Raw genomic sequence first — 72089 nt, 5'->3', positions numbered from 1 at the left:
CCCAAGGAGGAGCACACCAAGGCACATCATAATTACATTGGCCAAGATTAAAGATAAGGAGAGAATCTTAAAAGCAGCAAGTCAAAAGGAGAGAGTTATCTACAAAAGAGTTCCCATTAGACTATCAGCTGATTTCTCAAAAGAAACCTTGCAGGCAAGAAGGGGCTGGAAAGAAGTATTCCAAGTCATGAAAGGCAAGGACCTACATTCAAAATTACTCTAACCAGAAAAGATATAATTTATAATAAAAGAACAGATGAAGTACTTCCCAGATAAGGTCAAGTTAAAGGAGTACATCATTACCCAGCCCTTATTATATGAAATGTTAAAGGCACTTATCTAAGAAAAAGAAAAAAATATGAACAGTAAAATGACAACAAACTCACAGCTATTAACTGAACCTAAAAAAAAATAAATTAAAAAAAACCCTAAGCAAACAACTAGAATAGGAATAGGATCACAGAAATGGAGATTACATGGAGATTAATGGAGATTTATCAGTAGGGGAGTGGGTGGGAGAGTGGGAGGGGGAGCAAGGGGGAAAAAGGTACAGAGAATGAGTAGCATAAATGATAGGTATTAAATAGACAGGGGGAGGTTAAGAATAGTATAGGAAATGTAGAAGCCAAAGAACTTATATGTATGACCCATAGATATGAACTAAAGGGGCGGGGGGAATGTGGGTGGGAGGGGGTGTGCATGGAGGAGGGGAATAAAGGAGGAAAAATGGGAGAACTATAATAGCATAATCAATAAAATATATTTTTTAAAAAACAGCTTCAGGGAGCAGACCATATCAGGATAAGAATGATATGGTCTTATCCACATGAGAGAGGGTAAAAATGCTCCAATCCAGCCTGGAGGATGGAACAAAAGGGGTGGACAATGAATGCAGACCCCAGACTTGGCTCATGAAAGAGGACTAAAGGAAAGAGCTATCCTCTAGCAGGAAGGGGTTGAATCAGGCTGAGCGTAGCAGGGCAGAGGATGCCAGTACTTTGACTACATCAGTGGCATTGTCCCACAAGCTGAGCAACAGAGGAGCTAAGAAGAAGCTGTAGATCTCTTTTCGAAGGCCAGATCCAAGCCAGAATTTTTAAATTCAACACAGCATGTGGCCCAGGGCAGAGGTGGCTGAGATCCTCACCTCATCTGTCTCCTGTTGCGAAGAGTGAAATGGAGGTGAGAAGGCTTTGGTTTCCCTCTGGCCTTGCCTGACCTGGCTTCCACACTCCCTGCATTTCATTTCTCATGTCCAAAGGACACTGATGCCATTGTGTGTGCATACTGGAAACGCGACAGGACTTGTGTGGCTCAGGAATTCTCATTAGCCCCTCAGAGCTAATGAGTCAGTTTGTTAAGGCACAGTGCTAAGGAAACCAAGATTATAATTTCAATTCTACCACAAACTGTATTTACAATCTGAAACTTTATTCTCTTAGGGGATTTGCCTCAAGAATGCCAAATGAAAAAAGATACATAGAATTATCCTGGTTATGCTGTGAATTAAATCTATATTAGCTTGTGTTAGTTAACAATGATCCCTACCAGCTACTTTGTACATTTTCAAGAGTATATTACATATTAATTGAGCTAATATTAATTGAGCACCTATCATGAACTAGTCACAGTACTAAATAACAAGCATGATAGGACAAGGCAGTCTCTGAATTTGTAGGATATAAAAATAGACATTTTAACAAGTTGAATACACACATTATCATTTTTTGCACAGAGCATATAATGGCTAAACAGGGAGGTGATTCAATGGCAGTACTTTAATTTAAAAAAACAGGTGGAGCAGGTGTAAGTTACACTCACTTCCTCCCAGGAGCAAACCAAAATTACAGCTAAATTATAGAACAATCAACATGAATAACCAGCTGAAGACTAGCTGAATAGTGGTCTTATAACCAATGATTTATAGAAGAAGCCATATTGAGACTGACAACAAGGGCTGAAATGCGAAAAGGGCTGGCCCTGCACCCACATGCAGCAGTTGAGAATCTGGAGGGATATCTCACCTAAAGGTCCACTCTTAGGAGTGAGGGGTCTCAAACTTCATTGGATGTTTCCCCAGTGAAGGTGATTACAAGTGATACACTCCAAATTTCAAGAAGCCTCCATCTCTCTAATCAAGTCCTGCCTAATGTGAAAACAAAAACAAAAAACCCAGAAACCAAAAACTTGAAGGTGCTTTAGGGAGCATCTAGTGCAACCCCTTGATTCTGCACATGAGTTGACTAAGGCAGTAATGAGTGAAGTCCTGCTTCAGAGAGCTGGACCCAATGTGGCAAACAGCTCTCCAGGTGACATCACTGAGTCAACAGCAGCAGGCTCTTGGCAATCTAGGTGTCACATGAGAGGTCCTGGAAGCAAAGCAAAACAAAACAAAAAAACAAACAAGCTAGCTTTCTTTTAAAGGGTCATGAGTTACTTTATGAATACAAACACACCTCCGTCATTCTTAGGAATCTACGTGGGCTTAGGGATATCATCAGCTTCTAACTCTGCTTTTCAAAAGACCAGGCCATTGGTCGGGCTGCAGTGGTTGCTCTTGGACTTGTCAATAAGTCCTTGGCTGTCTAAAAACCTAGTTTTTCTGATCACTCTGGTCTTTATTCATAGGCAGTGATATGAGTAGAAGTTATGGCAAGGAAGAGAAAGAAAGGAGTAACAGAATGGGGTGCAGGAGTAATAAAAACACTCATTGAGCACTACCAATATTCCCCACTTCATGCTTAGTGCTTTACCCAGTATTATCCCCATTTTACAGACTGAGGAAATAGATAAGGTTTACTGAGGCTAAACAATTTGCCCAAAGTCTCACATTAAGTAAGAGGACACTGGACTCAAATTTGGGACTCACTGATTTCAGAATCCAAGCTTGTCTCTGCCACGCTGATGCAGCCAGGTTCCCAGGGAACCTCTAAGTGGCCACAGCAAAGAATGATTTTTCTATCTCCTCCTGTTGCTCTTTTGATGACTGGCTTTGATGGGATTTTCAGTGCCACAGTGGAAGCGAGAGCAACAAAAGGAGGAGGGGGATTCCCTGCAGTAGGCTTGTTTAGGACTTGCTTCATTTTGCCCACTTTTCCCTGGGCTGACAGACTGGCCTTTTTCCAGTGTGTGTGGCTTGAGGATGCTGAGGCTTTTTAAACTTTTGTGCTGGTAAAGGCAATTTTGGGGCTCAGGTAAAATTTCATTTAGTTGTTTGTTTATCCACCCAACAAATATCAAGCATTTATAAAACAGCTCCTCTAGCAATTCTTGAGCCAGTGAATTAGCAAGGTCACTGACCCAACAAACCTAGCTGAGATTCAGAGATCATTACCTAATTCCAACAAAGCTTTTTGTGGAATAGCTAGGACAGTTTTTATAATCCTTTATCTTTCCTACTTTCAGCTATTGCTTTACCAGCAAGAACCTCTACTATGAAGGAATGGGAAAGAGTTAGAAAGTTGGGTTGCTTAGCACTTTTCAGGAAAGTTTTCAGGAAAGATATGGAAGTCCAAGACGAGAGGTGTTGGTGTTGTATTCGAATCGCGAGAAACCAAACGTCCAGGCACTCAGAGCTCGTGATGTTATTTATTGGCCAAAAGTTTTACCTGCACAGGGGCGAACTTCCCCAACTGTGACCGGAGTCACGTAGCTCCCCTGAGCTACAATATGGAAGTCGCGCCTGGCTTACAGACTACAGGGGTTTTATAGAGCGCAGCAAGCAAGCAGTATCCAGAAGCAGATGTGGCTGTTAGCAATTGGTGCAATTGAACACAGCTTTTTCTTTTGATTGGCGGGGTTACTCGTTGGCGGGCAGATTCTGGCGGTCTGCCTTGCTCCACATATTTACCTTATTTGGCTATTTACTTGGCTAACCACTCATCCCATCTTCCTGGAACATTCTGGGGGCGGGGAGTACAGCCTTAAGCAATAACATCCTGCTTTACACCTTGTTGCATTTTCCATTTTGTCGTAACCTTACATTCCCCCCTTCTCAAGGTTATTAGTCAAACCATTGACTGTTCTTCTTGGGGTAGTATTGTATAAGGTTGGGACAGGACCATAAGTTTGACCCCGTCTATCCTATCTTTGATAAATGCAAGGAGTCTTTTGAGAATGACTGGCCCTAGGGTCAGGGTCAGCAGGAGGAGTAAGAGGGGACCTACTAAGGCCGACACTAAGGTGGTAAGCCAAGGTGAAGTTCTAAACAGTGAAGCAAACCAATTGGGGCTGTCTGGTTCACTTTCTCTTTCTCTAAGTCTTTTGGTGAGTGTTTTTATGCTTTCCCTTATGACGCCAGAGTGGTTTGCATAAAAACAGCATTCTTCCCCTAGGGCGGCGCATAAACCCCCTTGTTTGAGGAATAATAAATCTAGGCCTCGTCTATTTTGCAAAGCTACTTCTGCCAAGGAATCAACTTGTCTTTCTAAGTACACTACTTGGTCTTGAGTAAGGATATGTCCCTAGAAAAAGTCTGAGATAGGAGTTTTAAATTGGTCTCACTATAGACATATGCTCCCACCCCGACGGCAGCAGAACCTAATACCCCAATGGTGGCCATGATAGGGATGAGGAGGGGAGTCCTTTTGGCTCGGCGAGGCGGTCCTAATAAAAAGGTCGGGTTTCCTCCATAGAGATAACACCTGTGGAATAATGTACGCGCTAACACATAGCACGGGTTGGGTGGGAATTAGGCATTTGAATACTCCTTGGGTGCAAATGAACCATACTCCTTCAGGTGCTTGGGGAAACCTAGGTTCTTTGGTTTTGTTAATATTTACAGGCACTTGGTCAAGGCAGTAACTGCTGTAGTCTGAGGAAGTTAGGTTATAGCCCTCTAGGAGGTAACAGGTTCCGTTCCCGTGAAACTCAGCAAGGGTGAGTGTCCCGTCTGCCTCACAATTTTCTATGGTTGACACGGGGACGGAATCCAAAATTAGTCCTGAGGTATTGGCTCCTATTCCTACGTAAAATGGAGGTCTTGGGCTTAAGCATAACCAACATGACTCGGTAATCTCGGGTTGAGTATCATTGAAGAAAGGGAAAATCTTATCTAGCAAGTCTAAAGCTGATTCCCCTTGATTGTGGGTCCCCTCTGGAGGATGGTGGGGAGTCAAAACTGAGATCCCTTCGGAATGTGGGGTAGTAGATAGGGAGCTATTTTCAAGGGAATTTCCTCTAGGCTGGATAACGGATGGAGGACCATGGGGAGGTCTGGCTGCCGGGCCTACAGTGGGTTTGAGTGGACGGGGTGGCAATCTGTCTATGGCCCCCCTCAGGAGGGGCCTTCCCCCGAGCTTTTTTATGGTGAATAAGGTTCCTGGATCTTTCCCTGTGACATATAAGCGGATGCCCCAGGTTCGCCCTTTCACCCACTTGGGGTCTTTAGGGTCTAAAACGGTTATTATAATGGGATTACAACTGTTTTCAGCACAACTTTTACCCCCTTTGTTTGTAGGCTTCTGCCTTTTGTCCCGTAGGAGTGTAATTGCTTTATCATTTCCTCTCCCTGGAGACCATCCACCATCTGTAAGGGTTTCACAACCCCAGGCTTTACAGTAGTAGTCGCCAAGGGCTCTGCCACAGGACTGTCTTGCCCCTGGCGGGGGTTCTGGGCAGGCATAAAATGGGGAATGGAATAGGTCTCGATTTAAGTTTTCCTCCCCATCATTGGCACAGATATTTCCTAATCCTTCAGAAACTCCCTCAAGAGGGCCGGGCTTATTTGGGTTTATCGAGTGCAGCCTGCCATCATCACAGAGTCTGTCACCAAAAAACTGGGAAAAATCAGTTCTCAAGGAGACAGGTGTTCTCCAAGTATAGTTGGTGGCAATCACAGTGCCATCAGCTGTTCTAATTATTACCCATTCTTGGAGCTCTTGCCCGGAGCACTGCATGACCCCTAGGAAGAGTAAGAGTCCTACTTTTTGGAGAACTTCAGCTGAAGTGGTCGTCCGGGGGTTTTCTGGACGCTCCATGCTCCGTTGTCGTCCTCGGGTGGTAGGGCTGGTTTGATGTGGGCAAGGTGAATCCAGTAGGGTTTTTCAGCAACTCGGACGGCTGAGGGGGTGCTGAGCAGTACCTGAAAGGGTCCTATCCAGCGAGGTTCCAAGTTCCCTCGCCGGTGATTTAGGATCCACACCCACTGTCCAGGCTCTGGTGACTCCACTCCTTGCCCTCCTGTGTGCGACGTCTGTTGCAGCGCCCTCACCTCAGGGCGGATGTTTTGTAGAGCCTGTAAGGGCTTGAGGAAATTGGAATTAGCCAGCTCTATTTCCTCTGTGGTGAGTTTGGGAATTAGGGGTATAGGTTGTCCAAACATAATTTCATATGGTGCCCATGTTTTAATGTATGGGGTGCACCTTACCCTGAAGAGGGCGAAAGGGAGTAGCTCAACCCAGTTTTCGACGGTCTCTTCTTTTAATTTAATCAAAGTTTCCTTTAGGGTTCTATTCATCCTCTCTACTTGCCCTGAACTTTGAGGTCTATATATGGAATGGAGTTTCCAATTAATTCCTAGCTTTGTGGCAAGCTCCTGTGAAACCTTGGACACAAAAGCAGGCCCATTATCTGATCCTATGGCTAGGGGTATTCCATACCGCGGGATAATTTCCCTTAGCAATAATTTACAAACTGTAGACGCAGTCTCCCCTCTTGTGGGAAAGGCCTCTACCCACCCTGAGTAGGTGTCCACTAATACTAAGAGGTATCTATATTTAGATGTGCTTTTGGTCATCTCGGTAAAATCTACTTCCCATAGTTCTCCAGGGAACTTCCCCCTATATCTAATAAGTGGAGGCAATTTCTTATTTTGGGCATTTACTTTTGCACAGATTTGACATCTTGTGATTATTGAGTAAACAACGTCTCTTAGGCTTGCTCCTGAATAATATTTTCTGACTAACTTTTCTAATTTATTCTGACCTAAATGGGTACTAGTGTGAATATCTTGTATCACTTTCCCTAACACTCCCTGGGGTAGGAATATCCTGGAGTCTGGCAAGATGATCCACCCAGCCTGATCTTTGCTTCCCCCTAGTCTCTCCCCGAGTTGTTCTTCATCTGTCGTATATTTAGGATGCGGTGGAAGGCTTGGGTGGGGAAGTAGGGGCAGCACACTTTCTTTCTGGGCGGCGGCTTCCCGTGCTGCCGCATCTGCAAGGTTGTTTCCTCTGATGACTGGCGTCTCGCCTTTTTGGTGCCCTCTGCAGTGGATTATGGCCACCTTGGCGGGGAGCCAGGTGGCATCAAGGAGGGCCAAAATCTCTTCCTTGTTTTTAATGTCCTTACCTCCTGCAGTCAGAAGGCCTCTCTCTTTATATATAGCTCCATGGATATGTGCTGTGGCAAAGGCGTACCGGCTGTCAGTGTATATATTCACAACCATACCTTCGGCCATTTTTAAGGCCTGGGCTAGTCCAATCAACTCGGCCTTTTGTGCTGAAGTCCCAGCAGGCAGTGTCCTTTTCCACAATACTTCCGTCTCTGTCGTTACTGCTGCCCCTGTGTAACGCCGTCCATCCTCAACATAGCTGCTCCCGTCGGTGTAGAGGGTGAGGTCTGGCTTTTCGTAAGCCTGGTCCCTCATATCTGGGCGGGAGCCTGGCACAGTGTCCAATACATGTGAGCAGTCATGCATCACGGTGGAATCTGGGACGGGCAGCAGGGTAGCTGGGTTTAAAGCTGTCGTTTTCAAAAATGTCACAGCTGGAGGATTCAGGAGTTGGGCTTGATATTGGGTAAGCCTGGCATTGGTCAGCCATCTGTCAGGTGGAGCTCTTAAAACTTGTTCTAAATAATGCTCTCCAATTATTTGGATATCCTGGCCCAGCGTTAGTTTACTGGCTTCTTTTACCAGGACAGAGGTCGCCGCCAGGGCTCTTAAACATGCTGGCCAGCCTGAGGCTACGGGATCAAGTTTCTTGGACAAGTAGGCTATGGGCCTTTTCCAGGGCCCTAATTCTTGGCTTAGTACGCTGAGAGCTACCCCTCCCTTCTCAGCCTGTCTTTCTTTCTCTGTCCATGTGAAGGAGTCCTCCTTTCCCCTAGTTAATTCATGGACGGGTCGTGCCAATTCGGCGAAACCCAGTATCCAGAGCCTGCAGTATCCCACAGCTCCCAGAAACTCCCGTACTTGTCTTTTGGTTGTGGGCTCAGGAATTTGCATGACAGTCTGAATCCGCTGGCTAGATAGCATTCTCTGCCCACCTTGTAAGTTATAGCCCAGATAACTTACAGTTTGTCTGGCGATTTGGGCCTTTTTGGCTGATACTCAGTACCCCATCCCCTCCAGTTCTCGCAGCAGATCCTTTGTAGCACTCTTGCACTCCTCTGAACTCCTTGCCGCGAGGAGCAGGTCGTCCACATACTGCAGGAGCACTACAGAGGGGTGGGAGGTACGGAAAGGCTGTAAGTCTTTTCCCAAGGCTTCACTGAAAATAGTAGGAGAGTTTTTATAGCCCTGTGGCAGGCGCGTCCAAGTGAACTGCCCTATTAGTCCGTTTTCTGGATCATCCCACTCAAATGCGAAAATCTCTGGACTCTTAGGTGCCAGCGGGATGCAAAAGAAGGCGTCCTTCAAGTCTAGTACAGAGTAGTAAGTGTGGGTAGGGGGCAACGAGCTTAATAAGGTGTAGGGGTTGGGCACTGTGGGATGTATTGTCTCTACTCATGTGTTTACTTCCCGCAGGTCTTGAACTGGTCGATAGTCCTGGGTCCCAGGCTTCTGGACTGGGAGCAGCGGAGTGTTCCAGGCTGATCGGCACTCTCGCAGGATACCAGCCCCCAGGAGGCGTTTAAGGTGCCGGGCTATCCCGTCTCGCTCGCCCGGGCACAGGGTATTGCCGTACCCTTATTGGGCTGGCTGTGCTTTTCAGCTGGACTACCACTGGGGGCTGGTGCACCGCCAATCCAGGGGGGTTGGACTCCGCCCATACCCTTGGTATCTCAGAGAGCATGTCCTGCGGGATTTCCTCCCCCTCCTTACCTTCTAGGAGGGTGGCAAGCAAATACTCCTCTGATATGGGTACAGTCACCTCCAGCTGGACTCCGGTTTCCCCTTCTAGGGGTCGACCCTCGTTAGGCCAGTCATTTCCCTTGAAGGTGATGGTGGCCTGGAGCTTTTGCAACAAGTCCCTCCCGAGCAGTGGATAGGGACATTCTGGAATGACTAAAGAGTGCGTTATGGTGCCCAAGCCCAAATTTGTTACTCTAGCAATTGCCCAAGGATAGGCTTCTTCCTTACCCGTTGCCCCTACTATTTTGGTAGTAGCCTTCTGGATTCACCCTTGGGGTTGCTTTAAGACAGAGAAGGTGGCTCCCGTGTCAACTAGGAAATTTATTGGTTTTCCCTGGACATTTAGTGTGACCATGGGCTCTTGGGAGCCTACAGGGATGGAGCCCCGGCCTCGTCAGTCCAAAGTTTGGAGCAATACGGCGGGTCTCGCCTCCTGCTCCATCTTCTTTGCTTGCAATTTTGGGCATTCTCGTTTCCAGTGTCCTCTCTCTTTACAAAATGCACATTGGTTCTTATCTAACAGTTGCCTCTGATTCTTGGGTACTCTTTCCCCTTTCTGCCCCTTGTGGGGAGGTTTCTGAGCAGCGATCAAAATCTTGGCGACCTCTTTGGCCCTCCCAATCTCAGGGTCGTCCCTATTCACATATACCTTTTGGGCTATCTCTACCAGTTTGCTAATGTTCTCTCCCTCAAAGCCTTCTATCTTCTGTAGTTTCTTCCTAATATCTGGCGCTGCCTGCGTCACAAAGGCGATATTTAGCAGTCGTCTATTTTCCGGGGCCCTGGGATCTAAAGGGGTGTAGATCCTATAGGCCTCCATGAGCCTTTCTAAGAATGCTGCAGGGGACTCTTCCCTACCCTGAATTATTTCACTTGCCTTGCTGAAGTTCGTCGGCTTCCTGGCTGCAGCCTTCAACCCCCTTAGTAGAGCCCGGCGGTACTGGAGGAGCGCCTCCCTCCCCCCACTGGAGTTTGGGTCCCAATTGGGGGGTTGCTCAAGCAGTATATCTTGAACCTCCCTCCTTCCCGCTGCAGTTTCCCCTTCCTCCCCCATGACTGCCTTCGCGGCCTCCCTCATAATCCTGTCCCGCTCTTCTGAGGTAAAGAGGGTCTGTAGTATCTGCTGACAGTCATCCCAAGTGGGCTGGTGGGTTCTGAAAATGGTTTCTAATAAGGATATCAGACCCTATGGTTTTTCCGAGAATGGAGGGTTCTGATGCTTCCAGTTATATAGGTCACTGGTGGAGAAGGGGACATAGATTAGCTGTGGCGGCGCCCGCACAGGTGCATCTGGGGCAGGTGGTACCTCCCTAAGCAGCAAAATGGCGGCGCCACCCTGAGGCGGCAAAATGGCGGCGCCACCCTGAGGCTACACCTCGGCCCCCCCGTACCTACTCCCTCCTCTGGTGTGGGGGGGACTCTGCACCTCCCCCCTTTCTGTGGTATCTGGTCTCGGGAGGGGGTAGGGTGGAGGTGCAGTAGGTGAATCTAGGGGATCTTCTGAGTCCCCTTGCAATACTGGGTATAACCTAGGCTTCTCCTTCCCGTCTTGTTGACTGCGGTGGGCGCCCAAGTTCCCCCTTGGGGCAGTTAATCCTGCCCCGTGGCACTGCTACACACACCGCCCGCCGCCTCCTCCGCCCATTAGTTTGGCACCGGCGGAGGTATCCAGGACGGTCAGTGGCGATGTCTACCCAGACATCTATGTACACCATTTGGTCCGGGTGGGGGACCCGGTAGACCACTCCTCAGACGGCGAAGAGGAGTGGTAGGTCAAAGGTTCCTTCTGACAGCCACCCCACACCGAAGGTTGGCCACTCCTGCTCACTGAAAGTCCGGAGGATTTCAGGATCCGGCGGTGGTCCACCATAACCCTGGGCTCGTCTCTGAAAATCAGAAAAATTATTTAGCAGACACTGGAGGGCCGTGTCCGGTGTGGAGCCTCCCTGTCCCATACTCGTCCTCTGGATAACCTTAGGGACTTCAGAAATAAAAGTAAGGAGGGCAACAATTAAGGTTAGTAGGAAACACACAGACAAACAAACTCTCTGATCACACACAGGCGAACCGCGGTTCTCAGGCATACGTCTTGCAGCGCGGCGCAGCGCAAAAAGTGAAACCAACTGCAACTTTGTCGCGGGAGCCTAGCTCCGATTCCCGAGAGCGTCCTCTCCTTGGGAATCCCCCGGGTGGACTACCGGCAACGTCTCACCTACCGCCTCGGGGCTCCAAAGGTCTAGACCACCGAAACCAAATGAGGATCCTCCCAAAAACTTACCCAGGCCCGGCAGCTCTCTTTCGGTTCCTGGACAAAACCTCCCCGGCGGGAAGTTAATATCTCGCTGGGGCCTCCAAATGTTGTATTCGAATCGCGAGAAACCAAACGTCCAGGCACTCAGAGCTCGTGATGTTATTTATTGGCCAAAAGTTTTACCTGCGCAGGGGCGAACTTCCCCAACTGTGACCGGAGTCACGTAGCTCCCCTGAGCTACAATATGGAAGTCGCGCCTGGCTTACAGACTACAGGGGTTTTATAGAGCGCAGCAAGCAAGCAGTATCCAGAAGCAGATGTGGCTGTTAGCAATTGATGCAATTGAACATAGCCTTTTCTTTGATTGGTGGGGTTATTTGTTGGCGGGCAGATTTTGGCGGTCTGCCCTGCTCCACATATTTACCTTATTTGGCTATTCACTTGGCTAACCACTTACTCTATCTTCCTGGAACATTCTGGGGGCGGGGAGTACAGCCTTAAGCAATAACATCCTGCTTTACACCCTGTTGCATTTTCCATCTTTTTCCTCGTAACCCTACATTGGCAGTATTTGTGAATATATCTTCTCCCTGCTATTCTGCTTCCTTGAGCACAAACTAGGCTTGTGATGGAAGGGGCACTTGAAAATCCATCCCAGCATCCTCAGCTCAACTTCAGAACTAACTGCCAACTGCCAACTGCCAACTGCCACTTCCCCAGCGCAACTAACAGAAAACTGCCAACAACCCCATCCTGACCTCATTGGGAAGAACCTCTTTCCTCAGATACCACCTCATTCCTGTCTTGGAGGAGGTATGTGCTATCTAAATTTCACACCGAGAAGGCAGTTGAGGCCTTTCCTTCATTCTCATCCCACTACGTGCTTCAATATGAGTGTCTGTGAAGAGCTGCTGGCAGGGTCAGATAGAAGCCAAGAAGGGGGTGTGCAAAGGAATTAAATTCCTTGGGGGAGGGTCAACTGTTCCCTGGCCACAACCAATCAATAAAAAAGCACTGTAACTTTTTGGACTGAAATGGTAGAAGCCAGTGAAGCCACAGAAATGTATTTGCTAGACAGGCCCAGATAGTGCAAGTGGAAGAGACATGGAAAGCACAAATTGCTGCACAAGTTTAGCGATCAGTACCTATTGGAGGGTGGTGAGTGGTGGAAGTTCCTGAGGCTCTGTATGCAAAGAGTGAAATTAGCAGAAGGAAGGCCCCAGGATTCAGGGTTTGGTTATGGTAAAATCAGAGACGTCTGGGAGACTGAGACAAATGCAGATCATAACATTGTTACCCTGAGAATTTCTTTCTGGTTTCTGGCTTCAGATTTAAGGTTGTGGTTGATCGGTGAATGTGTACATTTACAGGTATGCACATGTACCTATCTGTCTTGGGCTGTTGGAAGATTTCCTCTGGGCTGAAGATTGTTAGCTAGGTTAGAATGTCAAGGACGGTTGTATTTGCTTTTTCTGCCAAGAAGTTGGACTTACATAAAATGCTATGGGAACTTTACCACAGTGTAACAGGGCACAGCCAGGAGGGGGGCCTCCCAAAAAAACAGACTTGGAATGGGGTCCAGAACTCAAGGTGTCTAGGAAGTATTAGAAGAACATATAGGATGTCCTCACCTCTTACACACACACACACACACACACACACACACACACACCCCGTCAGTTGGGGAAGGGACAAATGGAGCAGGACCATTGAGAGTTGTTTTGCATAGCAACAGTTTTGCAGCTAACCCCTGGAATGGTCATTTAACATATCTATAACCCTTAACTGGTTTCATAGATATGTTAAATAGCTGTGGCCATGCTTTGAGCCAGGGAGAAGGGAGTGGCTTCCACCCAGGATATAACTGGGGGCTGGTCTCCTGAGTTACAGCGCCTGCGTGAGAGCTTGAAGTTGATTGGCTCCACACCATGGGGCCACACTTGCCCAGACTCACTATGGCAGCCCAGTAAAGGTGGGAGGGTACGTGAGTCCTGGCAGGTGTAACTGATTGTAGGAGGAGTCAGAAATGGGGCTACAAAGGAGGGCCAGTGCAGGGATTTAAACGCAGACGCAGCAGGTGTTGAGGGGAGAGCCATGCAGTTCAGGGCAGAGTGAGGACCCCCTCTTGCCCAGGTGAGAGAGCCACCCCGTTTTGCCAGAATGGGGACCCCTGCAGCCAGGTGAAGAAGAAATCCACATGTTTTGATGGAATACGGACCTTTACAGCTTAGGTAGAAGAGGCCCACACGGCTTTGGGGTGCTCCCTTTGACCATGTGGCCTGGGAAACAGGAGAGACTTTACCTGGAAGAAGGGTGAAAGAACTCTGCCACAGTGGATCATGAGAAGGTACCACATGACTTTGGAGTAATTAGAGATCCTGCCTGGACGGTGACACAGCTGATGGTACCAGCAATCTGAAACACAGACGTGTGCTTCTTTTCCTGAGATACAATACCCTGAATTAGGGCAGGGGGAGAAGGAAGCGCTGTGGGCGTCTGTGGTTATCCTAAAGGACTTTGATATTTTTTATGGGAACACCAGGTCACTACTTTAAGTCTATATAACTTTGAATTAACCTTTCCTTTCCTTTTCTTAAATCTCTGGCATTGAGAGATGTCTTTTCTTTGGCGGTGGACAGATGAGCCCAGTAGGTATTAGTATACAGTCCTTGGGAGGGGCCCCTGTTTTCTGTAACAGTTTTTGGCATCCCTCGGTGGGCCAAATATTGCCCTCCCCCTTGGACCTCTGCTCCGTAACAACAGGGTAGAGGCAAAGGCATTGGATTTACATTTTAATCTCGGCCCTGCCATACCTGCATGCTCTGAGAGGAGCCATTTAACATTTCTGGCTAGGCTCTAGGGAGTAACCTGTCCTGCTGGATACTGTTACTGATTAAGAAAGAATAAGCAGAAAAAAATACATGTAAACTGTAAAAACGATTCTTACCTTCCAGTGGTGACGGATGATCTTTACACTCCTGGCATGTTGCTGCACATCTTGTCTAGAGCAATGTTCACACAGATAATTCTTCCAGGTTTAGGGTCCTCATTGTAAGTCTAAAAGACACTGATATTACTGGTGTTTAGCGTATCTAGACTCACCACCTAAGAATATTCATCACAGAGGATAGGGGATGGAGGGAGCCTCCGTTAGCAACACTCAGGACCCTGATTACAAATAAGTGGAATGCTTAAGGGGGAGGGGATCTTTAACAACCTTCAAGAGCAACCTTTGGGGCAAATTATTTTTGTTCAGGAACGCAAAACAAACATTAGTGGTGAAAGGAATGCAAACCACACCTTGCCTATTTAAAGCAGTAAATGAAGGGAATAAAATTATGCAGGCAAAGAGGGTCTTTTGTTTCCCTGGCCATGAATCCTGGTTAAAGAGTACACACAAACCTCAAAGATAGTTGACAGCATCCTCTACTTCTAATGTAACGTGTTTTATTCTTTAGTGTACTTCTTTAAGAGAAAAGTTCTACAAACAAAGCAGTGTCACACTTTCTTCAAGTTGCCATCTCATTTGAGCTTTATGCTGACATTCTGTTGAGAAATCTCAAGATCTTACTCTTTTCTCTTCAGTGGAAGTCAAGTGCACCCAGACACGGAGCAGGGGGATACATGCAATCTTCCCAAGCAAACACTAATTCAATAGGTACTAATACAATAGGTATACAATAGGCAAACACTTAATACAATAGGTATTAAGACCTATTGTATGCTGGGCTGTCTGCTAGGTAGGATAACAACAAAAATAGACAGGTTTCCCCAGAGGGAAGAAAAGACCCAATATCCGTATTTGTATTCAAAGTGATTTTGTTGCATCCACCAACCGAGAGAACAAATGTCGGAGACTTTCATGGTTCCAAAGATGTTACTTTATTGGCCAAGTTTAACCTGCGCAGGGGCGAACTCTCAAAGTGTCCAGAGACACAGTGCAAGGGCTGCAAACGAGAGTCGTGCGCAGCGCTTACAGCTAAGTCCTTATATAGAGGCAAAAGATGCGTTGCACAGAAGCAGATGTGGCGGTTAGCTATTGGCTTACAGAGCCCGCACGAGGGAACAGGGTGGGGTCTGACTCAACTGAAAGGAAAATTTTGAAACTAAACAGATTGCAATCAAATTACAGGATGTTTGCTAGGGACGCAGGCTCCTTGGGGCTGATACTATTTTTCTTGTTCCCAACAATTTGTCAATCCCAGCTGTAAGTGAAATCTAATTAATAAAACAAGAAAGCAAGCAAAATATAGCATAAGACACTGAAATTAGAACAAACTGATAGTAACCAGAGGGGAAGTGGGAGGGGATTATGTGGGGGAAAGGGGAAGGGTTTTCAGGAACAACTATAAAGGACACATGGACAAAACCAAGGAGGGGTGGGATCAGGGGTGGGAGGTGGGAATGGCTGGGGTGGAAGGAGTGGGCGGGGTGGGGTGAGAAATGCAGACAAATGTACCTGAACAACAATAAAAAAAAAGTAAAAGTGATTTGTCAAGAGAGTGATAACATGTTTGGGGGTCAGAAAGAGGGGCAGTTATTTCTGTTGGGGCTGGGCTGCTGAAGGTAGACTGAGCACCTAAAGAGGAAGAACCATGGATAACCAGTTAAGGGTCTGTGACTTTATTTTGAAGGCAGAGGGAATAATCAAAGATTTTTGACAGGGTTGTAGCATGATGATCCAGCTATAAATAGACCCTGAAACTTGGAATTTCACTTCTCAGGATGACATGAGATGGTTCAAAAGGGAACAGCAGTTTTGGCTTGACCTCCTGGGAGTGTTGTATTTGCTGCTTTCTCATCTCTTGTGTGTGGATAACTATGCCCGTGGGAGGGTTGAATTATTTTGTAACTCATCTCTGTGGCTCAGATAGCCTTATACACTTAAGAAATCTTGAGGATGCTCCTAATAAAATGCCACGAGAGAAATTTCATGTGGCTGAAAGGGAAAAACTAGCCACCCAGTCTGCAGAAGTTTCTTTCTAAAAGGAAGGGCCTCGGGCAAGGCTCTGGTGATCTGAGCTCAAGTCTGGACGTTGCCTTTGATTTGCTGTGTGACCTTGGACAAGTCACTTTTCTTTTCTGTGGAGACCCAAGAGGGATAATGTGTGCCAAGGGAGTTGGAGTGCAGGCCTCGGGTTCAGCACAGCTGCCCTAGACCACAGAAGATTGATTGTTGCAAGAAGAGAATGACTTGGCCGCTTGCCACATCAATGTACCAAGAAAGAGCAGGCAATGTCCTTAGAAAAATAAAATTTACCTAGCCTTGCATTTTGTCTTTCTCATGTTCTGCTTCAAAGCTTGCTCAATATATACAGCCTGAATTTACCAATAAAGGATTCCCTCCTCTGCATCCCAGAAAAGGGATTCCACCTGACCCTGCTTTGACTCCTCTCTTTATTTCTCAATCCCCTATTGCCTTCCCTCAGGACCTGATCAATCCAGCTGCGCCAGTTGGAGTACTTCTCTGGGCCCGAGTTCCCTTATCTGTCACCTGTGAGATTAGACATTGTATGGTCTCTAAAGATCCTCTGGCTCTCACTTTCTTGGGTTTAGGGGACTGAGCCAGGCTGCAGGGAGCTCTGACATAGCAAATCTACTGATCCCCAAGTTTCTTTTCTTTCTCATTGGTGCTGAGAGAGGCAACTCAATAGAAAGCCCTTTTGTCAGATCCCAGGCCAGGTCTTACAACCTGAATTTGAGTTCTGGCCTTGCTGTAGGTTAGCAGTGAACTTGAGCAAGTTACTTACCCTCTGTGAGTCTTTGCTTCCTTTTTCTGAGAGAATATAGAAATTAACATGCCAATGGTCTCCATTCAAAGACTCTCTTTTGGCCAAGTGAGACAGAACTGTAGGGCACTAATCTTTGACACCCAGATCTTGCTCATTGCTAAGTTTTTGCTGATCAGGATTAGGAGGGTGTCCAGAGAATGCAGTGTGTAGTTGGACTAGGGGTCAGTCTTCATTTGCTTTGTTGTGAGATGAATTGTTGGCCCCTGTGACTTGATAATGTCCGCACTGTANCATTCAAAGACTCTGCCATTCAAGACTCCATTCAAGACTCTCTCTTTTGGCCAAGTGAGACAGAACTGTAGGGCACTAATCTTTGACACCCAGATCTTGCTCATTGCTAAGTTTTTGCTGATCAGGATTAGGAGGGTGTCCAGAGAATGCAGTGTGTAGTTGGACTAGGGGTCAGTCTTCATTTGCTTTGTTGTGAGATGAATTGTTGGCCCCTGTGACTTGATAATGTCCGCACTGTAGCACCAAAGGCTCTGGGAAGAATATATCCACCAACTGCAACACAGGCAATCTCTAAAAACAAAAAGATAACTAGTTCTTCTAACAGGCCTCAAAGCCAAGGGACCCAGATATAAAACTCAGACAATAAAAACATATCCCCAAATCCAAGTAGCTTTCTCTCTTTACCTAGTCACACACTGTGCCACTTGCTCTGTAGTGTTGACACAGGAATAGCAAGACATGTTTGCCATAATACAACTTTCTTTTTGACTACCCAAGAAGAAATTCAGAACTATGTGATTATCCATGATTAACCAACTCTGGCTAACAAAGTTTAAGTAAATCCACTGGGTTTCTGGAACAGAAGCAGCTGCTGTTTGTGACATTTTCTAGGGCAGAGGCCAGTTTGGGTTACCTTTCTTAGTTGTACTGATCCCTGCTGTGGGAACCATAGCTCTAAGTAGGCATGGAGTACTCTGTGCTTGCATCTTTAGGAGGTTTCTGAGTATGCCTTTCAGGGAAACATGGCCCTGTGCAGGGGTGGTAATTTGAAGAAACTGAATGACTTTAACAGCTGTCCTGAATATACAGGGGGCCAGTTAGTGTGTTGGCAGGTGGGTGTAAGCCTGATAGCCACATAAGAAGTAATCCCGGCCCTGACTGGTATAGCTCAGTGGATTGAGCATGGGCCTGCAAACAAAAAGGTTGCAGATTCGATTCCCAGTCAGGGCACATGCCTGGGTTGTAGGCCAGGTCCCGGTGGGGGGCCTCATGAGAGGCAACCACACATTGATGTTTTATCTCTCTCTTTCTCCTTCTCTTTCCCTCTCTCTAAAAAATAAAAAAGTAACCCCTAGTGGGACACAGACCACGCTGGGAGAAGAGGTGTTGTTTAGCTCAATAGGAGTGAGCCTGTTTTGTCCCTTAAGGGGGCACATTCCATGAGGGGAGTCAAATGGTTCCTGCAAAACAAGAACAGATGGACTCTTGTAGCTAGAAGATCCCCAATGTTGGCTCCCACTCTCAGTGGGCTGGGTTCTACTGATAGGGTTATAACTTCAGCAGAAACAGCTTGCTGAAGTGGGGTCAGGCTCATTTTTTAAAGACTCAAGTTTGGAATTATGAGGTGTGGGGGAGTTCTGCCCGCAGGGCCCCCCAGCCACCATGGATAAGAATAATTCTACCAAGACGAGATATGCTTGGAGAGGAAAGGTGGTTGATCTTTCAAAGGAGAAGGGCCAGGAACCTGTTCCTCAATGGGCTTTTATTGGGTTTAATTTCCATCGGAATACAGGGTGTATATGTAAAGCTCATCAGTCATTGTTAGGCAGAAATAATTAAATAATAGATGACAGTCAAAGAACTCTGAGGGCTTATTCTGAGTCAGGGTCAGATAGTTAAAGGGCCATAAAACTTTGGGGAACAAACTCACTTCCTGCTTGGACCCTTATCATTTAAATTGAGGGTATTAGCAAAGTAGGTTTCGGAGGATTTTTTTCATTCTTTCTTAGGCCTAATCACTCCAGGGAACCTGCCCTTTCCAGCACAGGGCTGCACCCATCTCCAGCATTGTTTCAGGTCTAAGGCATTGTTTCAGGCTTAAGTCAGGCAGGGGAAGTAAGGCAGCCAAGAGATTAGTAGACTTCTTGCAGACAGAATGAGGACTCAGGCTGTGTCAAAGCTGAGGGGTAAGGGTCCATCACCCCATTTTTCTATAGCCCCCCAAGTCCTTCCCTGAGGCCCCTTCATGGGCCTGCTTGCCTTAGGTCATCCCTCCTTTGAGGAATTTTATTCATCATTGGCTAACTGGTCATCCACCCAGGACCAAGCAGGTTGAAGAGAAAGGGGGAAGAGGCAGTGCCCCTACAAGGAAGATAAGCTTTGTTTTCTAAGTGGCTTATGGTCCCAAGGTCTTTTTACTCAGCCTTAGGGATTACAGTTTCTGAAACCAGGCAGGGTGGTTCCCAACAATGAGGAAAACTTAAGACCCGAAAGGAACCTATAGAAGGAAAGCTATAGGTTGAAGGAAAGCAATGTGATTAAAGAAGTATTATTTTGTTAAGAATCAGTTAAATTTGGGGGGGGGATGGGTTGGGAACAACAATAAAATTAAATTAAAAATCAGTTAAATTTATAGCAGCAGTTAAGATGGAAGAAAAACACTAGAGTTTTGGTTTTTTTTCTTAAGTGGTAGAAGACCATAGGGATTCAAAACAGAAAGGTAAGGAAGGTCATGCTGAGAAGAGTCCTGTCAATAATCAGCAGTAAAAACAAACACCATGTGATTTCACCTCTAAGTGGAACCTAATCAACAAAACAAACAAGAAAGCAAGCAAAATAAAACCAGAGACACTGAAATAGAGAACAAACAGACAGTAACCAGAGGGAACAGGGGAGAGAGATAGTGGGGGGGAAAGGAGAAGGGTTGTCAAGGAACATGTATAAAGGACACATGGACAAAGCCAATGGGGGTAGGTTTGAGGGTGGCAGGTGGGGATGGGTGGGGCAGGGGGCCTGGTGGGGTGAAAATGGAGACAACTATACTTGAACAACAACAAAAAAGAATAGGAAAAAAAATAAGCAGAAGACACACACAGGCAAGAACATGCCTGGGAAACTAACTGGTGACCCTTTTGTTTGTAGGCAAGCACCCAATCCACAGCCACACCAGCCAGGGCCCTTTGCCCATTTTTTAATTGGGTTGTTTGTTGAGTTTTGTAAATTCTTTATAAATTTTGGATATTAAAATGTATACCTCTTATCAGATGTATTGGCAAACATATTCCCCCATTCTGTGGACTGTCTTTTTATTTTGTTGATGTTTTACCAAGAAAATTTTACTCTTGGTAAACCTGCTGGCCATGTGCTGCCAGGCCCCAGTGGACAACATCTGCTCTCTGTCATCTCAGGCTGCCTACAACCTCTACTGTATCCTCTCAGGGAAAAAGTATATGAGGAAGCTTCTCATCACCCCACCCCGCAGCCTCCCACTTGGGCAGGCCATCCTCCCACAATCTGTCCAGGAAGAGTGAGACCCAAGAAGTTAATTGAGCACCTCACTGCCATTTACAAATCTGCCCCCAAAAACCTACAGTTAATCTCTTGGGCCAAAATACCCACACAGGAAGTAGTTCTTTTGAATTAGTTTCTCCTCCTCCTGCAGAGCCCCATAATGTTACCCAGTTCTACTTCTGCTCCAAGGCAGGCAGCACAAGGCCTCCTCTGAGATCAGCTCCCTCCATTCCTGTTCTCCATAGCCATTCCTCTACTCCCAGCCCCACAGGACACACATAGCCCCCAGATGACTTAGGGCAGTAGGAGTTTGACCTAGAAGGTGGGAAAGTGGGGAGTCTAAGATGCCTTCAGAGTGTCTGAGTGGTGTGGCTGGGTGTCTTTGTTTCAGAGATGGAAAACCAAAAGCAGGGCTTGAAGCAAGAAGAGAGCAAGAGTGAATGGCACTTGTTCTATAGAAACACCATTGGAATTAGCAAGGTGAGGGGGCAGGACCAGAGATAAAGTGGGGAGACCTGAGGTCTCATTGACCTGATATTAGACACTCCTGGTGGGACCTGTTGATCTCATCTCGTTTCCCACTCCTTTACTACATGGGAACTTTTCATTTTAGGGAAATTTTTCTACAACATGCTACCATTTGTATGTTGGGCATCATGAGTCCTAATCCTTCCTGACCCATCTCCCCAGAAGCCGTGGCTTTATGTTAATGATGCTTTGTGAGCAATGTGTAGACACCACCTGTGCCTCAAAGAGATGACACTGAGCCCAAGCCCCAGCCCTCCTCTCCCCCTGTTCTGCCTCTGGAGCCACAGTCCTCTGAGCCCCACACTGCATCTGAGGTCTCCAAAGTCTCTGTCGCCAATAAAAGTGCCTTCTGGATCTAGGCAGACAGCACAAGCCGAAGATAAAAGGACACAATCTTCCCAAAAGAAGCCTTCCCTATCCAGGAGGAATGGCACAGGCTGTCTCAGACAGGGGACCTGTGTGTCCAGCCTGATCCCACCCTGTTACAGGCATTTGCAGAGTACTTCCCCCAGCCCCAGCTCACCAACCTAGTACTGACGACTGTGGAGGAACTGAGCAGCAGCAGGACCCAGTTGTCTCTGGCTTCAGCCCAGTTGATGAGTGCGGTCATCCAAAAGCAAGGCACAGACCTGGGGAAGGTAGTGTGGTGCTGCAGCAAGAGCTCTGCCCTGAAAGTCAGGAACCCTGAGCTCTTTCCCTGGCTCGTTCACCAAGCAGCCCGAAAGCCTTGGCCAAGTCCCTCTCCTCAGATGGCTTTAATTCATTGACCCCTAAAACCTAGGCTTATGCTAAATTTTCTCTGTGGTCACAGGGAACCCTAAAGTTGTAATTCTGAGTTTATAACTGCACTGTCTCCCACCTGGGTGGCCAATTCCTCAGTTAATGACAACCATGTGCAGGAGTGTAGGCATTGTTGGGGAATTCACCCTGATTCCCTGGAGTGAAAGAAAAGGCTGTGAAAGAAAAAGGTGGTGTATTGCAAACAAGCAAGCTCATGGAATATCTGACCTTTGCATAAACTTTCTATTAGGCTAACATATGAAAATGAGAAGGTTTAGCATTTAAAAATCTACATTTCCTACTTCACTCAAAAACAATCTTCAAAGTGGGGTCACATAGGGCAGCTCTCTTGAGTGGCCACCATTTTACTTATATGTGACTTGCCTGGCCTAGATACCAGAAATGGAAGGACAACATGAGGGTGTCCTTGAGGAATTAGAATGCAGTGGGCTTCCCAGAGAGGTCCATATACCAGAGATTGGAGGGCCAGGTGAGAGCTGTGTGGTCCTTCCACATCCAATACCACTGTGACTGCAATTTTGTGAATGGACATTGATCTCAGCTGGGAGGGAAAGCCCTGAAGTGTCTCCAGAGCTTTTGCCTTCCTTATGGGGAGTCTTGTGTCTCCTGAGAAACCTGGGAGCTTATCTCTGGACTTCAGTGCTATGGGCAATCATTGGCTATAGGGGGTGTGGACATGAGCTTCTGGAATTGCTTTTGTGTGTAGGTTGGTCTGGCTTTTGTGTGTAGGTTGGAATTGCTTTTGCTCCTGTTGGTCTGGCCTCTGGTACCTCAGAACTCTGCCTTGAGAAGAGTCACTGACAGAATTTCAACTAGGCCCCCTTGAGCTTGAAGAGTTGGTAGACAGGGAGGAGGAGAGAAGGAAGTAAAGAAGGAACAACTGAGATTCTTCTGGCTCTACCCTGTAGGTTGAGGAGATTGTGGAGGGCATCCTGGAACAGCTCAAATCCCAGCTGGAGCCCAGCACAAAGGAGGAGACTCTTTGGGTCATGTGCTTGTTGGCAGGCAACCACACCCACACCGTGGTGCTCCTGCTGCTCAACAAGCCCCTCCTTTGGGATAGGTATCTCTTCCAAGGCCCTGGAGCACATCCTTCATTGCCACAAACCCTCCCCTGCTCCACCCCAAGTCCATAACAAAAATCTCTGCACCAGCACACTTTTTCCTGCTACCAGTCAAACTTCATGTTCTCTGACCAAGTCCTTTTGGGTCCCACTCCCTCTAGCACCTGAGAATTGGCCTTTCATAGGCCAGAGACCAGACTAGTCCTAGGAACATGGTCCCCAGGGCCCACAACAAAGCTGTCTCTGGGTCCTACAGAACCATTCTGGCCCCATAGAAGGTGTTTAGCACCTGTTGGGAGACCACCATCAACATTCTGCAGCTGCTCACAGGCATTGTGGAATAGCACCACACAGGGGAAACTAGAGAGATAGCCTCCCAGCGTGTGTTGGTCAGCACGAGGGAGGAGAGGGGTCTGAGAAATCACTGGGACTTGGGAGCAGCTCTGAAGATCAAAGAGCACCTGCAGGGTGGGGCAGGTGTCAGGGAGGAGCAGAGGAGAGGGTTAACACTGGTCTTCCTGATACTGCACATACGTGGACATGGATGTCCAGGAACTGTACAATGTAGAAAGGGTGAAGATAAGCCCCATTTCATGGACAGAGAAATTGATGTTTGGAGTTAATCAGCCTTATTATCTCTTAGTCTGGGGGCACACACTCACTTTCGTGGAGCCTGGCTGGTGTGATAAGGGGGTGGCGGAGGAGGAGGTTTGATGACCTGAAATTGAGTTGGACAAATTATGCCCCAAATAATTTTCTGCTGAAAATTCAGTTACCTTCCTTTTTGTTTGTATGTTGGGAAATGAAGAGAGAGCAGATTACATGTGCCTAGCTCCTCATTTTCCCAGGGATGTGCTGTGGGCTTTTTGTCTTTGGGTTCCCTTTGGACAGTAACAAGTGGGGACACAGCTAGATTCAGTGTGTGGAATCTTAGGACCATTTTGTCTGCATCAGGCCTAGTCAGTTCTGCTTCCCTCCTCCCCATGTGTCTTCCCCAGGTGACCTGTGCCTTGTATGAGATGCTGTCTGGGTCCCCGTGCCAGGACTCCATTCGTGAACTCTTCCCACGGCTCTTGCTGGCGATGCTGTGTCATCTCCACTGGGTGATTGACAGATATCCCTCCCTGGAGGTTGTCTACACAGAGAACCAGAGCCCAGGGAAGGAGAGCAAGGTCTTCAACCCAGCTGGGTAAGCCTAGCCCCATGTGATGGGGGAATGGGACTAGTCAACTCCAGAGGGCCCTGGGCAACTGGATGCTGATCGCCTAGGGATGCTGAGAAGGAGATGCTGTGGCAACCACACCAATATTCTTTTTTTTAAAGAAATATTAGCATATTTTTAATGAAAGCTAAATGAATGATGTGCAAACAAGTGGACTTGCTAACAGTTGCTGAAGTATTCAGACTTACCTACCTAGTGATAGGCAGTAAAAAGCAGTTGCAGACCTCAGCCATAAGTACAGAACATATTCAAATAAGGCCATGGCTTTGAAGAGGCTGAAAACTGAAAATCCCACACTGATATTCTATCTCTGTTTATCAGTGTGGGTGCTGCTGCATCACATGCTGGAATGTTCTCACATATTTTCAAGTTTCTCTTTCCTCCTTTTCTTTCATGTACTGTTCTCCTGATTCACTTAGCAGTTCACATCTATGTCTGTAACTCTTCATATGAAAAGTTTCGGAAGATGGAGGCATAGGTGGAAACACTGTGCCTCCTCACACAACCAAGTTTAAAGACAACAAAGTTTTAGTAACAAAAATGCAGCCAAAACACAGAAAGTTGAACTGTACGGAAGTCTGACAACAACGAAACATTCAGCCAGACTGGTAAGAGGGGCGGAGTCAGCAGCAGAGCGGGGTCACGCAGGAAAGATCTGCAGACCAACCCAGGAGCACAAGCAGTGGTTGGCGGATCCTAGGTGTGGGGTGGTAACAGGCAAACCCAGTGAAGGTGCAGTGTAGCTGGCTGACCTCTGTCACACATTCGAGCACAGATAAACCAAGAGAAGGAGGAAACAGTGAGACAGACTGCTCAGGCTAGGGCCCCAGCAACACGAATTAGAGCCTGAAAGCACCAATTGGAAAGACTTTCGGTGTCGAGATGCCAGGAGAGTTTGTTGGAGAGACCCACAGGGTCCTGGAGGGTACACAAGTCCACACACCCGGGAACCAGCACCAGAAGGGCCCAATTTGCTTGTGGGAAGCCGCAGAGGGGACAGAAATCTGAGAGAAAGCTGAGCAAAGCGCCATTGCCCCTCTCTGACCCCATGCCCACATACAGCATCACAACCCAGAAACTGGGTGGCCCCACCTTGGTGAACACCTAAGGCTCCACCCCTCATACATAACAGGTGCGAACAGACAAACACATTATGGTTCAAGAGCAGCTCAAAGCCCCAGAGCCAATAATTCTAAGTGACCAAGAAATAGCCAACCTTTCAGATGCACAGTTCAAAACACTGGTGATCAGGATGCTCACAGAACTGGTTGATTTTAGTCACAAATTAGAGGAACAAATTAAGGCTAAACTAATTGAAATGAAGGGAAATGCACAGGAAACCAATAGTGATGGAAAGGAAACTGGGACTCAAATCAAGGGAGTGGACCAGAAGGAAGAAAACAATGACCAAACAGAAAAGAATGAAGAAACAAGAATTCAAAACCATGAGGAGAAGCTCAGGAACCTCCAGGACATCTTTAAACAACCAACATCTGAATTATAGGGGTACCAGAAGGGGAAGAGGAGCAGCCACAAGTGGAAAAATTATTTGAACAAATAATAAAGGAGAACTTCCCCAGTCTGGCAAAGGAAATAGATTTCCAGGAAATCCAGGAAGCTCAGAGAGTCCCAAAGAAGTTGGACCCAAGAAGGAACACACCAAGGCACATACATCATAATTACATTACCCAAGATTAAAATGAAGGAGAGAATTCTAGAAGCAGCAAGAGATAAGGAGACAGTCACCTACAAGGGAGTTCCCATCAGACTGTCAGCTGATTTCTCGAAAGAGACCTTACAGGCAAGAAGGGGCTGGAAAGAAGTATTCCAACTCATGAAATCCAAAGACCTACAGCCAAGATTGCTCTATCCAGCAAAGCTTTCATTTAGAATGGAAGGGCAGATAAAGTGCTTCTCAGATAAGGTCAAATTCAAGGAGTTCATCATCACCAAGCCCTTATTATATGAAATGTTAAAGAGACTTACCTAAGAAAAAGAAGATAAAAATAGGAACAGTGAAAGGACAGCAAATTCACAGTTATTAACGACCATACCTAAAACAAAAGCAAACTAAGAGGACAGCTAGATTAGGAGCAGAACCATAGAAATGGAGATCACATGGAGGGTTAGCAACAGGGGAGTGGGAGGAGGAGAAGGGAGGAGAAGGTACGGAGAATAAGTAGCATAGACAGTAGGTAGAAAACAGACAGGGGGAGGGCAGGAATACTATGGGAAATACAGACTCTAAAGACCTTGTGACACATGGACATAAATGAAAGAGGGGGGATGGTGGGGGAGGGGTGTGCAGAGTGGAGGGGAATGAAGGGGAGGAATAGGACAACTGTAATGGTATAATCAATAAAATGTATTTTTTTAAAAAGAAGGAAGAGTTTCAATTAGATGGGGAATGACAAGGCAAGACTAACCCTGTGTCATTCTTTCCATGCGATTGTGGCCATTTGAATCTGGGAAACCTCTGGCTGAGCTTTGTCACTAACTGTGCCTTCTTGTGCAAGTCACTACTGAAGTTTTCTGCAGTAAAGTGGGGGTTGGGCTCCTAAATAAGTGGCTGTCATACTTCTTTCTAAAGCCTCAGGGTATTCGATTCAAGTGCAACCTTACATAAAAAGTAAAAACAAATAAAAGGAGTCAGCAGAGACATTCTGATTGGGTGGCTGTGGAGGTGAAGACATATCCTAACCTTTCTATGCCATGGAGATCAGAATGCAAACACCGTGGCTCTTGAACACTTCTGTTGCCTCTTCTGTAAGACTCTGTGGTTAAGTGAGCACTGAGGTTGAAGGGCTGAGTAGGTTAGCGACTGCAGGTGAGTTTCAGAGAGCTGTGGATTTCCTGCGTTGGAAAGCAGAACCCACCCAGGTGCCAGATTAGGGAACTGTCTGCTGGCTTGCCTTGATAAGGATGCAAACTACAGCATAACACCTTATCCATCTGTCTGTCCCCTTCTTTTCCCAAACCCCATGATGACTGGCCTTCAGTTATGCCTTGGAGGTGGTGAAGTTGCTATTGATAGCAGCATGTGGTGGAGTGTTTATCTGTGAAGATCAGCATAAGTGTTGGAAACTTCCATCCTGCCCCAACTTTACTACTTAGGGATCATGGAACTGACAAGGCAGGACCATTTCCCTAGCAAGCCTCATACCACTCTCACCCCCTAACTTCAAATGTCCAGGACCAAACACTCAAATACAGCAGGGTTTAACCTTCCCTTCCTCATCCCCAGACCTCAGCACGCATGTTTCCCCTGTTCTGTGCACACTGTACCCTGCCCCCTGTTTAAGCTCCTACCACTCGCTCCCTACCCCCATCAGGCAATTCTTGATTTGCCCTCTCCCACCCCAGTGACATTCTGAAGAACTGTGAACCAACTGTTCTGCACCAAGGTCTATACCTTGCTGAGAACCTCCTCTACAGCCTGAATAATCATCAGAACATTCTGGCCAGGAGCTTCTATGCAGAGGTGAAAGCCTGAGAAGAGGACCCAGCCCCTGCCTTTCATTACCTAAAGCTGAGGAACATTTAACAGAAATGTTAAATAACTTTCCCCATAAAGTAGAAAGAATAGAACTGAGCCATGTAAAGTGGGGTTTCCTTGTCTGTCACTCCAGGAGCCTGGTTAAAAAAGGCAAGGAAAGCCTGGGGAGGGGGTCAGCAGCTCTAGTGCCCCCAGAGTGATTCTTGGATTCCAGCATCTGGCCTGAAGTGCAGACTTAATGAGCATCATCTTCCATGGCCTTAGTTTCTACCTCATGTGTACAAATCTGCCCCTGCTCTCAACTGGTTAGAGCCTTACCTGCACCTGGGGCCCGAGGAAGGGCTGAGAGGACTTGGGGCACACATGACCTTTTCTCTCCTTGCTACCTCAGCTCCTCTGACACTGATCAGTGGCTAAGACTCCAGGGCAAGACTTTCTGGACAATCTAATCAGCTGGATCAAGGAGCCTGACCTTGTCATCAAGGAAAATGTGCTCCATCAGGTCAGTAATATAGCCCTGCACCCAGAAAAAGAATGGGGAGACCAAATGGGAATCAAGTGTCAGTCTCTGAACCACTTAACTCCCTTGGATCTCTTAGTTACTCAGGGTTTAGTTCATTCCCCACCCCTCATTCTAGGGCAGCACGGCATCCAGTCTGTAGACTTACACATCCTGGCCATCAGGCCTTCCACATACCCTGAGCATCAGGCTTCCGGGTCCTTGGCATATCCAGCCCCTCGGTCCCCTGTGTCTATTTCTCTTAGGCACCATCTCTTTTCTCACATAAATCCCTGTCCCTGAAGTGTTGCATGATCTCCACACGGTAAGTGATCTGTGCCTTCTATCAAATAATCAGAGTCTTTGAAGACCCTGGTTCCCTTCTTGAAAGACTTCCTGAAGGATGAGTCATGAGTGAGGGTCCAGACAGTGAAGGCCCTACAGAACATCATCTACCATGGGAACAGAAAGGACATCAAGCTGGTCTTTGATAGCATCACCAAGCAACTGCATCCACTCATCAATGATGTATGGGCCTAAGTCCCTGGGAGTAGTTGGGAACAATAGGGGCTGGAGCTGCAGATGAACTGTTCAAGCTGAATTAAAGATTCTGGGGCAGGGTTATGGGACTGTGGAAAAGGCTGAAATCACTGAGGGACAGGAAAAAGGACATGTGGCTACTTGAAGTAGCCATCTAGCTACCTACCATGCATTGGACAGGCCCCGAAGTCATCCTCTATTACAAACAGATGTGCCTAGCATACACTCATCCATTCCTCTCTTACCCCAGTATGCTGAGGGAGCCATTGAAGGAAAAAAAGTGATACTGATATGAAATTGGTTGTGACTCCCAGGATTTTCTCCTGCAGACTTGAAGAGTATGGTGAGAGCTCATGACTTCTAGCCTCCTTCCAAACAACACAGGGACCCTAGAATGCTAGGAGCCTGGTTGCAAGAACCCAAAGGCTTAGAAACCTGAACTTCCCAGACCAGTACCTATTCTGCCCACATCATGTCCTCCTTAAAGAACATGAAATTTTTGAGCTGAAGGGACTGGACATTAGAAATGCTTGCTTAGAGTGCTCCTGCTGGCATCTATAAATTTTTAGTTTTTGAATCTTGGATTTGAATTATTTTTGTATCACTGTCCTCATCTCTAAGAGCCTGGACACTCACCTCATGATGGCAGGGTCAACATCTGATCCATATGCCTCTCAGTCACAAGGACATGAATACTGGGGCACCAAATACCCTAGGACTAAAACACATGTTAATGGTAGGTGCCTGGCTAGCTTAGTTGGTAGAGCATGAGACTTTAAAACACTTGTTAATTGCAAATATATCTCAGTAGAAACCCAGCCCATCCTGCTGACAGAATACAAACTTTCTGCAGAAATCCACCACTCTATGGGGGTATATTGGATTTGTGGATCACGGGCCTATTAGATCTTGTTCTCAAATTGGACAGGGATCTGCTCCCTGGAATACATTCTTCCTGACATATCAGCCACATGGGAAAGTGCCTTACTCCCTTGTCCCTTTAGGGGACAGGGACACTTAATTCAAAAGAGGTAGCCCATTGATCTCCATAGTAGCATTGTTAGCAGTCCTCCTTCTGGTTAGGGCTGTGGTGGGTGGCACCTTCCAAGGTAATCAGCACCAATTATCTCTAGAAACAATGGAGGCTCTGACCAAGATGGGGGAAACCCTAGCTGCATGCCAGGAACAATTAGACACCCTAACAAGGGTATCTCTTCAAAACCAAAGCACCCTAGACCTACTCATAGCATCAGGAGGGGTGACATGTCTGTATCTCAGACAAGAGTACTTTTTCTCAATATTAACAAATCAGGCCAGGTCCACCAAAATATTCAGGGTATATAGGAGTCTGTATCTAAAATAAAAAATCTGAGTCCCTCAATAAATCCTAGCTCCTGGCTCTCAGGCATAACCTGGCTACTGTCTTTCATGGGACCCCCTCCTAATACTCCTGCTCCTAATGCTTAGACCATGTACTTTTAACCTGCTTGCAAAGTCTGTACCTTCTAGGCTGGAGCAGTTCAAAACACAAGTTGAGCAGTACTTGTCCTGCAACATCATCAACCAGAGCAAGCACAAGCACAACTCATAGATATGGCTTAGGAAAAGCTCTAGGACCCTTCCCAGCTGGAAGCAGTTCCAAAAGACAGACCTTCACCCACTTACCCCCCAGCCTCGCAAAAATGATGAAAAGCAGTCTGGGATGAAAGGGTCAGGCTAGTTTCCCAACCTGTCAGCATCTGAAAGTAGTCCTGGGACAACTGGAATTATATTGTACTGTCCTCACTGGCAAGGACTCATTACCCATCCTGAAACTGAAGGTGATACCATTCCTAGAGGGCTCTACCCACCTCCAACACAGAGCCCTTCAAGGGGGAGCCCTGGCATCCCCATCACCCCAGCCTCCCACTTCCCTGAGGCTTTGTGATGCACCTATCAGGGCTTCTCTTTCCTCTGATCAAATGTGGGAAAGATTTCCCTACCCCTCCCTTTCTCTTGCTCCCTCCTGTCCACACTTTAGGCCCTGGTATCACCAGCTACATGCCCTCTTCTCCCATCTGATCACCATTCCACACCCTCAGGGCCAACTTTTCCTCACTAAATCTCCATTGTCCCATCAGGCAAGGATGGTAAGGAGAGGAAGAGCCAAGTTTTCCCCTTCCCCTACAGGAACATCAGCGAAGGGAATGGGAGGATGATCTGTAATACCATTTATTTAAGTTATAATAACATTATTCTATAGAACAAGGGAGCCATCTTCATGCATTTAGATGGCATCCTGGCCTTGGTCCTGCAACACTACCACAAGTGCATTGCAGAAAAGGTACTTCCTGCTTACTCTGCTTCTCTAGCATCCCTTCTCTGCCATCTCTCCTCCTCCACTCCCAGAAAAATGCCTGGCCTTCAATGGGAATCAGGGGTTGGGGCTAGTGCAGTTACTTCTCCCACATTTCAATCCTTTCACTTAATCCTACTTGAGACTCTAACTGGACAGGAATTTTGAGTCTGTTAAAAAGTGTCTCCTTCCCTGCTATCATGCTACATAATGTGCTTTTGGGCTCTGCACTGCCTTCTCTGATGAAGAGATGAGAGCAGAAGTGTTCTCAGCACCCCCAGGTTGGAACCCTATTAATAAAATCCTGTTTTCTTTAACACAAATTGTTGAGTCATGTAGATCCAAGGTGTCAAGTGACCAAGCCCCAGTTTGCAAGGTTATATGAACTATAATTGAGCAATAAAACACAATTTTCAAAAATGGATAAATAAGTTTGACTTCATCAAAGTGAATAATTTCCTTTTTAGTTTTTAAATTTATTTCTAATATATTTTAATTTTTTCCTTTTTATTGAATTTATTGAGATGACACTGAGTAACAAAATTAAACAGGTTTTGGGCACAGAATTCTACAACACATCATCTGTACCCTATAATCCATATCCACCCCAAGTCAAGCCTCCATCCATCACCATTTGTCCCCCCATCCTCTTCCTCACCTGTTTGCCTATCCCCGGAAATCACAAAGCAAAAAACCACTTTTTTTGCAAAACATGTTTGAAATGTATGCAAAATGAAGTGGATCAATATTGTGTAAAACTGAGTTCTTATAAAATGTGGGGTGTTTGGAGAATTTCATTTGAGGTGCTCAGAAGTGTTTCCTAGTTACTGCCAATTCCTTGGCTGTTTTCTCAATGGTCAGGTCTTTGGATATAAGTGGGTCCCAGATAAGGATAGTATGAATATATAGAATTGTTCACTTCCATTTTGCAGTATATTTTTTCAAATCCTTTCATAGCTATTCTCTGCTTTGAGCCCTGTGGCAGTACCAAAGGATTATTATACACTGTATAAGAAAGAGAAGAATAGTTCCTTGACCTTCAGGAACTGGCTGGATGCTCACAACCAGGCCTCAGCTATCAGGACCTGTCTTGGGCACTGGGTCATGGGGTTCTGTTGGAGTAAAGTCCTACTTCACAGGTCTAGACACAATCTGGCACACAGCTCTCCAGGTGACATCACTGATTCAACAGTGTCAGGCTCATGACAATCTAGGTGCCACATGAAATGTTCTGGAAACAAAAACCAAAGCAGACTTGCTCTCTTTTAAAGGGCCATGAGTTCTTTATGAATACACACACACTCCTCTGTCATTCTTAGGAACTTATGTAGGCTTAGGGATATCACCAGTTTCTAATCGTGCTTTTCAAAAGACCAGGCCTTTGGTCGGGCTGCAGTGGTTGTTCTTAGACTAAGTCCTTGGCTGTCTAAAAACCTAGTTTTTCTGATCACTGTCCTCTCTGACCATTCACATGCAAAGATGTGATAAGTTATGGCAAGGGAGAGAGAGAAAGAAAGAACAGAATGGGGGTAATAAAACTAGTCCTTGAGCGCTACTGATATTCCTGACATCATGCTCAGTGCTTTACTCAACATTACCCCATTTTACAGATTGAGGAAATTAAGGTTCAGTGAGGTTAAGTAATTTTTCCAAAGTCTCACATCTAGTAAAAGGACCCTGGATTCAAGTTTGGGGTTTACTGATTTCAGAGGCAAAGCTTGTCTCCACTATGCTCAGGGAACAACGGTGCTGGGGCAACCATCCTGGTTTCCAGGAAACCTCGAAGTGGCCACAGCAAAGAGTGATTCTTCTATCTCCTGCTGTTGCTCTTTTGATGACTGGCCTTGATGGGATTTTTAGCGCCACAGTGGAATCGAGAGCAACAAAAGGAGGAGGGGAATTCCCTGCAGTAGGCTTGTTTACGACTTGCTTCATTTTGCCCACTTTTCCCTGGGCTGGCAGACTGGCCTTTTTCCAGCATGTGTGGCTTGAGGATGCTGGGGCTTTCTTAACTTTTGTGCTGGTATTAAGACAATTTTTTCTGTGAGACAAAATTTCATTTAGCTGTTTGTTTATCCATCCAACAAGCATCAAGTATTTATAAACACCTCCTCTACCAATAATGTGCAAGTGGTGTGATACAAAGGTTCCTGATAGCAGCTCCTAATAATTACTTCTGCTTCTGGGATTTTTTAAGCTCATTAAACCTCTGTTCATTTCAGTTTGATTTTCTGTTTGTAAAATATAAGCATCTTCCTTTCATCATTCCCCCTTTTGTGTTTTAATGTCCTGAAGTTCTGTATGAGAGGAGTCTTAGCCTTGGGTACTTCTTGTTGAAGCTTTAATGCTTTGTAAATAAAATCACTGTTCGTTTAGAAAATATAAGTAATCTGAACACACCAAGTAATAGACAAATCATCAGAAAGCATTTTTTAAAAATGAGCCTACCAAATAGATTTCTTAAATAACCAACTTCTGCTATCTGCAAGAAATTCACTTCAAACACCAAAATATTGGTATGTCAAAAGTAAAAAGATGAACAAGGAACTGTCTTACAAACACAAATTTTAAAAAAGCTATAGTGAATATTTATAATAGAGAAATAAGACTTCAGAGCAAAAGAAATACTAGAGATAAAGAGGGTATTTCATAAGGACAAAAAGAACAGTTTACCAAGAAGATCCTAGCATGTATGCACTTAACACGGCTTCAAAACATGTGAAGCAAAAGCTGACAGAACTGAAAGAAAAAACAGGTAAATCCTCAGTAGACTTGGAGATCTCAACATTCCTCTCTCGGTGATCAATATAGTCAGTAAATAGAAAATTAGCATAGAGACCGCAGAACTGAACAACACCATCAGGTGGCATTTTAGCACCATGCATCCCACGAGAGCAAATAGGCCATATCTTGCCTCATTAAATAAAACCTTAACAAATTTTAAAAATCAAAATCATAAAAGGTGAGATAAACATACTCTCAAGTAAAGGAAAACTGATCATAACAGAATTAGAATAGAAACCAAAAACTAAAAGAGAACTAAAAGAAAATTCTTCAAACTTCTAGAAATTAAACCACACACTTCTAAATAATGTATTGGCCAATGAGAAAATTCAAGAGCAATTGTAATATATTTGGAACTGAATAATTAAAATGCAGCATATCAACATGTATGGAATCAGCTAATGTCATGCCTAAAGGGAAATTTATAGCACTAAATATTTATATGAGAAAAGGAGAAATGTCTCAAGTCAATGATCTAAGTTTCCATTTAAGAAAAAGTAGAAAAAGTAAAGTAAGTAGGAAAGCAGAAGGAAGAAAATACTACAAATAATAGCAAAAATTGATGCGAGTTGAAAACAAAAATAGAGAAAAATATGAAGAGAATAGATAGAGAAAACAAAAAGTTGGTTCTTTTAAAAGATCAATAAAATTAATACTTCTGTGGCTCACTCCTACATCTGTCATTTTCTAAGTAAACTTTCTCTTATAGTTTGAACAAAAAGACTACAGATTGGATGAAAACATGGGCAAATTATAGATCTGTAAAAGGACTTGTGACCATTAGGCTTAGGGAAAGAAGTCGATCTCATGAAAGCTAACATACTGGATGATTCAACGTATATAACATCCTCAAAAGGACCCAGTTACAGACACAGAGGACAGGTTGGTGGCTGCCAGAGAATAGAGGCAAGGTGGGGAGGAGATGTGACTATAAAGCAGTAGCACAAGAGAATTTCTCTCGGTGAGGGAACATCCAAATTGTAATGGTGCTGGTGGGTGTGTACATAATTCTACAAAAAAGATCAAACTGCATAGGACACACAAATGAGTGCATGTAAGCAGTGGTGGAAACTGAACAAAGCCTGTAGCCTTGCAATGGTGCGCCCACGTCAGTGCCCTGGTTTTGACAGTGTGCTGTTCAAGGGCTCTAAGCACTACAGAGTTTTTGCAACTCCCTGAGAATCTACAATCCTTTCAAATTTAAAAGCTCAGGAGAAAACTAGCAGCAAAATGATTGCAAACAGTCCAGTGTCCATCTATAGGAGACAGAAGAAGAAACGGTAAGACATACAAACAATTTGTGAAACCATACAAAAAAGGAATGTATTTGTGAACTGATACAGACAAATGAAAAGGCAAGGTCTAGGGTACTAGAAAGAATGTGGTACCTGCAGGAAAAAAAAAAAAAAGAGGGAGGTGAGAATATACCATAAACAGAGATTTGTTTATTTTTACTGAGTAAAAAGGGAAGCACAAACCAGAAGTGAACGAAAAGCTTATCTACAGAGGGTGAGTGGTAACAAGGTTAAGAAGATTGGTATAAGAGGAAGAATTTGCTGAGCAAAATGTTACATAGTTTTATGGTAAGTTTTCAGTGATCTTATGTAAATTTCTACATAATCAAGCTCTTTAATTAAATAAAAGGAAGACAACTCTAAAATTACAAATAAGTCAAAATTATATCAATTTGATAATTTGATCACACAGAAAAGAATTATTTCAAGTATGTAACTTTTGGGTGTAATTCTCTGACTATAGTCCTCAGTGATCTACATTCTAACAGCAACAGGAACTGCAAAGAAATCTTAAACTTCCCGTGGGAATCGGGGAATAGAATTTTCAGGAGAAGGCCAAAGTATCGTAATGACATTAACAAAGGGAAAGTTGTCGATAAAAAGGCACAGAATTTTCAAACGGAAAAATTATTTGAACCTGCACCTTAATTATTTAAGCCAAGCACTTTGTAAACATCTCATTCAATCATCAAAATGATGGTATTAACTAGGTACTGTCATTCCATTTCCCAGGGAAAAACTGAGGCAGAGACAAATGTAATAATTCCCCAAGACCACACAGCAAACAGCAGAGCTGGAATCTGGAACTGTAGTGCATGGAAGTCCAGAGCCCCTGCTTTCAACTTTTAAGTGCCATGAAGCAGCAGATGGGCACTGAGAGAGGAGGTGGTCAGGGTGATGGTTGATGGGGAAAAATGAAGAAGAACGTTTTCTTCTCCAAAGGCAATACCTACTTTATTTGGATCCCAGCCCTTATTAATCTTTCCCTAAGAGCTCTGCACCCCACCTTCATCAGAAGTTCTCCTTCTTAGTTTATTCCTAGACCATTCTCCTCACCTGTTTCCAACTGTACTGAGTTGGTAGTGTCCCCTCAAATTTATGTCCACCCAGCACCTCAGAATGTGCCCTTGTCTGGAAATAGGGTCTTTATAGCTGATTCAAGTTAAGATGAGTTCATACTGGGTTCAGGTGGGTCCTGACCCAATGACTGCTGTCCTTGTTAAGAAGAGAAAACACACACACATGCAAACACACACACAGAGGGGAGAATGCCCTGTGGAAATAAACAGAGACAGAGATTGCTATGATATGTGTCCAGACCAAGAGATGCCCCACAGGTTGCTTGGAATCACTGGAGGCTAGGAGAGACACCTGGAACAGATTTTCTTCAGAGCCTCCAGTAGAAACCAACTCTGCTGACACTTTGATTTTGGACCTCTATCCTTTACGAGTGTGACAGCAAGTTGTGTGGAGCCCTTCAATTGTGGTACTTCACTACGGCAGCCCTAGGAACCTAATATGTTGACTTCTAGGGGCTTCTCCCCACTTACCTCTAAGCAGTCCTCCATCTGTGAGGGCATCTCAGCAATAACCGCCTCTGTGAGCCTCTGCAAGGATCCCATGGTCGCGTTAAATAGATCTTGAGGGGGGAAAAGGGACTCAAACAACTGCCAAGCTCTTAGGCCCAGCCCTCCTTCTAAACACCCTGCTCAGTATTCTGGCTCTTTAGGAAGCCTTCCTTGAGAAAACCTGCTCCAAAATCACCCCCTACATTCCAAGCGCTATTCGCCTGTCACTCACTTCAATAGACTTCTCCATTGTTTTCACCAGAGCACAGATGTCTGCCTGCTGGGTAATTGTCCTGGTGGACTGGGAGATCCCTGACAACATAGCTACTACCCGTGGCTGTTCCAATCCCCACTCCCCACCTGAGTTCATCTGGGACTCTGGTCGAAGTGTGGGCCCTGACTCAGAGGTGGCTGGCTCCAGGGGAAAGAGGACCAAAGACCTGGCTGTTGGCTGGTAACTGACTCACAAAAGCTAGGAGAGTGGATTTCTCCCTCTCACCCTTTAGTGAACTCAGTGGCCTTGCCCAAAACCTTATAGAGTAGGTAATCTGCCAAGTTGCACGTCTAAAGGCAGGCCTGCTGGGAGAACCAAAGCAACATTTGTCATAGATTCAGACCACTAAAACTGAAAAGCAAGAGGAAAGAGAAAGAAAGGCAGCTTTCCCTGGAATAAAGGACTCAAAAGAAACCCACCTCAGGGTAGACCTGTTCTTGCTGGGCACTTGGAATTCCCAATCTGCCCCATACACATGGAAATCCTGTCAAAATACCCTCCTCACCCTAACCAGATTTACACTGAGGAGAGCCCCAAGGGGACCCAACCACAGGAAACTTCCCACTTCAGCCCTTTCTGTATGGACCAGTCCTTCCTCCAAAACATAAATAAATATGAAGTGAAAAGGAAGGATCACCAGACATCTGATGAAAAGAAGGCCCAAGGTGAACAGACCAACTGATCTTGAAGAAAATCAAGCAAATTCAGGTGCTATCAACAATTGAATTTAAATAAGAAACTAAGCAACCAGGTAGCACAGAGGTACAATCATAGGTACAGAGACTGTTTTGATGGCTGTGGGGTGGGTTAGGGGTGTGGGGCATGGGTGAAGAGGTGAGGGGATTAAGAAGTACAAATAGGTCATTACAGAATAGCCAAAGGGATGCAAAGTACAGTGAAGGGAATGGAGTGGCCAAAGAACTTATTCACAGGATCCATGGATGTGAACTCTGCCTGAGGGAGTGGGTGGTGCTGCGTGGAGGGGACAAGGGGTAAAATCAGGATAAGTATAATATCATAATCAATAAAATAAAATATAAAAAATAAAAAAATAAAGCCAAAGAGACAAACATTAAAGAGTTACCACATTGGCCTGGGCCTCCTCTGGACTAGATGTGCCCTTTTGCAACACATCTGCAGGTGGCAGGCAGAACACACTCTTGAAGCACAATTTGGAGTAGCTCTACTCCTTCTTCTACCTCTAAGAGGGGCCCCAGCAGCCTACGAAACAGGGGAAAGAAGTATAACTAGACCATGGTGGTTGGTAATAACTGCTGAGGAAGGTAAAGAAAGGGATGCTAAAGACAGAGGGGTGGGTGGGAGCAAGGAAGAAGATATCAGAAGAAAGAGTAATAAGAGGAAAGGGAGGACACAGTAAGAAAAGGTGAAAGGAGCCAGGAAGGTGGAAAGAATGGAACTAAGGGGAAGAGGTGAGGCATGCCTCTCACAGGAAAGGGTACTGCTAGTTAGGGAGGATATATTACTCTTTGGTTCCCCAGAGGTTTTCAGAGAAGGAGCATCAGTGACGGAGATGGAGGTGCCTAGTTGGGGCAGCCCTGAATGCAAAGGGAAGCCTGGGAAGGAGTGACAGCAAGTCCTATCTCTAGGCTGCCTCTGCCAGGTGCTTTGAAAATTCCATCCAAAAAATCCTGGCAAAAAAGTGGTAGACATTGTCCAGTAAATTGCTACTACTCCCTTACGCTAGAAGCAGAGGCAGGAAATAAGCGGTGGGGATTGACTAAGGAATAAAGAGTTTAAATAGAACCAGGGCAGAGAAGACAGAGTGGATGGCATGTTGTTACCTGAAGTTATTGATGATGTTCATTGCCTTCTGTCTAGTGGGGCTGAAAATGGAGTCCAATGGCTCCTTGCTGATTAGTTCCCATCACACACATACACACACACACACACATGAGGGTGTCAGACATGTTTACATGTTTTTCCTGTCTGCCTCTGTGTCCCCCTGCTCCCGGCTGTATTCATCAGAAGGTGGAATCTAGAATTTCTAGGGACTTCCAAAGACTCTGAGGACAGCACACCTCTCCAACTTCCAACCACACCTTCCCCCAGCATTCACCCCTGCCTTGAGGATGGGAAAGGGAATGCTGAGGCAGGAAAAGGACACTGGGAATCTGTACTCCTACCATCAGGTCTAGCCTAGGAGTGCTACTAGTGATTCCCACAAGACCCCTCCTTTCTCCTGTCTGCTTTCCACCTTCATCCTCCTGAGAGGTACTTACCACCATGAGGTTTATTAATGACAGCCTCTGGGGGAAACTGAATCCACAGGCCAAGTGCTGCTGGCTGCTCAGGACATGTGTCAGGATGGTCAGGGCATCCAGGTAATCCTGCTGCAGGTTCTTATCCTGAATAAACCAGGAATCCCTTAGACCTCTGAGGTGAGCATGACCCTGGGTCCAGGGCACACTACCTACAGTAAGTCTGGAGGATGAGGAGCTAAGCCCTCTATAGCCTTCCTCAGGCTGACACTCTACATCTTCCCTGTGAGGGTAGCCCAGGACATGTCTATTGGGGATGGAGCCAGCCCATTCACCAACCCCCTTCCTTAGTCCCCCTGATAGAACTCCTCTATTAGGATAGATCTAGCTTCCTTGTCTCTCAAGATACTGTCTTTCTCATGGATACGTTCTGAACTATGTTTAGCTGGGAATGGAAAGGGATTCATCTCTAGTCCTGGGGACCCACGCTGTGGACAAACAGCAAAGACAAAAAATAGTATGAGGCTCCTTCACCTCCTCCTATGACTATCAGGGGATTTAAGCTTTACTCATTCCTTCATCAGAGAAGGAAGTGCAGGGCCCAAAGGCATGTTATGTAGCATGCTACCACGGAAGGAGACAATTTTTAACAGACTCAATTCCTGTGGTCCCTACTTGGCCAGTTAGAGACTCCAGCAGGATTAGGTGAAAGGATTGAAATGTGGGAGAAGTAACTGTACTAGCCCCACCCCCTGACTCCCATTCAAGGCCAGATGTTTTTTCTGAAAGGGCAGGCAAAGAGATGGCAGAGAAAGAATGCTGGAGAAGCAGAGTGAGCAGGAAGTACCTTCTCCACAATGCAGTTGTGGTAGTGTTGCAGGACCAAGGCCAGGATGCCATCTAAATGTATGAAGATAGCTTCCTTGTGCTCTACAATTATTTTGCTAATTATTTTGAGGTATCTCCATAAAGCAGTATGGAGATACCTCAAAAAATTTAAAATGGATCTGCCTTTTGATATAGTGATCCCACTTCTGGGAATATATCCAAAGAAACCCAAAACACTAATTTGATAGAACATAAGTACCCATATGTTCATTGCAGCATTATTGACAATCACTAAGATATAGAAGCAGCCCAAGTGTCCATCTGTAGGTGAGTGGATAAAACAATGATGGGACATTTACACAATGGAATACTACACAGTTGTAAAAGGAAAATTTCTCACTTTGCAACAGTATTAATGGGTCTCAACAACATTATGCTAAGTGCAATAAACCAGATAAAGACAAATACCAAGTGATTTCACACATATGTGGAATCTAAAGAACAAACTAAACTAACAGGCAACATAGAAACAGACTCATAGAGAGAAGACCAACAGCTATGGGGAGGGGGGTGTTTAGGGGGTGGAGGGATTGAACAAAAGGAAAAAAGGACTCATGGACATGGTCAACAGTGTGGTGATTGTGGGGGTGGGGGCATAAGAAGACTAAATGGTAGTGAAATTATACAATAAAAATAAATTAATTTTAAAAAGAAGGGTGTTTGTTCTATTCTGTCCCTCTTCCTACATCCCCCTTAGCCATGGTTTCCACTCATCCTGGTCATCATCATCATCATCATCATCCTAACTGACATCATCAGAATATTAGTGTTTAGTATGCACCAGCCTTATGCATGTCATTTCATGGATCCTCACACTAATACACTGAGGGACACTTCCACAGAGGGGGAAAACATGTTTCCCAAATCTAGACACCCAGCCCAGATCAGAGTTCCAAATCTACATGGCTACTGGACATCTCTACCTGGCACCCCCAACCCCTGCTGGTCGAAAACTGAATGCATCATCTTCCTCCCCCTTTGGTCTCGGGTTCCTGGTCTCAGTGAAGGATACTCTTCTTTTCCTACCAAGATGCCAGAAAACCAGGAACCATCCTAAATGTCCTCTCCCTCTTGTCTTTCTCTTCTGTATCCAGTCTGCCCCAGGTGCTAGCAGAGTTCACTTCTACTTCCTTGTCAAAGAACTCTGCATTCCAGTCCCGCTAGACCCCTGACTGTTCTCTAAATGGACCCCCAAAGCTCCTGATCCAGAGCCTTGACTCACAGTGTCATGTCAAGTGGGAATGAGTGCCTCCCTCCTTCTTTGAAACTGGCCTTAACCAGCCCAAGTCCCAGGCAGCCCACACGGCTACTATGCCCCAGCGACAGTTCACATAGCCTTTAGCAGGCCATTCTGTGTAGTTAACTATCTCCTTCCTGTACGTGTCATCTCCCCATTGACACTGTTTGCACCTTGGGCATGAAGAGTCATTGCTGCTGCCCATGATGGTGATGGGAGCTCTGAGAATCTGGAAGGGGAAGGGCCTTGGAAAGGGAAAACCTCAGAGTATGGACACCAATGCACAACTCATCGACACATGGAGAGTGCTTGGGTGCCAGATGTTCTTCCTAGTGCTTTTTTACATTTTATCCTCAAAACCACCCTATAACACGCATCACTTCTGTGGGATTCCTCCAAAATGCACAATTTGGATCTAATCATGAGGAAATATGAAACAGACCGAAACCTAGGCACATTCTGCAAAATTAATGGTCTATATGTTTTTAAAATGTCAAGATAATGGCTGCAACTGATGTGGCTCTGTGAGTTGGGTGTGTCCCAAAAGGCAAAACATCCCACATTTGATTCTCGTCAGAGTGTAAGCCTGGGTTGCGAGTTTGGACCCCAGTTGGGACTTATGGAAGAGGCAACCAATCAATATTCTTCCCACATGTTGATGTTCCTTTCCCTCGCTTTCTACCTCCCTTACCCTCTTTCTACCTGAAAATAAAGAAATGAAATCTTTAAAATGTCAAGGTCATGAAAAATAAACATGAGGAACTTGTTCCAGATTAAAGAACAATAAAGGAAATGACAACTGAATATAGTGTTTGATTATGATTTAGACTCTGGTCCACAGAAAAGAATGTTTTTCTTTTGTTCTAAAACACATTGTTGGGACAATTGGTGATTTTCAAATCGGGTCTATAAATAAGATAATAGTGCTGAAGCACCATTAATTTTCTGATTTTGGTTAGTGTACTGTGATTATGTAAGAGAATATCCTTGTTTTTAGATAATTCACACTGAAGTATTTAGGGGTAAATGAGCACCATGACTGCAGCATCCATTTCAGGTTCAGAAGATACAATAATAGTGACTTATAAATAAATAAATTATATAAATTATATGGGAGATGATAAAGCAAACTAGAAAACATTAAGATTTTGCAGAGAGAATTTCTTGGGAGAAGAATAAACAGAAGTTCGACTTCCAGCCAAGATGGAGGCATAGGTGGAAACACTGTGCCTCCTCGCACAACTAAGTTTAAAAACAACAAAGTTTTAGTAACAAAAATGCAGCCAACACAGAAAATTGAACCATACGAAAGTCCAACAACAATGAACCATTAAGCCAGACCAGTAAGAGGGGCAGAGTCAGCAGCGGAGTGGACAGCGAAGGAGTGGGGTCGGGCAGGAAAGATCATCTGGTGGGACCAACCCAGGAGCATTCAGGAGCATAGGCGGCAATGGTGGTTGGCAGATCTCAGGTGTGGGGTGGAAACGGGTAGGCCCAGTGAGGGCGCAGGGCAGCTGGCTGACCTCTGTCACACATTCGCACGCAGATAAACCAAGTGAAGGAGTGAACAGTGAGACAGACCTCTCAGGCTAGGGCCCCAGCAATGGGAATTAGAGCCTGAAAGCACCAATTGAAAAGATTTTTGGGGTCCAGGTGCCGAGAGAGGCTCCCGGGATCACAGAGAGTTTGTTGGAGAGACCCACGGGGTCCTGGAGGGTACACAAGCCCACACACCCAGGAACCAGCACCAGAAGGGCCCAATTTGCTTGTGGGAAGCTGCAGAGGGGACAGAAATCTGAGAGAGAGCTGAGCAAAGGGCCATTTTTTTCCCTCTCTGACTCCGCCCCCACATACAGCATCACAACCCAGTGACTGGGTCCCCTGGCCCTAGTGAACATCTAAGGCTCTGCCCCTCATACATAACAGGTGCAAACAGACCAAAACATGGCTCAAGAACAGCTCAAAGCCCCAGAGCCAATAATTCTAAGTGACCAAGAAATAGCCAAACTTCCAGATGCACAGTTCAAAACATTGGTGATCAGGATACTCACAGAATTGGTTGATTTTATACACAAATTAGAGGAACAAATTAAGGCTAAACTAATTGAAATGAAGGGAAATGCACAGGAAACCAATAGTGATGGAAAGGAAACTGGGACTCAAATCAAGGGAGTGGACCAGAAGGAAGAAAACAATGACCAAACAGAAAAGAATGAAGAAACAAGAATTCAAAACCATGAGGAGAAGCTCAGGAACCTCCAGGACATCTTTAAACAACCAACATCTGAATTATAGGGGTACCAGAAGGGGAAGAGGAGCAGCCACAAGTGGAAAATTTATTTGAAAAAATAATAAAGGAGAACTTCCCCAATCTGGCAAAGGAAATAGATTTCCAGGAAACCCAGGAAGCTCAGAGAGTCCCAAAGAAGTTGGACCCAAGGAGGAACACACCAAGGCACATACATCATAATTACATTACCCAAGATTAAAATGAAGGAGAGAATTCTAGAAGCAGCAAGAGATAAGGAGACAGTCACCTACAAAGGAGTACCCATCAGACTGTCAGCTGATTTCTCAAAAGAGACCTTACAGGCAAGAAGGGGCTGGAAAGAAGTATTCCAACTCATGAAATCCAAAGACCTACAGCCAAGATTGCTCTATCCAGCAAAGCTTTCATTTAGAATGGAAGGGCAGATAAAGTGCTTCTCAGATAAGGTCAAGTTCAAGGAGTTCATCATCACCAAGCCCTTATTATATGAAATGTTAAAGAGACTTACCTAAGAAAAAGAAGATGAAAAATATGAACAGTGAAAGGACAGCAAACTCACAGTTATTAACCACCACACCTAAAACAAAAGCAAACCAAGAGGACAGCTCGATCAGGAGTGGAACCATAGAAATGAAGAACACATGGAGGGTTAGCAACAGGGGAGTGAGAGGAGGAGAAGGAGGGAGAAGGTAGAGAGAATAAGTAGTATAGACAGTGGGTAGAAACTAGACAGGGGGAGGGCAAGAATACTATGGGAAATGTAGAATCTAAAGAACTTGTGACACATGGACATAAATGAAAGGGGGAGATGGTGGGGGAGGGTGTGCAGGGTGGAGAGGAATGAAGGGGGGAGTAGGACAACTGTAATGGCATAATCAGTAAAATATATTAAAAGTTAAAATATTGAAAAAGAATAAACAGGATTCCTTTGGTTTTTGTTTTTGCAACTTTTCTTTAAGTATAAAATGATTTCAAATTAAAAAAAAAAGCCTTTTAAGGAACTATTCTATAGGTACCATAGCCCTATCTTATAGAGGAGGATGCTGAGGCACAGAGAGGTTCAGTAACGTGCTCAAGGGCACACAGCTAATGGTGACAGGGCTGGGATTCCAACCCAGGTGGTCTCCTCTAGCCACCTTGCCAGCCTGCCTCTCAAACTAAAAGTGCTCCCCCTTTTCCAGTGCACTCTGTCTCACTTCCCTCTCCTACAGCTCCTCATGGGAAGTTTGGAGCATGGTAGAGAGCATCATCTTGATCACTTGCTCATTTCTTGAAGTCCACAAGGAGAAGCCAAAGAATTTATACAGGAAAGCCTAGGAGAGGTACGGGACAGGGCCATGCATAGCTTGGAATAAGGTTAAGGCAGGTATTCCCAACACTAGCCAACACCTTCACCCACAGCCCCATCCTCCACCGGGCCCTCTTGCCCTATGAGGCATCTGGATGAGGCAGCAATTCTATGGAGCAGGGATGAAAGAGAAAAGAAAGCTGCATTCCTAATTTCTCAGCATCTTAAGGATCATCCTTCACAAACCGTCCCTCCAGCACATACTTCCCATTTCCACCTAGGAAGTAAAAGACAGTTCCTTAAATTTGCATAATTTTAAAATCAAAATTGCATAATTGGAAAGGTACTCTTAGGTAGTCCCTCCTCTGAATTTTAATGGCTTTGTCCTTGCTTACTGCACCTTGCCCAGCCAACCTTGCAATACCAGTCATTGTATACTCACGTACTCCTGACATCAGGGTCTCTGCACTTCTTATTTCTCTGTCTAGAACCTTCTTCCCTGGGCTCTTCAAAATGTCTCATTCCCATCTGTAGGATCTCACTTCAGTGAGCCTTCCCTGACCCCCATTCAGCTCACCATGTCTCAGGTGAGTATGAGGCTCAGGAGTAGTGTCTATCGGATTCACTGCTCTGCCCCCAGTGCTAACAGTGCCAGAAACAGCAAGCAAACAGGACCTACAGCTGTGCAGTATCTCAATGCACTCCCAAACAGCCCCTCCATGGGCATCTTTCCCCCTCTGGTGGATGCTCATGGTGTGTCCTGCAGACCCTAGGGTTCCTTCCCTTCAACTGGCTGCAGGCACTTCTGTGAATAGCTACAACCTGCAGCCTTCAGGGAGAGACCTGCCCTAAGGTGAGGGGCGTGGGAGGGGCGACCTCCCTGCCCTGGGGTCCTGGGAGTTACATTGCTTCGTTGCTTACTACATTGTTCTGTCTCCTGTCCCTTCCCTGACCAACCAACCTTGGAAACCTGGAGCCAGTAACAGAGGAAAGTGGGGGGCCGGCTACAAAAGCCCCTCTCTTGTCTCCAGGCAGGAGAGACTCTGCAGGGCAGTGTCTATCCAGAGCTCCCAGGGGGTCAGGCCACAGCGTTGCTTAGCCACTCCTCCCCCCTCTACTTCCTTGATAAATCATTTGATAAGAATCCTCACCTGACCTAAGGCACCTACTTTTCTGTGCAGCTGGCAAATCACTACTGATCTACCCAGACATACTCACTCCTCTGCAGGAGACTCACCTTCCTAGTTTGCTTAGGACCAAGGCAGTTCCCCCAGATGCCAAACTTTTAGTGCTAAAATCACAACCTTCTTGAGCAAACCTACACAGTGGACTGCTCTGAGAAAGTGTCCCTGTCCAGCCCCCACAGGCCTCCCCTGTGCTCCCAAGCACACAGTGCATTTTCCCACCCAACACAACACTTAGAATGACTGCCCGTTTCCTCGTCCATTCACTCAAGCAGGCAGTGGTTCCCTGAAGGCAGGCAGGGTCTGGTCTTTTACATATGAAGACCCTGTGCCTGGTCCTGTGTCTGCTCTGCTGCAGGTATTTAGTACACATGTTAATAACTTCATATTATCAGAATTCCTGCTTGGTTCGTTTTGTATCCCTACCAACCACGAAGATGCGCATACACTAGATACTTCATAAATATTTGTTTGGTGGTTTTCCTGAGTTATCAAAACAAACTTTAACTTAGACATTTGCACATTCCAATTACACTGACAACAGGGGACCCCACAGTGTTTACCCCCCAGTTAAATTACTTCCTATGTCCCAGTGTAAACTGAACAGGAGCTTGAAGGATTGAAAACCACCGAATATCTTTATTTTATTCTTGTTTATTCTATTACAGTTGTCCCAAATGTTCCCCCTTTGCCCCCCTCTGCTGAGCTTACCCTTTGCTCCCACGGTCAGTCCCCACACCATTGTCCATATCCATGGGTCACTCATACATGTGCTTTGACTAGTCCCTTCCCTTTCTTTCTACCATTGCTCTCCTTTCCCCTCCCCTCTAGCCGCTGTCATAGAAACATAAATATTTGTTAATACTTAGAGATCAAATAGCCTTGGAAATAAAGCTTGTTTCCTGGAACCCCCCTAGAGCCCAAAACAGTGTTGCTCAATGACGGAAACACAAGGATCAAAATCAGGAGACCTGGATTCAGGTGCTGGCATTACCAGCAATTTGCTTGAGACTCTAACTCTTTCTTGGATTGTGTTTCTTCATCTGCAATGCAGGGGTGATGACAGCTACCAGGTTGTTAGGCTTTTGAGTTAATAAAGCACCTTCACAGCTTCCCTTGTTCACTCTCCTGTGATACAGGAACTACTTTTGCTGATTCCCAAATGAGGCCACTGAAATCTCATGTATGCTAATTCAGGAGCACATGGAAAAGCCAGGGCAGGATCCCAGGCCTTCGCCACCACAGACCTTGTGCTCTCTGAGCAAGGGAGCCTCTACTTCTTCCTCAGCTCTGTATCCCCAACACAAAGCACAGTCCCTGGTCTATGGTGTGCCCTCCATATTACTCAGATTAATTTGAATAAACCTGACTCTAAAATCACAAATCTTTCCGCTGCACCCAAGTACCACATCTGTTCTGTTACAGAAAACCTGGAGGGGCAATGAAGACATCAGAGGGCTAAGCTCTTAAAAAAGCCTCAGACACTAAGCAAATACAAGGCACTTTGATGTGTCTGAAGTGCCAGTGGGACCATCAGCTCCTGGTCCTCTCCACCCCTCAATTCCCAGGACACAAGAACACCAGATTGCTCTTCCCCCACAGCCTGTGCTCCAGACACCTTTCTACAGCCCCCTGTGTGACCACCAGGCTCCTCCACCAGCAGCCTCCACCCCAACCTCCTCCCTTGCACCCACCACATACCCAAACACACCTTCTCATCTCTGTCTCCATCCTCACTGAAGGAAGTTGTCATCTTCAAGACGAGTCTGGTGAGCTGCTGCAGCCAGTTGTCATCATTGATGGCCACTAATGACCGACTTAAAAACTGAGGGAGAGGAAGGGACAAGGACCACAAATTACAGTGGCAGAGCTTCTCTGCCCCACAGAATTGGGGTCAAGAGAAAGCAAGAGACAGGGGTCATGGTCTGTACATGTGGAAAAAGGGGTGAACTACATGGTGGGGCCCATCAGGACTGGAGAATGATAACATTTGACAATGATGGTAACGCCAGTCCCATGTGTGAGGCCTTTTGCAATTTACAAGGCCCGCTCCGATGTCATCCTAATTAATTCTGGAGGATGAGAGGAATTTGCGTTTTACAGATGAAGAACCTGAGGCATGCAAAGCCTAAGTAACTGGCCCAAGGACACACAGCTAGGGCCCTTTACTTGAGGGTGTGGAAGGTGAGTCGAGGATTAGGACAGAGTCAGGCACTGAGGCAGGGGCCAGGAGGCAAGGGACCACAGAAAGAGCTTCTCTGAGCCTACATCTCTAAGGGGCCTGTGGCTCTCCTTCCTCAGATCCTGAAGAGGGAAAAGGAGGCAAGCGTGGTAGGAGGTACCTCTTGGGGACTGCTTACCTGGAGCAGCCTGTCCTCCCATTCCTTCTGATTCAGGGTCTCCTCAGAGTGATCCAACACAGGAAAAAGCATGGGATCCGGCCAACCATAAAGCCCCAGCCAGGGGGAAAAACACTTGAAGACCATGCAGCACTGAGCCTACAGGATAACTGCTCTCCCACTTCACAGGACTCCCAAACATGAATGACTTTGCAAAGGTCAAACAGACACAGCTGGCCAGTGTCAGAGAAAGAAAACAAAACTGGTCTGTTCATTTCCAAAACCCACACTCTTCCTTGATCCACTGCCCATAAGAAGGGGCAAGAGTCATTCTGGGAACTCTGGAGACACAGAACGCTGGACTGCATATCTGCTCAGTGCCCAGCATCACCCAAATAAGCAGACCCATTCAACAGCATCTCAGCGAGACAGAGAGGCTGATCCCAGTGTCCCTCATCCCAAGCAAGGTCCTTCCTGCACCTTGAGACTCCCCCTCTTCTGGAGTCTGACCAAAGTCCCAGCTGCATTCCTCCCTGCTCCTCAGCAATCCCTTGCCTTCCAGTATCTTCAACATCTGTGGGACCACCTGATTCCACAGCTGGTCCACATTGGAGTGGATAATGGGGTACAGGGCATGAAGTAGCCTTAGAGGGCTTGCACCCAGCTCCTTTACCCTGTAAGGCTTCTCGGAAAACAGCTGAGAAGAAAAGCAAGCAGGAAAAAGAATCGTAGGGAAGAGAAGGAAGAAAATTAGAACAAACCAACAGAATGATGGAGCTGGAGCTTTCTTTTCCACCTGTTGAACCCTATATCCTCCAAGATGCTTTTTAAACATCACCTCTTCTGTGATGCCTTCCTGACTTCTGGACCCCATATCAGCTCATTGTCCTTTGAAGATCCCATTGTACCCTGTGTATTCATCTATTAGAACACTGATCACACTGGATTATAGATGGTTATTCAAGGCTTGTCTTCCCACTAAGACTGTACAGCTCAAAGGTAGGGCTACCTTTATTACTCTATGTGCTAGACACTTTGAACACTTGGAGTGATGTCTCCATGTCAAACTGTCTAGCACATAATGTCTGGGCAAACAGAGAAACTCAAAACAGAGATCCAGAAAGGCATATAGACTTGTCTGAGGTCAAACAGACAGTAGCTCACAATAAGGCCACGTAAGAGAAAGCCTGGGCCTTTCTCATCCCCTACTTCTTCCCCACCTCCAGACCCCACCAATATGATCTCAGTTCCCTCCTCCAAGGACATTGGCTGCCATGATCCTAGGTCCACGTCTAGCATAATGCCTGAAATAGAGTAGTATCCAACTCTTTGTGGAATGAGTGTATAGACAGATGAATGGATGGGTGAATGGATGGCTAGATGGAAGAATGGATGGATGGTGATGTAGTGTTCATCCTGGTATCACTTACCACACATTGAGTAAGGAGTCTCTGGGGTAAGATGACCTAGGTGGCTAAGATAAAGAGAGGATAAAAGAAAATAACAGAGTCAGTACTCACTCCAGGATGCTCAGCCTCCAGACTCCACTGGCAGGCTCCACATCAATGCTTCAGAGGAGGAGGAAGAGCAAAGTGGATAGGGAACCTCAGTGTCAGCGCCATGGGGGCTTGTGGCATTTTGACTCAGCCTAAAAACAAAGCATTACATTTTGGCCTATGAAATACATACAAACCATACACACACCAAGTAATGTGCTGATCAGACACCTGAACTCCACCCCTGACTCTCTGTGGGACTAGAGGTCAGAGATGAGATGAGCCCAGAGTATGGCTCAGACTGGGGGCAAAGGAAGAACTAAGGGTCAAGAATGTCTGCCTATTCATTACTTTGTGATTAACAATGTTCACACATCTCGACTCCAGTGTTTAAAAATGAGAAGAAAAGGCAAGAAGGAACTGTGTCTTTCAGAGGTGTGCCCTTTCATCCATACAGCCAAAAGGCCCTTAAGTTATTGCCTTAACCCTTTGCCTTACTCCTTCCATCATGGCCCAGGCTTGGGACCTGCAGCCTCCCCCTAAAATCTGGACCCTTTCCCATGCATCCACCACCCCTGTGATGTCTCAGCCAGCCTCCCACCCCAGCACTCCATGCTCACAACAGTCTGAATTTCCACAGCAAGCACCTGTCCCCAAGTGGTGCTGCTCTTGGACTTATGCATGAGGTGAAAGATGCTGAGGTTGGGAACCTCACCCAGGGAGAACTTCAGAGCCTTTTCCATGGCTGCCTTATTCAGGGCACAATGGCCAAGATGTTGCTGGGGTAACATGCCAAAGTGATCAGTTTGGGCAAGGGTACCTGGCAGGAGATGTGGCAAGAACGTCGATGCCAAGCCTCAAATCAATCCCAGTTGTAAGTTTTCCAACCCCATGACCTTGTATTTTATTCCTGGAGGGGCATTTGAGCCTGTATACAGAGCACCCATACCCATTTACATTCATTTTCTCTCTCTTTTCTCTCTCATCACCCTCCATGTCTGCCTCCCTCCCTCCCTCCCTCTCTCCCCACTTCCTTCCCTCTCCATTCTGGTAAAAATAGAGCCAATATGTGGATTAAAATTATATTATGCAGGACTTGATTAGATAGATGGGGCTTCTTGAAATTCGGAATGTATGACTTATAATAAGCTTCACTTGGGAACCTTCCAGGGACAGAAACATGCTGAAGCTCAAGAGGAAAAGCTTACTAGGAGGGAGAGTAAACCTTATGTTCTTTTCTTACCACGACCCTTTACTCAGCCCTGAAGCAAATCAGCTCATATGAGCCTCCAGGAATCCCTAGAGGTTGCTAATTACAGGCAGGGAATATAATCACCCCCCTCTTTTACAAAAGAAGACACTGAAGCTCAGACAACAAAATACTCAAAATTTTACAGCTAAAAACTGGCTGAGTAGGACTGAAGCTTAGGCTTCCAGATCCACCACCTAGTGGCCCTCTTTTGTTGCAGTGATTACTTTGCAAAGGCACCCAGGCACTTGAGTGGAACCAAACTGAGGTGGAGAGGGTGGAAGAGACAGCACAAGAGATTAGATGGAGGTGGGGAGGGTCATGTAGACTGTGGTCTGAGGGCCAGGATAGTGATCTGGGAGCCAGGGAAGGAGAAAAAGAAGAAGTCAGTTTGATCCTAGATGTTTGTACCATTTCCAGAATGTTTGAACAGATTGTTTGAATGCCCTCTTCATTCTGGAATAAGAAAAGGAAAGATTTAAATCTGAAATTAATGCTAGCTAAGTCTCTGGCTTCAAGGCTTCTCCTGGCTCACTGCACAGGGTTTTAGAGGCAAAAGACCCTTCCCACGTGCTAGGCTACCCTCTTCTTGCCTTTATGCTTCTAACCCTGCCTTTCACTTCTTCCCTCCCCTGAGACCTGCCCCCACCCTTGGTCCCCTCTCTGCCCAGCCCATGCTCACTGTGGGGTCAGGCTCACTGAGCTGGGCAATGTAGTAGATGATGGAGTTTCCCTCTGGCTGGGAGAGGTAGTTATGCTTGCTCAGCAACTTGATGAATTCTAATAGAACCTTTGGTACCTGTTTGGTTACAAACCATTACAAGACAAGACAGGAAGACACGTCAGTGACTGCCAGTATGACCATCTTCCAGGTGAGGACACAGAAAGCACAGAGAAGCAAAGCAGGTGAGGGGCTCAGATCTCCTGACTCTAAGTCCAGTGTGACTCTTCAGTGGGTTGCAGGTGATGACAGATAACCAGCCACTGAACCTGCAGACTTCTGTACTTTGCCCTGAGGTTCTAAATCACTTCCTGCCACTTTCCTGGCAAACTCTAAGCACTTAGCTTGCCCACACCTTATTTTTCTAGAGGGATGTGAAAATTAATGGGAATGTTGGGTAGGGGGAGAATCCAAGTGCAGGAAAGGTCCCATATTCTGGCTTTCCTAGGAAAAGCTGGGGATCAATCCCACAAGTCCAGAGGGCCAGGCCTCAGGATTCCAGGATCCCCATTAAACTCCTGAGGAGTTGGACTTCTTTTTACAGATGATGCCATTGTTGTCCATTTGGCACCTAAAGCACTGCTCCCCTGTCCCCCTGTCCTGTGTGACCCTGAGCTGGAAGCAGTCTCTGATGTCTCCAACCCTGCCTGCAGAGTGTGCTAAAATATGGTTTCTCACAGGGGATTGAGTCACTGATTTGGAAGATGAGATAGTAGAAAACACACAATCACAACAGCAAAAAGAAAACAGAATCCAAAAAAATGAACATAGTTTAAGGGGACTCTGGGACTACTTCAAGCATATAAATATTCACATCCCGGGGTGCTGGAAGGAGAAAAGAGCACAAAAAGTTGAAAGCCTCCTTGAAAAAATAATGATGGAAAACTTCCCCAAACCAGTAAAGAAAATAGATATACAAGTACAGGAAGCGCAGAGTCCCAAACAAGATGAACCCAAAGAGGCCCACACTAAGACATATCATAATTATTATTTTTTATTTTTTTAAAATATATTTTATTGATTATACCATTACAGTTGTTCTATTCCCCCCCTTCAATCCCTTCCACCCGCACCCTCCCTCCCCCACCATTCTGCCCCCCTTAGTTTATAACCATGTGTCTCAAGTTCTTTGGATTCTATATTTCCCCCACTATTCTCGCCCTCCCCCCTATTTTCTACCTACCATCTATGCTATTTTCTGTGCCTTATCCCCCCTTCTCCCCCTCCCACCCCCCTGTTTCTAACCCTCCATGTGTTCTTCATTTCTATGGTTCCACTCCTGATCGAGCTGTCCTCTTGGTTTGCTTTTGTTTTAGGTGTGGTTGTTAATAACTGTGTGTTTGCTGTCCTTTCACTGTTCATATTTTTCATCTTCTTTTTCTTATATAAGTCCCTTTAGCATTTCATATAATAAGGGCTTGGTGATGATGAACTCCTTGAACTTGACCTTATCTGAGAAGCACTTTATCTGTCCTTCCATTCTAAATGAAAGTTTTGCTGGATAAAGCAATCTTGGCTGTAGGTCTTTGGATTTCATGACTTGGAATACTTCTTTCCAGCCCCTTCTTGCCTGTAAGGTCTCTTTTGAGAAATCCGCTGACAGTCTGATGGGTACTCCTTTGTAGGTGACTGTCCCCTTATCCCTTGATGCTTCTAGGATTCTCTCCTTCATTTTGGTCTTGGCTAATGTAATTATGATGTGCCTTGGTGTGTTCCTTCTTGGGTCCAACTTCTTTGGCACTCTCTGAGCTTCCTGGATTTCCTGGAAGTCTATTTCCTTTGCCAGACTGGGGAAGTTCTCCTTTATTATTTGTTCAAATACGTTTTCCACTCGTGGCTGTTTCTTTCCCCCTTCTGGTACCCCTATAATTCGGATGTTGGAACGTTTAAAGATGTCCTGGAGGTTCCTAAGCCTCTCCTCATTTTTTTGAATTCTCATTTCTTCATTCCTTTCTGGTGGGATGTTTTGTTCTTCCTTCTGGTCCATTCCATTGATTTGAGTCCCCGTTTCCTTTCCATCACTATTGGTTTCCTGTGCATCTCCCTTCATTTCAATTAGTTTAGCCTTCATATATTCCTCTAATTTGTGACTATAATCTACCAGTTCTGTGAGCATCCTGATAAATAGTGTCCTGAATTGTGCTTCTGAGAGGCTGGCAATCTGTTGGTCGCTGAGAGTTATTGGCTCTTGGACTTTGAGTTCTTCTTGTGCCATCTTTCGGGTTGTTTGTGCCTGTTCCATAGCAGGATCAGAGCCCTAAAATGTTCAGTAGAACAGGGCAACTAAGTCGCTGGGTTGTGACGCTGTATGTGGGGGAGGGGTCAAAGAGGGACTATGGCGTCCTGTCCGCCGCCCGCCGCCACGGCCCTCACCGGTGCCACAGTTGCTGCTGTCACCTGGCCCACGCGTCTCGTCCCACTGCTTGCGAGTGTGCCACCGCCGTCAGCCCTCGCCCCCTGGGGCCTGCGCGGTTCATCTCACTGTGCGCGAATATGCGCCCTCGGTCTGCCCCGCACCCCAACTGGTTCTCGTCTGCCTGTGTGCCTGGGTCAGGGGCCCTGTCCTGCCCGACCCTGCTCGCTGCTGGCTCCGCCCCTCTTACCGTCCCCATTGAACGGTTAGATGTAGTCGGACTTCCGTATAATTCAATTTTCTGTTCTTTGGTTGTGTCTTTGTTTCTCCAAACTTTTGTTTTATTCAAACTTGGTTGTGGGAGAAGGCACAGTGTTTCCACCTATGCCTCCATCTTGGCGGAAGTTAAGACATATCATAATTAAAGCGCCAAAGGCTCCCACTGTTTTGCCAAAATTTTGTATACTAACAATGAAACAGCAGAAGCAGAAATCAAAGGAAAAATTCCATTTGATATAGCAAAAAGAAAAATAAAATATCTGGGAATAAACCTAACCAAGGAGGTAAAAGACCTGTATGCAGAAAACTACACAACACTGAAGAAAGAAATCAAGGAAGACACAAACAAATGGAAACAAATACCGTGTTCATGGATTGGAAGAATTAAAATCATCAAAATGTCCATACTACCCAAAGCAATTTACAGATTCGATGCAATACCTATTAAAGTACCAATGGCATATTTCACACACATAGAACAAACACTTCAAAAATGTATATGGAACCATAAACAAGTCCGAATAGCAGCCGCAATTTTGAGAAAGAAGAACAAAGTAGGAGGGATTACAATATCCGATACCAAACTATATTACAAGGCCGCTGTAATCAAAACAGCCTGCTACTGGCATAAAAACAGGCACATAGACCAATGGAAGAGAACAGAGAGCTCAGAAATAAACCCAACTCTCTACAGTCAATTAATATTCAACAAAGGGGGAAGTAACATAAAATGGATTAAAAATAGCCTCTTCAACAAATGGTGCTGGGAGAACTGGACAGCTACCTGCAAAAAAATGAAACCCGAGCACCAACTTACACTACGCCAAAATAAACTCAAGGTGGATAAAAGACTTAAATATAAGCCGTGACACCATTAAAGTCCTAGAGGAGAACATTGGCAAGAAAATCTCAGATATTTCACGCAGCAACATTTTTACTGATACGTCCCCTAGAGCAAGGGATATAAAGGAAAGAGTAAGCAAATGGGATCTCATCAAAATAAAAGCTTCTGCACAGCTAAAGGAAACAGTATTAAAACAAAAAGAGAACCAACTGTATGGAAAAACATATTTGCCAATGATACCTCAGACAAAGGTTTAATCTCCAAAATATACAAAGAATTTACACAACTCCACTCTAAGACAAGAAACCCAATTAAAAAGTGGGAAAAGGACTTGAACAGACACTTCTCCAAGAAGGACATACAGAGGATCCAGAAACACATGAAAAGATGCTCAATATTGCTAGCTATCAGAGAGATGCAAATTAAAACCACAATGAGATACCACTTTACACCAGTCAGAATGGCCATCATAAACAAAGCAACAAACAACAAATGTTGGAGAAGTTGTGGGGAAGAGGGGACCCTAGTTCACTGTTGGTGGGATTGCAGACTGGTGCAACCACTATGGAAAACAGTATGGAATTTTCTAAGAAAACTAAAAATTAATATGCCTTTGACCCAGCAATTCCACTGCTAGGATTATATCCTAAGAACCCTGAAACATCAATCCAAAAGAGCCTATGCACCCCAATGTTCATAGCAGCACAATTTACAATGGCCAAGTGTTGGAAACAACCTAGGTGCCCATCAGTAAATGAATGGATCAAAATCTATGGTACATATATACAATGGAATTTTATGCAGCAGAAAGAAAGAAGGAGCTTCTACCCTTTGCAACAGCATGGATGGAACTAGAAAGCATTATGCTGAGTGAAATAAGTCAGGTGGTGAAAGACAAATACCATATGATCTCACCTTTAACAGGAACCTAAACAACAAAACAAACAAGCAAGCAAAATACAACCAAAGACACTAAAATAGAGAATAGGCTGACAGTGACCAGAGGGGAGAGGGGAGGGAATTTTAGGGGGAAAGGGGAAGGATTCACAGGAACTGGTATAAAGGACACACGGACAAAAACTAACAGGGGTGGAAATGGGAGGGAGGTGGGGAGCACTACGGGGGTGGGCTTGGATGGGAGTAAAAGACAGAAAACTGTACTTGAACAATAATTAAATAAATAGGAAAAAATGAAAAATAAAATGCCAAAGGCTAAAGGCAAAGAAAGAATTTTAGGAGCACTAAGATAAAAGCAGTTACTTACCTACAAGGGAGCACCCATAAGACATTCAGCTCATATCATAACAGAAATATTGCAGGCCAGAAGCAATTGGCAAAAAATAGTCAAAGTGATGAAAAGAAAGGACCTACAACCAAGATTATTCTACCCTGGAAAGCTATCATTTAGAATCAGAGGACAGATAAAGAGCTTCACAGACAGGAAAGAGCTAAAGGAGTTCATCACTGTCAAAACAGTATTGCAAGAAATGCTTCCCTGACTGGTATGACTCAGTGATTGGAGTGTCTTCCTGTAAACTGAAAGGTCACTGGTTCACTTCCAGTTAGGGCACCTGCCTAGGTTGTAGATTTGGTCCCCAGTCAGAGCACATATGAGAGACAACTATTTGATGTTTCCATGTCGATGTTTCTCTCCCTCTCTCTCCCTCCTCTCCCCTCTCCAAAATCAATAAGCATGCCCTCGGGGAAAAATTAAAATGCCCTCAGGGAAGGATTAAAAAGTGTAAAAGGGTTTCCTTTAAGAAGAAGAGGAGGAAAAGAAGATAGAAAATATAGATAATAATAACTTCAGACCCAGACTGAGGCATAGATAAACATGGCTTGCCTCCTGGCACAACCACATCCAACTTCCAACTAAATTATGGAACCACCATTGATAAGACCCATTAGAAATCAAGTTGAATGGATGTCTGACAGCTATGGATTAAAGGACCCACATACATTCGCACTGGTAGCAGGGGCACAGGCATGGAAGGGGCTGCATCCACTTCCACATGTGGTGGTTATGAATTCAGGAGGGATATCAAAGGAGCAAGGAGTCCCAGACCAATAACCAGGCTCCCCAGCCCAGAGTTCCAGTGCCAGGAAGATAAGTCCCCAGAACTTCTGGCTACAAAAAATGCATCAGGGATTGCATCACAGGAAAAAATTCCCAGAGTCCCAAGCAGGTGACTTTAAAGAACACACATACAAACTTCCTCAGACTCACTCCCTCTGACCTCCACCACCAGAGTACCCCTTAAAAGTCACTAGTGGCATACTGGGAGGAATTGTTGTGTCTGGCATTAAGGCAGGACCTAGGAGTCAGCTTTCGCCCAGACAGAAGAGCAGGCAGAGGACATTCTTCCCTTTCTGACCCTCACCAGACAGGGCCACAGAACTACCAGCTGGTGCCATAGTTGAAGACCCACCCAAAAGATCCCCTGAGGCTCTGTCCCACACAATTTGCAGGCTCACCCATACTGTTAATCATGATGATTTCATGTGAATGACTGATCTTGATCCTTGCTTCACAAGTTCCTAAATCCTACCAAACAAGCAACATCTGGCCTCAGTAAGCCTCCACCCCCTGCACATCTTGCTCAGTGGCCCCAGGCTTGGTACTGATAGCAGCCAGCAAGCATAGATTCATAGCTTGGCTTTACCTGGACATCTCCAAGAACAGCACAAGTAGCAGCCATCTCAGAATGCTTTGTAGCTGAGGCAGGGTGGGTCTGGGTAGAACACAGTATGGGCTTATCTTGGACTACATCACCCAGGAAACCACAGAGCCTGTGCACACAGTGAACAGCTACTGACCATGTCAGAGCACTACCACCCTGCCACTGCAGAGCTCATCCTCCACAGAGGGCAGAGGTTGATGGTCAGTAATCTCAGCCAGTCTTGGCGTCTGACTGGCCTGGGTAAATCCCTCCCATTGACCTGCCAACAGCAATCAGGCCCAACTACAAGAAGAGGGTATACTCAGCACACATGAAGAGTGTAAGTGAAGTACTCAGCTTGGGAGATAGGGGAAGCTGGGCTACTGGACACTATAGGACACCTATTACATGAGGCCACACTACCAAGACAGGGAGTCATGGCAACTCTCTTAATACATAGAAACAAACACAGGGAGGCTGCCAAAATAAGCAGACCAAGAAACATGGCCCAAATAAAAGAAGAAATAAAAACTCCAGGAAAATAACTAAACAAAATGCAGCTATCTATCATATGTAGAGTTCAAAACACTGCTTATAAGGATGTTCAGGGAATTTAGCAAGAGCCTCAAAAACATAAAAAATGATCTCATCAGAAATGAAGAATACACTAATTGAAATAAAGAACAATTCACAGGGAATAACAATACAGCGGATGAAGCCTAGAATCACAAGTTAATGATTTGGAACATAGGGTAGCAAAAATAATCAATCAGAATAACAAGAAAGAAAAAAAATACCTAAAAAACAAGATTAGTGTAGCAGCCTCTGGGACAACTTGAAAAGGTCCAATATTTGTATCATAGGGGTGCCAGAAGGAGAAGAGAACGAGCAAGAAATTGGAAATCTCTTTGAAAAAGAATGGAAGAAAACTTCCCTAATTAAGTGAAGGAAATAGACATGCAAGAATAGGAAGAACAGACAGTCCCAAACAAGAAAGATTCAAAGAGGCCCACTCCAAGACACATCATAATTAAAATGCTAAAGGTTAAAGATAGAGAATCTTCAAAGCAGCAAGAGAAAAACAGTTAGTTACCTGAGGTGGAGTTCCCATAAGACTGTCAGCTGATTTATGGAAAGAAACTTTGCAGGCTAGAGAAGATTGGCAAGAAATATTCAGTCATGAAAAGCAGGGACCTATAGCCAAGATTGGTCTACCCAGCAAAGCTATGATTTAGAATCAAAGGGCAAGTATACAGCTTCCCAGATGAGAAAATCTAAAAGGATTTGATTATAATCATATGTTACTCTATGAAATGTTGAAGGGAGTGCTTTAAGAAAAAGAAGAAGACCCAAACTGTGAACAATAAAATGGCAATAATATATATTTATCAACAACTGAATCTAAAATAGTAACTGAGCAAAGAAGACAACAGACAGAATCATGGATATGGACAGCATTTTGATGGTTGCCAGGTGGGATGGGAGGTGGGGAATGGGTGAAGAGGTGAGGGGATTAATCAGTACAAATAGGTAGTTATGCAATACCCATGGGGATGTAAAGTACAGTATGGGAAATGGAGTAGCCAAAGAACTTATACGCCTGACCTGTGGACATGAATGATGGTGTGCAGATTGCCTGAGGGTGTGGGGAGTGCTATGTGGAGGGGAGTCGAGGGGGGACAGTTTGAAAAACTGTAATAGAATCACCAATAAAATATAAAAAGAGAAAAATATGAATAATAAAATGGCATAAACTACATATCTACCAACAACTACTTTTAATATAAATGGAGAAATGCTCCAATCAAAACATACAGGGTGACTAAATGGCTAAGTAAACAAGGCCTTTACATATGCTGCCTACAAGAGATTCACTTTAGATCCGAAAACACAACAGAGTCATGAAAAGCTGTTTCACAGAAACTGCAACAAAAGAATAATTTGAAACAGCAATACTTAATACCAGACAAAACAGACTTTAAAACAAAGGCTATGAGGAGAGAAAAAGAAGAACACAACAATTCCACATCTGGGTATTTGCCTTAAGAAACCCAAAACATTAAATTCAAAAGATGTCTGCATCCATATGTTCACTGTAGCATTAATTACAAAGTGAAGATATGAAAGCAACCTAAGTGTCCATCAAGAGATGTGTGGATGAAGAAGAAGTGGTGCATACATACAGTGGATTTTGGCTCAGCCACAAAAGAGAACGAAATCTTCCCATCTGCACCAATAAGGATGGACTTAGAAAGTGTTGTGCTAAGTGAAATAAGTCAGACAGAAAAAGACAAATGTCATAAGATTTCACTTATCTGTGGAATCTAAAAAGCTAAATAAATGAACAAGCAGAACTGACAGACTGAGAGACACAGAGAACATTTTGATTGTTGCCAGATGGGAGAAGAGTAGGGGTGTGGGTGAGAAAGGTGAAGGGAGTAAGAAGAACAAATTGGTAGTTACAGAATACTCATGGGATGCAGAAGACAGCATAGAGAATATAGTCAATAATATTGTGATAACTATGCACAGTGCTCAGTGGGTACTAGATTTATCAGGGTGATCACTTCATAAGCTATATAAACAAGTATCATTGGGTTGTATTTCTCAGACAAATATAATAACGGGTGTCAAATGTTATTAAAAATGCAAAAAAAAATTTAAATAAGAATTAAAATATATACATATGGCCTCTCAGACCCCACGCCAGATGAGATGTTTGGGGATGTTTCTCTCCCCAAGCAAACTGAATTCTCAGGGGGCAGAACTAATATCTTTTAGAGCTCCATGTCCCCACTGGGTCACCACAGTGCTGCCCACAGAAGAAGCTCAAACATAACCCTTGGGCAGCAATCTGAGGCCAGAAGGAGCCTGGCAAGTGTGCCTTACCTCTCTCCTCATCACCCCCAAACCTTCCCTTCTCCACTTTACCAGACCTCAAGGTCTCAAAACAGCAATTGCCCTCCTGGCCCAAACATTCTGTCTTGCTACTCACTGGTTTGAGGTCCTCCTGAATTACCAAAATGGTTGAGTTCATCATCTCATGCTGCAGCTTCGCTGTCTGAGGCACTAAAGAAAAGATAGATATGCAGCAGGAGATCAGTTTCCTTCCTCTTCTTTGTTGCTTTGGTGGGGGCAGGACAAGACAGACAGGTAGGAGGAATTCTAGGGACAGTCCTGAGCCTCAAAGGCCAGGTCGAACTTCAAAGGTAATCCCCCCACCTGTCTGCCTCAAAGCACAGTCAAGAGTGACCTAAAACAATATTTTCATCAAGCTGGCACTGGATCCTCAGCCCTTGCCACTCTCCCATGACTGCCCTCACAACTCCACCTGGCCAGCTGAGCTGTTCTCCTCACCCTCTGCATGTCTCAACCTTTAGAGCTGCAAGCACTGCTCTTCTGTGTGAGCTCCCTCTAACTCACAATCTCCTTCCTGCCCTCCGTGCAGCTCCTGTACAGAGCCTACCTCATCTCCCCTGACTGACATCTAGTCTGCATCCTTTTTTGCCCATCACCACACTCACATTTAAGTAACTCATCACACATTATCTTGCATTATTTTGCTGTGTGAACAGCCTCATATCCCTCACTTAATAGTGAGCTCCTTAAAAGCAGGGACGACACCTTAAGCTTGTGTGTATTTTCTGTCCCTCCACATGCTGGGCACACAGTGGAGGTGTGAACACTTGGTTGAAGTTGAAGCCTGCACTCTCAGATGATCACACACTGAACCACTATAAAACAGACTGCACAGTGGGCACTGGACTGGAAGTACCTCACATATGCTTTCTCATTTAATTCTCATTGAAAATGCCTAAAGGTAGGTATTAACGTTACCTCCATTTTTCAAATGAGGACATAGAGGTGCAGACTAAATGCAATCTGTCCAAGTCTGCATAGCTAAGAGTAAAAGCCAAGATTTGAACCCACTGAGTTTATAACTGTGCTTTTAACTACTCTATGGGACTGTCTCCCAGAGAAATGGGATCTCATGAGAAAAGATCCCAAGGAACAAGCTCATTCCCCACTCACCTTCCGGGAACAAATGTATGAAAACCCGAAGGGCTGATGGAGTCCTGACTGGATCAAAGGACTCCATGGTCTTCATAATCAATGATACCAGCTTTTCCTGGTACAACTTGGCTATCAAAGGGCATGAATACAAGGTGGTCAGAGTAATGTTCAAGTGGCATGTGGTAAGCAGAAGTAAATCATGCTCACAGCAACCACTGATGCCATGGGCTGGATAAGTTAGGGTCCATCAAGTTAGAGAAAAGGAGGAGAAAGAAAGCGAGCCAGTGGTTGTCCAGCATTTACCATGTGCTGCACCTGGCATCAGATGCTGTCCCTGAGCGAGGCCTGTCCCCTCCCCTGCCTTGCCATGGGTGCCTCTCATAGGTCAGAACCTCCTTCATGACCATCAGTGCTGTAACACCATTATCACCTTTCTGAGCTGAAGATCACCAAAGGAGAGAGGGGAGCCAACCCCAGGTCAAGGGACAAAAGGAGTAGGTGTGGGACAATGTCTATGCCCTTTGAGATTCATTGAATTTTGGACAAAGTTTACAAGGATTACTTTACCTCTTATTTGCACGATGGAGGCCCCAGGTAGGGGTTGAGGGCCCCACTCCACTTCTGGGAAAGACAAGGTCCTGAGTACCCACCACCACCACCACCACACACACACACACACACACACACACAGACACACACACACATACTGGGGCTAAGAGAAAGAGCAAGAAAGATTTGCCCAGGATTAAGAAAGCCCTCTGGGCGAGGCTGTGGTTCTCTAAAGATTTAGGGTCTGATGACTTGACTTTTTCATTCAGCTGTGGAGAGACCAAGGCCATCAGACCTGGGAGCACCAAAGAACCAGGGGCCCTGGAAATGGATAAAGAAACTGAGGCATGCAGCCATGAAAAGTGTGACCCTTGGCCATAAGAAGAACGTGAAAATAGAATCCAGGAACCATATACAGCTCCAAAGGAAGGAGGACAGTGCTCAACAAATTGAATACATGGGTATACAGCCATACCACCCTGAACGCGCCGATCTCGTCTGATCTCGTAAGCAAATTGAATACATGGAAGGCAACGCCTTTTCTGATAAATATACAATTTTCCTCTTTCTTCTCTAGAAAAGGCCTACCATTTTCCACAGGCATAACGGAGCGGTGGGAACATTCTTCCCTTCACCAGATTAGGGGGAGCAACAGAGGCCTCCACCCTGAGAAACATACAGAATGTATCCAACTTATCTCATGGAATATGTACACTCCGTGACCAGAATCCAGGTCTTTACATGTTCCAGGGAAGCCCAGATGTGTGCTGTTAAGGTCACCATGAAAAACACCCCTGGGTCGTGTAGAGGTTGTGGCCTAGGCTGGGGTAACTATCACCTCCAAAAAAGAGAGGAAGAGCAAGGCCAGGATATGTCCAGCCCCCAGCACTCACCTGGTCAAACAGCATGCCTGTGATATTTTCCAACTGGGGTTCCAAGTTCATGCCTCCACAGCTGCTGAGAGCCAGAGCAGCCACAAGTTGCCAAATGCACCGTGTGTAAGGACAGAGTTGGCACCAGTCAACCAGCCCTTGCCACAGCATCAAAGAAAAGCCTCTGTCTTCACATTGTCTTGTAGAAGATGACCCAAGCAATCATAGTTTCACACTTCTCTCTTGCACTTTTTCAAGAAAAGCCCAGGGAGGGACTAGGTTTTCCACAGCCACATAGAGCCATGACCTGCTCTTCCCCCTCACCCAGGGAGTGAAACTTACTTTCAAAGAAACTCATTACTCCATAGAAACTTTTAGGGCAGGTCAATGTTGCAAGTGTTGGCTGACTTCAAAGAAATAGGATAAAGTAACCATGGCCAGAGCAAGAACTGGGTCGACAGTCTGACTCTCAAAATTCAGAGGACCAAGTTCAAATGTCTAAATATCTACCCTTTACCTAGTAGATTGTACTATTTTATGGGGAGTTCATAGCACTTGTATGAAAGTGCTACAAGTAACTTAGTTTTCAAATGTACTATTCCATTTAATTTATTAAAAAATACCTTTATTGATGTCTAATTGATATACAATAAACTGCACATATTAAAAAACATATAATAAGTTTTGATAAATGTAAGTAGCCTTGAAGCCATCTCTGCAATGAAGATAATAAACATATCCAGCACCACCCAAAGTTTCCTCATCTCTTTGTAACCCTCCTTCCCTCCCTTCCCAATACCTTTCCTTTCCCCAGGCAACCACTGGTCTGCTTTCCGCCACTACAGGTCTGTCGCATAAAAAACTTTTTAAGTTTTCCAAAATGGTTGTGCCAATTTACCTTCTAACAAATGGGTAGTAACATCTCACTGTGATTTTAAATTTCTTAATGTCTAAATGACATTTAGCAACTGTTCCTGAGCTTAGTAGCCATTCCAATATCATCTATGATGAAGTATTTATTTCAATTTTTTAAATGTTCAAAATGAGCTTTGAAAGTTGTTCATATATTCCATATATATATATAATTTGCAAATATTTTCTTTTAATCTGATAGCTGTCTTTCCATTCTCTTACCAGCTTTCAAAGGACAGGAATTGCTAACTTTTGGGGTGATTCTGGGTGAAGGGATAGAAGACTTGAGCAAAAATGAAAGAGTACAAACTCATGGACATGGGCAAGTGTGGTGATTGCATGAGGGTGAGGGAAGAGGTGAAGATGGGAGTAGGGGGGATAAATGGTGATGACCAGAGACTTGACTTGGGATGAATTTGGTTTACAGGTTACAGATGATGTGTTGTACAACTGTGCACCCAAAACCTGTACAATTTTGTTAGCCAGTGCCATCGCAATAAATTCAATACAAAGGAAAAATAAAATTAAATTTAAAGTAAATTTAAACAGTAAATGAATGGATTAAAAAACTATGGTGCATTTACATAATGGAATTCTATGCAGCAAAAAGAGAGGAGGAGCTTCTACCCTTTGTGACAGCATGGATGGAACTGGAAAGCATTATACTAAGTGAAATAAGCCAGGCGGTGAGGGACAAATACCATATGATCTCACCTTTAACAGGAATCTAATCAACAAAACAAACAAACAAGCAAAATATAACCAAAGACACTGAAATAGAGAATAGGCTGACAGTGACCAGAGGGGAGAGGGGAGGAAATTTCAGGGGAAGGGGGAAGGGTTTGCAGGAACAAGTATAAAAGACACAGGGACAATAACAAGGGGGGAGGTGGAAAAGGGAGGGCAGTGGGGCAGGCTGGGGGGTTGGGCTGGGATGGGGGTAAAAGACAGAAAACTGTGCTTGAACAACAATTAAAATTAAAATTAAAAAAATAAATTTAAACATTTTTAAAAAGAAATTATTCACTTTGATTAAGTCAAACTTATTTATCTGTTTTTTTTTAAATTATGTTTTATTTTTCTTATGGTTCATGTAACCCTGCAAACTGGGGCTCAGCCACTTAGCACCTTGGCTGTACATGAGCCAACAGTTAGTGTTGAAGGAAATGGGTTTTTGTTAACAGGATTCCAATCTGGGGAGGTGAGAGCACTCCTGCTCAGAGCCCTACTTTCCTATAAGACCCAGAACTTCCATGGCTTCCCAAAAGGCCACATGCTAAAACCACACCCAAAAGGCCCCCATATTCTTATCTGTCCATCAGCCAGTCATGCAAACAGGTCTCCATCCTCTCTGGAATGTGCACTTGTGGGTTTCAGAGTTGCAACCCTCTTGCAACAGGTTTCTCGTTCAGGGTCCGGAGTGCACTGTTCTCAGCCTCCACGTAGCAGTTCAGGAAACCATGTGCTGGGTTACAGTGTCTCAGCATGGGACCCTGGCTCCAGGAGTGGGCTCTCACCCTCTGCATGGTCTAAGCCACTGGTGAGCTCTGCCTCTCCTGGTTCCGTGAGTGCTCCTGTCCATGTGGGGGGTAGGACCACAGGCCCAGAATGTCCAAATGCAAAACAAAACAAAACAACTACAGAGGGAAAAAGCTTACGCCAAGCCCTAAAGTCCTGTACCAAGAGTCTCCATACCAAGAATGCAACTTCTCCTATGACCTCCAGAGAAGCAGAAGTTTAAAGCTCAGCATTCCTGGTCACAGTTCAGCTCCAGGCACCTCTCACATGTGTGTGCTTGGCCTGGAGGATCCCGTAGCTCCATCAACACTGCCTCCATCTTCTCCAGGCAGACCTCCTAGCAGACCTCAGGGCTGGCTTCTCTGCAGACCTCTTCCTTGTGTGTCTCTGACATTCAGCGCACCCAGATTTGAATGCTCACCTCATAACTTCCTGTGTGTCCTCACATCTAGCTCTTCCTAAGGTGCATTAGAGTTCGCCATTTTGGTCAGACACCCTGTATCTTTGACCCTGTTTTGGCTGCCATCTTTAGTCAGGGCAAGAGTTCCCAGTGATGATGCACAGGCATCCTGGAAGAGCACCCGCCCCCCTAGGTTACCTTCTGAGTCACTGCATGTTCTTATAGTCATGTACACAATTTGCCCTGGGCAGCAGCTTTCTTCCCTTCAAGAAGGCAGGATTATCAATTTGCCTTTGTTAGGTAATGTGTCTTCAACATTGTATCTTCTGCTCTTCCCTGCCCCTGAATCCTGCCTGAAGGATTGTGAGGGTGTTCCCTTTTATCAGGGGAATTGCTCTGTGCCCCATTACATTCACATACAATATTGTATTAGTTTCAGGTGTACAACCTGGTGATTAGACATTCAAGTAACTTACAAAATGATCACCCTGATAAATGTAGTACCCATCTGACACCATACACAGTGATTAGAATACTATTAACTATATTCCCTGGGCTGTACTTTTCATCCCCAGAATTTTTCTGTAACTACCAATTTGTACTTCTCAATCTCTTCACCTTTTTAAAAATATATTTTATTGACTATGTCATTACAGTTGTCCTATTCCCCCCCTTCATTCCCCTCCACCCTGCACACCCCTCCCCCACCATCCCCCCCTTTCATTTATGTCCATGTGTCACAAGTTCTTTAGATTCTACATTTCCCATACTATTCTTGCCCTCCTCCCCTGTCTAGTTTCTACACACTGTCTATGCTACTTATTCTCTCTACCTTCTCCCTCCTTCTCCTCCTCCCACTCCCCTGTTGCTAACCCTCCATGTGATCTCCTTTTCTATGGTTCCACTCCTGATCTAGATGTCCTCTTGGTTTGCTTTCATTTTAGGTGTGGTGGTTAATAACTGTGAGTTTGCTGTCCTTTCACTGTTCATATTTTTATCTTCTTTTTCTTAGATAAGTCCCTTTGACATTTCATATAATAAGGGCTTGGTGATGAGGAACTCTTTGAATTTGACCTTATCTGAGAAGCACTTTATCTGTCCTTTCATTCTAAATGAAAGCTTTGCTGGATAAAGCAATCTCAGATGTAGATCCTTGCCTTTCATGACGTGGAATGCTTCTTTCCAGCTCCTTCTTGCCTGTAAGGTCTCTTTTGAGAAATCAGCTGACAGTCTGATGGGTACTCCTTTGTAGGTGACTGTCCCCTTATCTCTTACTGCTTCTAGGATTCTTTCCTTCATTTTAATCTTGGGTAATGTAATTATGATGTGCCTTGGTGTGTTCCCCCTTGGGTCCAACTTCTTTGGGACTCTCTGAGCTTCCTGGATTTCCTGGAAATCTATTTCCTTTGCCAGACTGAGGAAATTCTCCTTCATTATTTGTTCAAATAAATTTTCCACTTGTGGCTGCTCCTCTTCCCCTTCTGGTACCCCTATAATTCAGATGTTGGATGTTTAAAGATGTCCTGGAGGTCCCTAAGCCTCTCCTCATTTTTCTGAATTCTTGTTTCTTCATTCTTTTCTGTTTGGTCATTGTTTTCTTCCTTCTGGTCCACTCCCTTGATTTGAGTCCCAGTTTCCTTTCCATCACTATTGGTTTCCTGTGCATTTCCCTTCATTTCAATTAGTTTAGCCTTAATTTGTTCCTCTAATTTGTGTATAAAATCAACCAATTCTGTGAGCATCCTGATCACCAATGTTTTGAACTGTGCATCTGGAAGTTTGGCTATTTCTTGGTCACTTAGAATTATTGGCTCTGGGGCTTTGAGCTGTTCTTGAGCCATGTTTTGGTCTGTTTGCACCTGTTATGTATAAGGGGCAGAGCCTTAGATGTTCACTAGGGCCAGGGGATCCAGTCACTGGGTTGTGATGCTGTATGTGGGGGCGGGGTCAGAGAGGGAAAAAAATGGCCCTTTGCTCAGCTCTCTCTCAGATTTCTGTCCCCTCTGCAGCTTCCCACAAGCAAATTGGGCCCTTCTGGTGCTGGTTCCTGGGTGTGTGGGCTTGTGTACCCTCCAGGACCCTGTGGGTCTCTCCAACAAACTCTCTGTGATCCCGGGAGCCTCTCTCGGCACCTGGACCCCAAAAATCTTTTCAATTGGTGCTTTCAGGCTCTAATTCCCATTGCTGGGGCCCTAGCCTGAGAGGTCTGTCTCACTGTTCACTCCTTCACTTGGTTTATCTGCGTGCAAATGTGTGACAGAGGTCAGCCAGCTGCCCTGCGCCCTCACTGGGCCTGCCCATTACCACCCCACACCTGGGATCCACCAACCGCTGCCCCCTACACTCCTGGATTGATCCAACTGAACAATCTTTCCTGACTGACCCCACTCTGCCACTGACTCCGCCCCTCTTACAGGTCTGGCTGGATGGTTTGTTGTTGTCGGACTTCCATACAGTTCAATTTTCTGTGTTTTGGCTGCGTTTTTGTTACTAAAACTTTGTTGTCTTTAAACTTAGTTGTGCAAGGAGGCAGTGTTTCCACCTACGCCTCCATCTTGACCAGAAGCCTCTTCACCTTTTTCACCCACCCACCCCAACTCCACTTATCTGGCAACCATCAAAATATCCTCTGTATCTGTGAGTCTGTTTCACTTCTGCTTGTTCATTTATTCTGTTTTGGGGATTCCACAAATAATTGAAATCATATCATATTTGTGTTTCTCTGACTGACTTATTTCACACAGCATAATACCCTCTAGGTCCATCCATGAAGTTGCAGATGGCAAGATTTCATTCTTTTTTTAAAAAGATTTTATTTATTTATCTTTAGAGGGGAAGGGAAGAAGAGAGGGAGAGAACATCAGAACATCAATGTATGGTTGCCTCTCGTGGGTCTCCCGCCGGGAACTGGCCTGCAACCCAGGCATGGGCCCTGACCGGGAATCGAACCATGATCCTCTGGTTCACAGGCCTGTGCTCAATCCACTGAGCCACACCAGCCAGGGCACAAGATTTCATTCTTATTCATGGCTGATAGTTCTTCTTTCAGTATTTCAAAGGTGTTATTCCACTATCTTCTCACTTGCATTGTTTTCATTGAGAAATTTGCTGTTATCTTTATTCCTCCATATGAAACATGATTTTCTTTTTCATTTGCTGCACTTCTGATTTTCTCTTTTTCACTATTTTTGAGAAATTCAATTAGCATGTGACTTGGTGGTTTTTTAATATTTATTGTGCTTGGGGTTCATTTAGTGTCTTGGATGAGTGGCTTTATCCTTTTCTTCAGACTTGGTAATTTTTCAACCTCTATTTCTTCAAATATATTTTCTCTCTCTTCCCTTTTTAAGGGAACTTAAAGTGCCCATGTTTCCCCACCCCACCGCAATCACCATCGTGTTGTCCATGTCCATGAGTTTGTTCTCTATCTTTTTTTTCTCAATTCCTCCACCCTTTCACCCAGCATCCCACCCCCTACCCCTAGTAAATGAATAATTTCTGTTCTTTAAAAGCTGTTAAGAGTGAAAGAAGACAAGTAACAGACTGGGAGAAAATATCCATAAACTATATATATATATATATATCCAGAATATATAAAGAACTCTCAAAACTTGATTGAAAATTTGTGAAAATTGAAAAAAATTTTGTATAGATATTTGAAGTTGTCCCATGCCTTACTGAGGCTTTCTTCTTCATTTATTTTTTTCATCTTTTTGGTCTTTCATCTTGTGTAGTTTCTATTGCTATATCTTCAAGTTAACCAATTTTTTATTTTGCAATGTAATGAGAGATCAGACAATCTCTCATTAATTACATGTAGTGTTTTTTTCATCACAGATACTCTAGTTTTTTATGTCTAGAAGTTTAATTCGGATCTTTTTCAAAAAATTTTTTTTACCATTTTCTACTTATTTACTTAATCTTTCCACTACTTTTAAACCATGTGTTATATTATCTGTTTTATTGACTTTACCTGCTACTTATAACATCTTTGGGAGTTCCAGGTCAGTTTTCATTGATTTTTCTCCTAATGACAGGACATACTTTCCTGCTTCTCTGCATGCCTGGTGATTTTTTTAAATTTATTGCCACTCATTTTAAGTTACTTTATTTGGTGATGGATAGTTTTGAATTCCTATAAATATTCTTGGGTTTTTCTGGAACAAAGTTAAAGTTATCTGGAAATAATTTGATCCTTTTGGGTCTTGCTTTTATGATTTGTTAGGCAGGACTGGAAGAGCATTCAGCCTGCTGTGAATTTTGATTCCTACCCCTCCAAGTACTCCACCCAAATGCCCTGTCAGTCATGAGGTTTTAAAGCTGGTTCATGGGAACAGGTACTACTCTTGGCCCAGTGTGAGTTCTGTCTACTGTTCTTTCGAGTCTTGGTCCTTTTCCTTACTTGGGACCATTTCCCCACACACATGCACTGTTTAGTATTCCACCCTGAAAACTCTAGCTACTCTGGTCTCCCTGGACTGGCACTGCTATCTCCTCAACTCAGGAAATCCATCAGACTCTGATGAGTTTTCTTTCCCTCCGCCACTGCCTGGAAACTCTATTAAGAAAGTAAGCCCAAGCAATTATAGAGCTTAATGATGTCTTTCCTGTCTCTCAGAAATCACTGTTCTTTGTTGCTTGATGTTCATTCAATATCTTCAGAAACATTATCTCATATAGTTTTCCTGGTGCTCTAGTTGTTTCAGAGATGGGAGTAACTCTAGCCTCAGTTTCTCCACCTTTGCCAGAACAGAAATCCCTCCACTGGATTTTGAATATTTAACATTTCTTCCACTTTGGTTTGCCCGATGAACTCCCAAATTGGGCCATTTTCCCTAAGCACACCCAGTTAGTGCTACAGACTGACAAATGTCTCACTTTGTAATCACTATCCCCTGGAGCAATAGAGAAGGAGGAGAGAGAAGGAGGAAGTAGCCAAAACACTTCCACTGTCCTCCAAAATGTATGGTAGAATCTCTACTGGACCAATCTGCAGACTAGCAGTTAGGTTACAAATTTCATCCTCCAACTGACTACTGGACAACACAGAGAAAACCTCTGTTCCAGATTCATAGACCTTACCCCTAGGTGGCTACACAGATATGTGACAGGAGGGCAAGTAAAGAAGATACTGGCTGGTCTACTACCAGAGAAAACTCAGAGCACATACGTGAGAAAGGTCAAATATTCACATACCAAGGATAGTGCATTTGAGGTGGTAGTGCAATGGTAGACCACAAACTGTGATCCCTGGAAACTTGATGCTAGTGGGTGCTGCACTAAGTAAAAAATTATCCTCTTGGAAATTTACAAATACATATTAAACTTGTTGAGCAACCATGGACAATGTGCCCCTTAGAGGCCTACTCTTGGGGACATAATTGACCAACATCTTCAGCTTCTGAACTCTAAAATCCATCACTGTGTCAAAACTGAGGCTATAGGTGGAAGAGAGCAAAAGGCGGAAAATGGGACAACTGAAATAGAATAACAATGAACAAAATTTTTAAAGTAAAATTTAAAAAAAAATTGAGGCTACATTACCACAGGTTTCTCCCAGCCAACGACTGAGTATGGCAGGTCCACTGAGGCAGGCCTATTCAGGAGAGATGTGGGACTCTTCTGACGGGTGACACTGGCCCAGTGACTCCTGTTGGCATTGCTGAAACTTTCTTAGAACTGCACTATAATCTAAGACTTTGCTCTCCTCTTCCCTCCTCACCATTCTTCCTTCCTTCCCCCCCTCCTTCTCAAGGGTCAGACCTGGACTAATTCTTATGTCTCTCCCAGCCTCCTCTGCCTCCCTCCCTGTTTTTACTCACAGGTGTTCTTCCAATAAACTTCTTGTACCTGAATTCCCTGTAAGTATCT

General features: G+C 45.0%; 2 long non-coding RNA genes across 3 annotated transcripts; one reads left to right on the top strand and one right to left on the bottom strand.

Moving 5' to 3' along the window:
- The first annotated feature begins 21582 nt into the window (after positions 1 to 21582).
- LOC118999973 (uncharacterized) lies at positions 21583 to 23206 on the top strand. The gene is made up of 3 exons (XR_005069208.1): positions 21583 to 21687; positions 22759 to 22913; positions 23171 to 23206. It is a non-coding gene; the product is annotated as an uncharacterized LOC118999973 (long non-coding RNA).
- A 14812-nt stretch (positions 23207 to 38018) lies between these two features.
- LOC118999972 (uncharacterized) lies at positions 38019 to 50237 on the bottom strand. 2 transcript variants are annotated; one of them, XR_005069206.1, is made up of 6 exons: positions 49872 to 50237; positions 48373 to 49048; positions 47724 to 47837; positions 44737 to 44853; positions 39168 to 39293; positions 38019 to 38148 (listed from the first exon to the last, which is right to left on the bottom strand). It is a non-coding gene; the product is annotated as an uncharacterized LOC118999972 (long non-coding RNA). The 2 variants fall into 2 exon arrangements; XR_005069207.1 differs by lacking the exons at positions 44737 to 44853; positions 47724 to 47837; positions 48373 to 49048; positions 49872 to 50237 and adding an exon at positions 39994 to 40062.
- Positions 50238 to 72089: the final 21852 nt, after the last annotated feature.

The sequence above is a fragment of the Sturnira hondurensis genome, unplaced genomic scaffold (genome assembly GCF_014824575.4).
Source record: "Sturnira hondurensis isolate 20B ecotype Veracruz unplaced genomic scaffold, ASM1482457v3 Scaffold0015509, whole genome shotgun sequence".
Classification (NCBI taxonomy): domain Eukaryota; kingdom Metazoa; phylum Chordata; class Mammalia; order Chiroptera; family Phyllostomidae; genus Sturnira; species Sturnira hondurensis.
Note: the sequence above shows the minus strand (reverse complement) of the source record. Positions and strands in the feature narration are given on the sequence as shown.